Genomic DNA, 72,089 nt, shown 5'->3' with positions numbered 1-72,089 from the left:
TTTCATCACGGCCCTATAATCTCTTCACCGAAATGTCCTGATCTACCACCTCACAGCAACCTCATGAGCTTGTATAGATTTGCTACTTTCGCAGAAGTATCCAGTCTACGGAATGTTTGCTCGTTATTACATTTTGCATAATGCTCATGGTGGTAATATTCGTGTGGTTAATCCACATGGATCTTAACGGGCGGCGGTGGCTCAGGGGTAGAGTGGCCGGATGGTAACCTACTGCAAGGTTGCCAGTTTGAACCCTGTGGGCTCCCCCAGAGTTAGTGTCGAAGTGTCCTTGAGAAAGACACTGAACCCCTAATTGCTCCCGATGTGCAGGTTGGTGCCTTGCATGGTTTCCACCGCCATCGGTGTATGAATGTTATGTTTGTGTGTGAATGGGTGAATGTAATGCACAATCTATGTATAGCGCCTTGGATAAAGGCGCTATATAAATGTGACCAGTGCACCATGCATGGTGACCACAGTGCACGCAGTGCTCCACACAGCAGCGTGCTTCCTGACCTGTGGTGATTATATTGGCATTGGATAGTCTTTCAACGGTTTTGTGAAGCGAGGCAGCACACACGCACGCACACACGCACACACACACACACACACACACACACACACACAGATCCACAAATAGATCAAATCAAAGGAGGGGGACAGATGGATCTGTGAATCACGTGACCAGACAACATTGGCGCGCGCTCACACCATCTAGCTAGATCAGAGGTCTTCAAAGTGGAAGATCCCCCCCCCCCCCCAGGGTTCCTGGAGGGGGGGGGGGGGGGGGGGGTTCCAAAGCCATTTTACAGGTCTGTGTTATAGTATAGTCCTTGAAATTACAAAGTTTAATTAAATATAGTGCATGTTCAAATGGACCCGCTGTTATGGTCATTCAGGGCTATCTATTTATGTGTTTCTGGTAATATTATTGTCCACTCATTTTGTGTCAAAAATGGAATGTTGACAAAAATGTCCACCACAAGCCAACATGAGATGACCCCTAGCCCGAAGCCTTTCAAAGTGCTTTACCCCAGTGCCCAAAAATGCACATGAACAATGGCTAACATTCTGTGAAAATATAGCAGATGTATTAAAGCTCTTAGCAACAGTATATAGAGGCCTGATGCGTTTTTCAAGTGGTTAAAGGCACAAAGATTGAACTAGTGCAACTACTAAACTAGGAAAAAAAATCAATGCGACAATTAAGTTAATTAGCCTAAGTTAATTGAGGACTGTGGTGTGGAGTCATTTGGTGAGAGGGGAGAAATAGTAAAAATAGATGAATCATGATTCATGAAATTGTTAAACAAAACTCTTCATTCTATAAATAATATCAAATTCACTCATTAAAGTAAATTGGATCTCTGTAGATTAGGATCTATAAATGAGATACATAAAAATCATCATAATCGAACTTTGGAGCATGAACTCTAAAATTCTAAAATCATTTTCTAATATGCATTAAACACTGCAGTGCCGGTGCAAAGAATTAAAGCTTAAAGCATCCATTAATTGAAACCTTTCCATTTTCCTACAGCTGAACTTTTACTCCCACGCACGGACGCGCGCGCGCACACACACACACACACACACACACACACACACACACACGACACCTGGCAGTCATATCATGAGTGTTTCGAAGTTTAGCTTAATTTGAGTGTGGAGAAACTCTGGTTCTCTCAACTTTTTTTAAAACAACTTCAGCATAAGTCTGTTATTATTGGGAGTCGGGACACGAATCGATATGCCGCGTGCGCACTCACGCACGTGCGCACACACGCACACACACACACACACACACACACACACACACACACAACTTAACTAGACGGCAACTCCTGAACAATATGCTTCCATCAGTCAAATAATAATAGACTGCTGGCTGCTGCAGGTTCGGTAAGGTTGCGATTAACCTGCCGCGCGTCAGAAGCACTTTCAGTAGACTACATGAAATGATGAAAAACTGCTGAAATGAAATTCGTTGATTTCAAATCAATGGCACGTGGTAATAATGCCTGTCAAGCCAGTTAGTGTAAAGCCAAATAACAAATAGAAAGAATCGCATTCGCATCTATTCTTACCGCAACAAAACAACGCCGTGTCCTCTAGAGAATCCCGGCCAGCAGTCGTTCGAATCCTTATTCTGTGACGTGCAGATATAGATGTGTCCCAGTGAGTCTCTGTTTTCATAAATCCAGATCCACCACGATTGCACCGATCATATTATAATAGCCTGCCCTAGGCTAGTATTCAGTGACAGTCGTTAATGTAGGTAGGCAGTAGGCTGCTGCTAGTCGGTGTGTGTGCACACACGCGCGTAAAAGCCTCATACTCATCGCGCACTGTGTCTCTGTCTTGCGTGAAGCGCCACCGTCTTTACTACGGACTGTTTGGGCTGTATAGTTACGCCCACCAGCCATAAAAACAGCAGGTTTTCTGCTGCTGTTCGCCTCCCTCCCTCCTGTTTTGTGTGTGCGTGGGGGGGGGGGGGGGGGAATTAGCTAATGCTTCATCCAATCCACTGTTTAAAAAGAAAAGGAAAATCTTTTAAAACCGGTTCTAACGGTCTCTCTCCATCTCTCTCTGTGTGTAAATGTAAACGAAGTCCACACCCACAACACCAGAGGGAGTGCAACAAACCATGTACAACCCAGATTCGGCACAAACAAGGGACTAAATTATTTTCGCTCCTGTGCCACCAAAATGTGGAACGCCCTACCAACAGTCATTAAGACATGTGAATCCCTTGACTCCTTCAAAACCGCTCTCAAAGGGCACCTATGGGCGGCTGCAATTCGAAACTGGCCCCCTAAAATCTGAATCTGTGTGTGTGTGTGTGTGTGTGTGTGTGTGTGTGTGTGTGTGTGTGTGTGTGCGTGCGTGTGAGTCATCCCGGTTCTCCATACATCTGACCAGTCCGTTGGTACCCTGGTACTTTGCGCTCCTGCATCATTCTGCAGGCTGTGCTGTGTATACAGTAGGCTACATCTATGTTAGTGTGCATGTGCATAGCTGAGGGAAGTAGGGGTGCTGGGGGGGCTGGAGCACCCCCTCCCCCCAGGCACAGCCCCCCCTCGGACAGGAAGGGGAAAATAATAATAATATATAGGCTTTTATCATTTATATTTTGATAATCGGAGCCTTGCCATAGCCTATACACTTACACTCTTTCCCCTAATGGGTTTCTAATGGGTTAATTGCCTGTGTCCGTTTGTTCATATAACTTGGCGTGTGGAGAGGGAAAGTAAAAGCCACATTTCTGCATGGAAATGGAAATGCACGCAAAATGTGCGTACCCCCCCTCCTAAACGTTCAGCACCTGCTACTGTACATACTGTACCTTCCCGCAGCCCTGAGTGTGGGACTTCCGTGTGATAGATGCTGGCAGTTCTTGATGTCTTTGGCAGTGTCCTGTTAGTCCCATTGTCTAGGCTGCTATTTTCTGCCTGACTGTATCTTGGTATTATACTTGTTATAATTCAATGGGAATTATTGTTTGTGTATAGGACGGAAAAGATGATTTGCTCAGACAAATAGGACGTAAAATCTCCATTCATTGTCAATGGGAATGTAATGTTTGTGTAAGATGAAAAGCTACACTAATAGCTGAATATAAAATTACAAAATCACACCCGTGTGAAGTGACTAGTGAGGGGCGCTCTTATACGTCATGATGGAATGATGAAACTCTGAGCTGAACCCTCCATTTGGTTCCATTTGTATAATTATTCTGAGTTAAATGAAAACACTATGCTATAATCTACTCTTACTGTGGACTGTATGAGGTGTTTTTCTTCTCAGATTCAAAGTTTCTTTTGATGCCATGCCTTCAGATGTGTGTTGTAACTAATGCCAATAACAGATGCTAGGTTTATAGGTTTGATGCACATAATGTGTGCTTCCAGAGTAGACATTGTTTTAATCAGAAAACATAATAGCACCCTTAATTGTTTTTCTTTGCACTCTATTTACATGACCGTTTACGGTGCTGTCCTTTGTTGACTACAGTGTTCATGTTGTTTACTCATGCAGTCAGATCTTGTACATTATTGGAAGTTGTTCTTGTTCTGGTTAACCCATTCTGGACGGGAATCCCTTTTTGGTGTTTTAAGCATTATGTTATAATTTAGCTATTGAAAAATAGAAGATTGTAGGTCTGCTATTTTTGAAAAATCATGAAAATGCATTTTGAAAAAAGCCATGCCTTACATTATTTGATTACTCCCTGGAAAAGGTTAACTAGTTACACTACGATGCATTGTCACACAATTTGCCACTTAACAAATCTTTATAATCCTAATAAGGAGGATATACACAAGATATTTCTTTATGCTCTTTAATACCAGGTTGTTGAACAAGTGAAGGAATAAAACAGAATGGGCCTTTCCAAAACGCTCTAGTGCAGTGGTTCTCTTGACCTTGTACCAGAGAACTGTACTGTCATGAAACAAAAGTTATAATATCCAATCAATCAATCAATCAATCAATCAATCAATCAAACCACCAGAGGGGGCTCAAGTACCACCAGTGGTAGCCTACATGTACCACAGGTTCTAGTCAAATATTAACTTTCCCATGTTGTTACGACAGTAACGAAAAGTCTCTCTTGTCCACTAGTCCCTTCCTAACCTTTTAGACTAGTTTTTATTTGTTGACAATTTTCAATATATTTAGTCTTAGTTTTAGGTCATCATAGCTTAGTTTTAATTTAGTTTTCTGCAGTGAAAAAAGGTGAAGTCGACAAACATTTGTTGTCATAGTATTAGTCGACGAAATCAACACTGTCTCTGTGTGTGTGTGTGGTCCAAGGGAAAAAAGAGCTATAACCAAACAAATGAAATCCAACATAGATCATAACAGGTTGTTATTATGTTTTTCCTTTAGAGAGAAAGTATAATTTTCCAATTGGCTTGCAGGTTGCACCCGGAGGCTGGTGTTAAATAATGCAAAGACATTCTCCACTCTCGCAGCGGGTGAGAAACACCAGCGGGTTTCACAGCGGGAAGCAGAGCACATCACACCGTCATGTAAAAGGGAACTCATAACTCTGCCTCCTTGCCTCGAGCCAACCATCAATTAGACTCTCCCAAAGGAACATTGCCTGCTATTGCGTCTTCACAGCTACTGTAAGTCAAAAGTGTTGAAGCATGTGTAATATGGCAAGAGTAGCATAAGCATTATATGACCCTCTATGAAAAGTTTGATTTAATCTATAAGAATATTTTTGTTTTATAACTCTTAAGTCCCTAATAATTAACAAAAGCTGCTCTTGAATATGCTGTTTGGCTCTGGTGAAGAAAACACATTCGATTCTACTTTAATTTAAAGCAGGGGTGGGAAATAATTTTTCCCCAAAGAGCCAAATGAGAAACAAAAAATATTGTTGAGGGACGGGCCAAAAGGCAGCATGAACTCAATTCTGCATAATATACATTTTATTTCTATATGAAAGAAACAGTGAAAAACAGTAAATGAAATTGTTTTGACAAGCTGGTAAGAGTGTATGTTATTATTATTAGGTAATTAAAAAGTGAGGTTTACTTAGAAAAATGTCAATATTCAATCAAATTGTCCAAAACAATGGTAAACTATAGTTGTCAATCACACGCAATTCACGGCAGGAAACAGATTGTGTAAGTGAATAAGCTGGTCAGTCAGCCAAAGGGCCACAAGCGAAAAGGATCAACGGCACTATAGAACAAGAAAGAGGAATGATCCGAGCACTACAGAAAGGTAAAAAATCACACCTGTGTGAAGTAAGTGGTGCAACTCCGTGCGAGCCGGCCCGCGTCCGAAACGGGCGAGAAATGACAGTGTTACCATGTGGGGGTCCCCAGGGGGTCCCTCTACTGTACTGTACTGATACACCTGAAATCATCATATATACAGTTAATATGTATGTGCGTGTTAGGCTGCAGTAGACAACAGTGACACTTGGTTTTGAAAACCAACCAAATGCTATTTTCGTACTCAGACCCAGGCAGCCAGCCAGGCAGGCAGGCAAGCACACACAAAGCTACTTAATGAAGTGGTTGCAAAGGAGGAGAGGACAGATATAAAATCAGTCTTCACTCTTCATCAGGGCATGTACTGTATGCATGTACTGTATGCAGTACTGTGTCGAAACATGTCAACTTTCTAACTTTAATAAAGTACCCTGATTATTTTATTTTTTATTCTTCCTCTACTTTAATTTTGTTTGAATGTTTGAATGCTTGTAGATCTGCTACTTTTGCTATTTTCATTTTTTGAACAGCAACAGTTTTGACATATATTTGACATGAGCTGTCCACCCGACAAGAGACCATATTAGGTTGTGTCTTCATAAAAGCCTTACTGACCGGTCTAGACAGATTATTACACACTCTGCCAGGTTCTGTTGGGCTCATCATCCCTTTAACTGTTTCTTCTGAAAGGCTTCCCAGACACATATGAACTGCATTCCCAACATAATTTCAGATCATCTGTTCCTTTGTCTGTTTGAGGTGCTGTATAGGTTTGTTGACGATGAACCTCCCACACAAGGTCATTAAACGTCCTTGTGTGGGAGAACGTATGTTTGTTCTTGTGAGAAAGTATACATTTCTGATGTTTTTCTTACACAACAACACTGTGTGAACACACAGCACAGTTTCACTGCTGCTCTCAACCCATTTAGACCTGAGGACGATTCTACAAATGTCTACTAAATCCTGACAGTGTTCTGAAAAACCTTGTTTCTATGTCAGTCGTTCTCAAACAATTTCATGTCAAGGACTCCCAAAAAATATATGTAATTGGCCGCCGACCCCCGTCTGAAAATATGTAGTTCCAGGGACCCCCTCAGAAGCAAAGATTTGAGTTAAAAACTTAAGCTCTGAAATAATATATATTCAAAGATTTGCGCCACATTTTCACTATTTTTCTAAAAATAGCAGATCTACAAGCTCGGTGCCACGCTATGAGCTTGTAGATCTGCTATTTTTCAATAGCTAAAGTATAACATGTACTAAAAACACCTAAAACGCCTAAAACACCAAAAGGGGCCCGCCCAGAATGAACAGTGATTATTTGATTGAATCTACCTGCAACACATCCGCTGATATTCAGCCTATCCAACCCACTTAGGTCAACAGATACATCGTTTTTTAAAGTGTAATTGTGACTTGCTCAAAAGTAGATAGATCAGTGCTTCCCAAATGTTTTCATGTCAAGGACCACCACATTGACACTAATTACTAATCCGCCTGTGGACCGCCATTTGAAAATATATGCCAGGGACCCCCATAAGAGAAGATTTATACGGCTCTAGCAGTGATTCTTAACCCGTTTAATTTCAAGGACCCCCAGTTTGACATGCATATTAGTCTATATACCGATTACCGACCCCCATGGCATTTATATCTCTGGGACGTCCAATTTATATTGTAAAATCAATGTTATTAACTGAGAGTGTACAAATGGAACCAAATGGTCCATTTGGTTCCATTTGTACACTCTCAGAGTTACAGACCCATGGGGTTCCCCCTGGGGTTCCCCACTTTGGGAACCTCTGGGATTGACAGCCAAGGTTCTGAGAACAAACTTCTTTATTCCCAAGCGCGCGCCGCACACCACACACTGCCATACCTTTGTACTAGCTAATCACTAAAATAAAAAATGATATGATACAAGACCAGATAAATCCTTGGCGTGTGTGTGTGTGTGTGTGTGTGTGTGTGTGTAGGGGGTGGGGTGGGGGTGGCAGATTAATCCTGCTGTGCATCGATTCGTTTGATGCAGGTGTGTAGGAGTCACACCCATGCAGCTCTGAATCTAGCAGGTTCTGTCACAGACCATATGAACCACAGCCCACAGTACAGTATTCACTGTATTGTTGGGGCTGTAACAGGCTTATGTTACTGTATGTTTGCAAACATACAGCAGTGTGCGTGTCCCTTTTACCCGTCTGTAAAACAACTGCCCTTTCCAGACCACGAATGCTGCATTTACTATGGTGAAAGAAATGCCACTCCTCTCCTTTCCATGCCATGCCGGAAATTCAGGAGAATTGCTTTGTTTCCCCCGAAGTCTCCTGAACTTGAACACAGTATTTTTGCTTTGAACAAATTTGTTTATAAATCCAACGTCGTTACACGCCGCATCTCCACTAGCTAAAGAGTGCTGGATTGCCCCCACCCCCGAAAATAGCTGATCTACAAGCTCTGAGCTTGTAGATCTGCTATTTTCGCAATTCTTGTCCAAAAGTGCACCCTCTTAACGGGATTTCAGCCCCTGCCTCTCTAACACTCTCTGCACGTCCCTGGCCTCGGTATACCCAGGCTTTCATTGGATGGAAGCAGCCAGGGACTCACTGTCAGGCATTTAGAGCCCAACATGTGGTACAGTATGTACAGTACAGTACCCTAAACATCCAGCTATAGGGTCGCTCCACAGACTCCACATGACACTTGATTGAAAAACCACACACACTAACCATAAAAGCACAAAAACAGCTCCACAAAAAAATGATCCCATAACGAGCTTAAAGCACGTGGTTCCTAAACGTTTTTCATGTCAAGGACCCCCAAATTGACACTAATTAGCCCGCGGACCCCCATTTGAAAAGATATGCCTTCAGGGACCCCACATAAGAGAAGACTTTTACGGCTCTAGCGGTGATTCTCAACCTTAACTTAATTTCAAGGACCCACAGTTTGACCTACATTAGGCTACGGACCCCCATTTAAATGGCATTTCTATCTCTGGGACCCCTAATTTATATTGTAAAATCAATGTTAATCAATGTTAATTTAACTCTGAGAGTGGTTCCAATTGTACACTCTCAGAGTTACAGACCCATCAGAATCCATTTGGTTCCAAACTATCATTTAGCTGGGGACCCCCTGGAACTCCCTCAAGGACCCCTGGGGGAACCACTGGCTTAAAGCACATCAACAGGTGCTCCAGGGGGTCCACCACACTCCATATGGACTCTTAACCCAGCAAGCCTAAATTACGTCAAGATAACGTTATGATGACGTCCTCCAGTGACTCCGGTGACGTTCAGGACTAGGCCAGATCACAGGGGATGGTCTCATTTCCAGGACGTCTTCACCAGTTATAGCTTATTCTGGGCCAGGTCTCCAGGTCTGACTAGTTATGATATGACTTAAGTTGATCTGGCCTCGATCGGACTCTCTCTGATTCATCCAGGGACGTCCGTTTTAGTGGGCAGAATTTATGTTGGTTGAAATCAGGTGATATTCTGGGCCAGATGACTATAGTCTTGGCTTGACTTGATCTGGCCCCAATAGAGACGTCACTAATTCATCCAGGTCCTGACCGTGCTTGCTGGGTCTGCAACTCTGAATTATTAACAGTGTAGATTGAGGTTCCAAAGATTACAAATATTTCCATTTGTACACCCTCATAGTTACAGAGCCATAAGGTCGAGAACCTGTGGCTTATAGCAGTGGTCTGGGGACCCCCAGGGGTCCTTGAGGGAGTTCCAGGGGGTCCCCTAAATCAGGGGTTCTCAACCCCATATTTTCTCTAATATTAAAGGAGAATTCCATGCTAGAAGGCTTTATTACCTTTCTTTGTAGTTGTTACGTCCCCACCAAAGAAGTCCAGGTGTTATTTTGTGCAAAAGCTCCTAATTGGCTATTTCCCTACCATAAGCCCTAAATGAATTGCATTGAATTGAATGGGAACTGAATGGGGCTATGGGGTGTTGTGCTAATTCGCTTATTTCCATCGCTCAAAATTATATATTTTTTGTATATATCCTCTCTTCATAATGTAAATAATATCCCAAGCGGCACACTTTACTACTTATTTTGATGGAAATAAGTGATTTAGCACAACACCCCATAGCCCCATTCAATTCCCATTGATGCAATGCAATTCATTGAGGGCTTATGGTAGGGGAAATAGCAAATAAGGGTTTTTTGCACAAATAAACACCTGGGCCTCTTTGGTGGGGACGTAACAACTACAAATAAACGTAAGAAAGCCTTTTAGTATGGAATTCTCCTTTAAGCTTATTTTTGCAGTCAGTTTGTATTGGGGGTGGGGCCGGGGGTCGCGAGACATGGCCGAAGCATTGCCGGGGGTCCCCAGCAAAAAACTTTGAGAACCCCTGCCCTAAATGATAGTTAGGAACCAAATGGACCCTTATGGGTCTGTAACTCAGAGAGTGTATATTGTACACTCTCAGAGTTAAATTAACATTGATTTTACAATATAAATTGGGGTCCCAGAGATAGAAATGTAATTAAATGGTGGGTCTGTAGACTAGTGCATGTCAAACTGGGCGGTCCTTGAAATTAAACGGGTTGAAAATCACTGCTAGAGCCGTAAAAATCTTCTCTTATGGGGTGGGGCATATCTTTTCAAATGGGGGTTGGCGGGCTAATTAGTGTCAATTTGGGGGTCCTTGACATGAGAAGGTTTGGGAACCACTGGCTTACACAGAGCAACAACAAAGTCCATCAAATTGTATGGACAAAGTCCAGCAGCAGCTGACAGCTAGGGGACAGCCAGCCACTGTAACAGTGAGACTGTACGGTCTGCCTCACACTGATAAATGTGCTGTCAGTACAGATATGAGGTATATCTGGACCGAAGCTGTACGGCTAGTGCTTGACTGTCCCACAGGGAGATAACCTGCAGGCCCAGAGTAAAACAACATGGCTGACCCTGCCAGAACATATGTATGGCCACAGAGTTCCCACTGTCAATAGTAGCTTTGGCACACCCAGGGACGTGCACACATAGACATCAAAGGGGGCTTCAGCCCCTGCCCTTTTACCTGTCCTCTCCAGACCACGAATGAATGCAGTATTTACTATAGTGAAAGAAATGCAAATGCCACTCCTCTCCTTTCCATGCCATACTATTCAGGAGAATAGCTATTTTTCCCCCAAAGTCTGCTGTGACGCGTTGTGAGCTTGTAGATCAGCTATGTTCGCAAAGTGCCCTCTTACGGGATTTCAAAGGGGCTACCTGTCAAGAAGCAAAGCCTCACACTAGAGTCACTTGGATTGTATGGCATTTTAAATGCAAATATTTCCAAATCAAATCCACCAGCTTAATGAAAACCAAACAATACCACACACACACACACACACACACACAGCCTCACTGCTTAAGAATGCTCAGAGCAGATCGAGTGCTGCGCGTACAGCCAGTGAACCTTCTACAGCAAACATACAACTTACTGTTGGGAGGAATTAACCTCCAGAGGAATCTGTGGACATTTGCAGCTATGTCAATAAAGTCCAGGTGAGTCTCGTAATGCCACATTAGCCATGCTATAGCCATCATGTGGAAAAGCCCCAAGGAGAGGAACACAGATATAACAGAGCAGGTTTAAAGGGATAGTTCATATTTTTTTAACTTAAAAGGATCCCTGGCTAATAAGACAAATATGCCTTAAAACATTATACTTGCCTTAAAAAATTTAAACACCTTAATCATTTTATTTCTTTCATAAATAGAGAATCTTTCACTCAATAGGAACGGCTCCTGTCGCAAGTCGCATATGTGGGCCAGGAATATATGGAATGCACGTGCTAATAAAACGTATTTTACGCAGACACATCCATACCCTCCCTCTCCCCCCCCGACCCCACGCAGACACATCCATACGCTCCCTCTTCCTCCCCCCTAACCCACGCAGACACATCCATGCCCTCCCTCTCCCCCCGACCCCACGCAGACACATCCATACCCTCCCTCTCCCCCCCCCCCCGACCCCACGCAGACACATCCATACGCTCCCTCTTCCTCCCCCCTAACCCACGCAGACACATCCATACCCTCCCTCTTCCTCCCCCCTAACCCACGCAGACACATCCATACCCTCCCTCTTCCTCCCCCCTAACCCACGCAGACACATCCATACCCTCCCTCTCCCCCCCCCGACCCCACGCAGACACATCCATACCCTCCCTCTTCCTCCCCCCTAACCCACGCAGACACATCCATACCCTCCCTCTTCCTCCCCCCTAACCCACGCAGACACATCCATGCCCTCCCTCTCCCCCCCCGACCCCACGCAGACACATCCATGCCCTCCCTCTCCCCCCCGACCCCACGCAGACACATCCATGCCCTCCCTCTCCCCCCCCGACCCCACGCAGACACATCCATGCCCTCCCTCTCCCCCCCGACCCCACGCAGACACATCCATGCCCTCCCTCTCCCCCCCGACCCCACGCAGACACATCCATGCCCTCCCTCTCCCCCCCGACCCCACGCAGACACATCCATGCCCTCCCTCTCCCCCCCGACCCCACGCAGACACATCCATGCCCTCCCTCTCCCCCCCCGACCCCACGCAGACACATCCATGCCCTCCCTCTCCCCCCCGACCCCACGCAGACACATCCATGCCCTCCCTCTCCCCCCCGACCCCACGCAGACACATCCATGCCCTCCCTCTCCCCCCCGACCCCACGCAGACACATCCATGCCCTCCCTCTCCCCCCCGACCCCACGCAGACACATCCATGCCCTCCCTCTTCCTCCCCCCTAACCCACGCAGACACATCCATACCCTCCCTCCCCCCCCCCCCCCCCCCCCCGACACAACTTCCTCTCAGTGCTTTCATTGTGAGACTAAATTACATTAAGCTGAGGATGATGACCTCACTGCTCTGGATTGTGCCATGAGTATGTATGCATGACACACACACACACACACGCACTCATGCACTCACTCACACACACACACACACACACACACACACACACACACACAGTGCAACTTAACGTGTCTTGTCCGTTTCCTGTCCAGCTGTTGTTTCTCACATGTCTGTGCATTATAGGGCAGTGGTTCCCAAAGTGGGGTCCGGGGACCCCCCAGGGGTCCTTGAGGGCGTTCCACTTCCAGAGGGGTCCCCAGATAAACGATAAACCAAATGGACCCTTAAGGGTCTGTAACTCTGAGAGTGTACAAATGTACATACATTTATATACACTCTCACTCTCAGAGATAGAAATGCCATTAAATGGGGATCTGTAGACTAATGCATGTCCAACTGAGGGTCCTTAACGGGTTGCGAATCACTGCTAGAGCCTTAATGGGGGTCCTTAGCATAATTATCATTTCTAAAGGGGGTCCGCGGGGCTAATTATAGTGTCAATTTGGGGTTTCCTTGACGTGAGAAAGTTTGGGAACCACCGTCATATATTACAGCCATAATGGCTATATACTTTTATTGTGGGGGTCAATGAAACGCCAGGTGTTGAACAGTTTGGTTAAATTAAATACAAGAGCTTTGGTTCCCTCTAGTGGATTTAGTATAAAATACCAAACCTGCTTGAAAGATGTTATGAACTTACATGTGTGCAACCAGCCAGCCATGTAGGCAGAACCAGAGCCATAGAGTAAGAGAGTTACAAAAACTCTGTTCACTTCATAGGGCCAGTCCAATGGAGGCTCTTCTATAGACTTCTATTGAGAATAGGGACAACAAATAGGTCTTGGACCAAGTAGGCAGAAATACATTGGACCCAGGCAACAGCCCAGCTGTAATGATCTTAAATCCCTTTATTTTAGATTGTTTTGTAGTAATCGTACAACATAAACATTAAAGAGACTTTAGTTGTCACTGTACAATACTTTAAAACAGTTGGCATGTTGCACACACGCCTAAAATTGCTCTTATTTGCGCCGCCCTCGTTGAAAACAATGTATTTCAAACTCCAGCTTGTCCCCCTTTCAGGCTGCATGAACATCGCTCGAGTGCTCGGTTTCTGACCTCTCAATATCGTACCTCTTCTATTAGATGGCTCTGGGCAAAACCACAGGGCAGAACTGTGTCCCCATGTGAGTTATAAATCATTGATGTTTGGTTATTTGAGGAATGGAAAAATGTCTAGAATTGTTGATAAAAGATGTGAAGAGAGACAGACAGGCAGGCAGAGGCAAGACAAGACAAAGTGTGAAATACTAAAATTATATTGCTTTCTCAGTGGTGGAAAGTAACTGTACAATTTCGAGGTATATGTACTTTACCACTTCAGCGGTCAGCCCTATATACATTTTTGCCAAGATTTTGTACACATTTTGAACTTGTGAAATGAGACATTCTGCAATATTATGAGTGCTTTTACTTTTAGTAGCCTACTTTAAGTGCATTTTGATGCCGATAATTTACTTAAGTGCATTTTTAATGTGGGACTTTGAGTACTTTTTCCACCACTGCTTTCTCTCAGGTCTAATTAATGTCTAATTACTCATTCATCATGATGATGTTGTTTGCCAACAAAAAAACCTGGAAGATGCTCTTTTTGACAAGCGACACACTACAGCTGGTAAAATAATATTCTCTGAAATAAAGCTTTTATTTCCAACGAGGACCTGGTGTCAGTTATATTGTCATGAATGAATCTTGTTCCCTTACTTGGCCACACAAACAAATCTAAACTGTTTGAAATATGCGATTCAAACTGGGAAATGTGGACAAAATAAAAAAATAATATTACTATATATATATATATATATCTCACGCAGCAAAGGCTGTCGGGAATCAGTTAGCCTACTTTTAAAATAACGGAAGACTATATTGATTTGAATAAAAATATGTTTCCAAATGTATGAAGTGTCTTTGTCAACATATATTGTTTTCTTAATAGAGGATGTATTTCACATTTAATTTGCCACTTGAATGAGTTACCCATAATGTTAACAGTTTCCGTGCTTTGAATGGATTACTCCAGGTTAATGTCGCTGCCATATCGGACATACGCGACTTTTGTTTTATGTGTTTAATCCGCCGCAATGTAAAAAATAAATAGAAAATCCGTCTTCGCCGCGGAGAAAGAGAGTAGATGCATCTGTTTGGATGATGAAACCGGAAATCGTCACATGCTGTGGGCTGCTAGGGCTTCTGGGAAATTGAGGCCAATGCAAACGAATGGGGTTCAACGCCTCATGGAGGAGGCTCCTGTGCTGCGTCTTCCGGGTGTACCAAGATGGCGGTACCAAGATGGCCGGCCGTTCATAACAAACGGGGGAAGCTTTTTTCGCTCGATTTTTGCGGATTAAAAGCCCAAATAATTCAGCGTATGCTCTAAAGGTAATACAACAATCTCTGCAGTGAAGGGGGGTTGATTAAAAGTCTGGTAAATCGTTTTCCGCAGTCAAACTGTTAACAGAGCAGAGGGGAGACGGCAGAACCTGTCGCTTTAAAGGACGACTTTACGAGGCTACGAGTGCCGACTTTGAAGAGTGGGATTCTCAATAATACAGCCCGATCCCGACTGATTTTGTTCATTCATGTCTATATTTTGAACATGTCACGGGCTTACTAATATGTTCTACCTATACCTCAGAGCTCCGCCGGTGTTTTACCGTTGTCAACTTGTTGTATAACTTGGCTGAATAGTTGGGAAATAACCCAGCTAAATGGAGGCGTGACATCATGGGCGTAGCTTGAACTTGACCCCAGGGGGTGCGAATATCTGGGGGGAATCGCGCACGCACGTAGGTGTTAGCGTGCACGCGCATTTTTTACAAGTTACAACAACCGGCATTGACAGGACACTGCAATCCTGCAAGTTTGTTTATTTACCCGATTGCCGTCAGTGTTTTCTTATAGTTCAATTTAGAAAACTGTGCAAATAAGTAGGCTAGTTCATAGCAGAGGTGCGGGCTGGCGGGGGCATCTTTGTAATATGTCTCGAATGTCCTTAATGATTATAATCAAAATAGTAAAGTTTACTGAAAAGGTTCGGCAGGATAACAACACAGCAGCATGTGCATAAGAGTCACAACAACTCACGTTAGTCATCCAGAGACGACCTGCTTTACGGCAGATTTGTAACCATAGTGATGCCAGTCTCTTAAAGCAGGGGTTCTAAACCCGGGGGGGTCACACAAAAAAAACTAAAAAAGTGCTGTGCCCCCCCCTGCACCCCCATTAACTCTGCCCATGAACTACAGTTGAATTTCAATGGGCTTCTATGGTACTAACGGACCAGAAGTGGGGACGCTGTCTCATTTGGGGGGGTGAAATTTGTAGTCCCCGTGTGTCTCTATGGATTTGAATGAATGAAACGACAGCATAAACAACAGTCTGGCTACTGGGTTTATTGGCAAAATGAAACGGAACAACTGTGGTGAGAATACACAAACTACTCCAGTTTAATCACACCTACACCTTTTTAGAAGTTATTTCGAGGTTAATGGAATGTGTTTCAAACATACAGTACTGTACAAAAAAAACAAACAAAAACAGGATATCTTTTGTACATCATAAAAACATAGGAAAAAACGTCTGCTGAAAAGTTAAAAAATGTACATAAATGTATTCCAAATGATTTACTGTATACACATTTAAGTTCCAAGATGGATATTCTTTTTTTTTCTCCCCCCGCCAAGCAATATCTCTTTCACATCAAGTACATAACTTAAATTGTGTATAGCATCAATTTTCCCTTCACTTAGTCAAAGTTTAAACATCCCTGATTTAAAAAGAAAAATTCACGTCTCAAGCGCTTTTTGAGAAAATTGAGTTGAACAATTAAACAATTAAAGATGACAAAACAGGGGAAGAAGAAGTCACAGTTCTGATGTTTATCGTTGCCGACAGAAAACCTTGTATTTCCATTTATTTTACATTTTATAAAAATTGTGAAGTAGATCGGCTATTTAATATTTTACTTTTTTTTTAAGTAAATAAAAAAGGGACGGTTTTGGACTTACAAGGTTTCCCTCCTTTACCTTTTTGAAGAGCATTTCCCCGTTAAAAGGCAATTGTAAACCGAGTTTTTAACACTTTTGGGTTGGCATGCATGCATCATATATAAGGTCGTGTAATGTAATTATTTCTAAATTCCTGAACAAAAATGACTAGTAAACAAAGAAATCCTGTGTCCACACTTAAGAATAAAGAAAAATAACACAAGAAAAGAGCCTACATAAAAAAAAAAGGTACTAACCATGGAGTGACAGCTTCTAGGGACCAATTTATACCTTGTCATGCGACCGCGCCACTTGCCAAAACAAACCGAGAAGCGAGTTGCAACGAGTCTTGTATTGCAGTCGAGAATCAGTTAATGACCGCGAGCAACATAGTCGTACGAGGACATATAAACTAGGCTTAAAAAGGAAACAGGCAATGTTCTCTTGGGTTCAAAGTCCCATGAGCATAACTAATAATATTATATATACACAATACACTTAAAACTAAAATTCACAACAAAATAAACGTCAACCAACACTGAAGTACCAAATCTACAATCCGAAATCACCAGGCGGATGGATGGATTTAGCAGGAAGAGGAATCCCAAGATGAAATCACATTCTGTCATTCGTTAAAGACAATTCATGTTTCCCCTTTAGATTGTTCAAGGGGAAATAATGCTGCAATTAGCTTCCAAAGACATCTTCATAGACACCTTAAGCGCTAAAAAAAAAAAACTATCTATCTAAGAGCATTGGAGGCACTATGAAAGCCACTTATAACTTAGTTGTGTGCCGGTGTCTCGCATCGAAAATAGCAAATTGTAAATCTGCTATTTTAGCAACAAGGCACGCAGACAAATATAAATTAGGCATAAGGTCAGAGGGAGGAGGAACCTTGCCTCTTATCAAATGCACAGAACGATGTCTTCCACCAATACCTGCTCAACCTGTTCCAGAAAATGCCAACCACTTAAACCCTGGCTCTACAGTTGGCTCTGTAGTCTGTACTACTTGGTCTGCCATCGTTTTCTAAATCTCTTCGCCAGAAATAGGCGATCTCCATGTTCACAACATGAACTTGCAGATAATAAGCCATTTCTGGCGAACGTGCGCTACTAGGTTTCAATTTTGGACATGAACTCAATGTTGGACATTTTCAGCTTTACTCAAAAAAATTAAGTTTTATAGTACCAAAAGCCCCGGTCAGACCAAAGATTCACGACGAGCCCGAGTTAAAACCTGCCAACCACTGTACCGCAGACAGAATACCCCCAAATTGTGGTTTGCAACATTATAAAACTGGACAGTCCACATCAAAGCGACTGGCGGAGGCCGTTTCCCCGCGTCCATAGCAAAGGCTCCTCACATCACGTCAACCTGTACAACCTTTCCCTCTACATCTATGGAACTATATATTGTGTTTATTCCGCTTATACTGTGTAGCCAACCACATAGTAATTCCCTCCAGGCTATAGGTTCTAAACAGGGTACTTTCCCATGTATGGGAGGGGAAACAATAATCAAACACGTGAGAGTATTTCCATAGAAGATATCAATGTGTTTTGTTTGGTTTGGATCATATTCATTAAACACTGTTGGGATGCCATTTGGGACCTCAGCGCTCTGTTGTTGGAAAAGGACGTGGGAACATTAACACGTTGTGCAAGCGTCAGGTAAACAGATAAATCATAATAATAATGGCCGTAACATTTTTGATCACACAAGACTCAAATCAGCAGTCATCAGCCAAGCTGCGACGGGGTAATTTCAGTACCGCTGCGATTTATCTCTGCAAACGGTCTAAAACTGTTTAGTTTCGTCGCAAATCTTTCATCTGAACTAGGAGGCTTTAAGTGATCCAGGTCGGGGAACTGGACTGGAACAAAAGTGCCTCAAATGGAACATTAAAAAAAAACAGAATAAATCAAAAAAAAACTTAAAGCAAACAAACATTTGTTTTTTACATTTGGACAAAACGTTTCACCACATAAGCGGTGACAGAACGCATTATTTGCTCTCTCTTTCTGTGTGTGTGTGTGTGTGTGTGTGTGTGTGTGTGTGTGTGTGTGTGTGTGTGTGTGTGTGTGTGTGTGTGTGTCATCTTCGTCCACTCAGCTTTAGTACTTTGGCACTTTGGTATAGTCCTCTCGTTGTGTCACACTCTTGCACAAGCAGATGGACAGAATCATGCCCAGGAGCTGTGAAACAAAAATAGATGATGACAGGTCAAGCATTTCATCTTCTAAAACATGGGTATTCAAACCGGGGGGGTCGATGACCCCTAGGGGGGGGGGGGGGGGGGGGCACCAAATTACCACCAAATTATCTTTTGATAGGAAAGGGGTTTTTTTTATGTCTGAGAATACGTCATTAGCAAAGCAACAGAAGTTAAACAATAATATAGACTCAGTCAAGCAAAAGTGTACATATTTTATATAGGAGGTTAAACATATAAATGACCATGATTAATAGAGAAGTCGTAACCGCTAGATGACAGTTTAATGTGGTGTTCTGTTGCGAACCAGACTTTACACCCATATACTGTATTATGTCCGTTTCCCTCGGCTGCTGTGCCTTAATGGAAGTATTGAGAACTGCATTTGCTATGTCAGTGCCTTTTATACATTAGAGTTGAGACAACAAAACAACCTAGCCTACAGACCAGTGCACTGAATGAGAACACGGTGGAGAGTAAGTCGTTCTATTTAAAATGAGAGAAATTATGTATGGCATTAAAAAGGTAACTTTCTCCTCCGAAGGCAGTGCTCCAGTGCAGTGTTGTTTTGGCAGCACATTTCTATTTTAGTTTTAGTCAAGTCTTTTGAATAGTTTTCATTCACATTTTAGTCACCTGGAATAGCGTTCTAGTCTAGTTTTAGTTTTAGACTAAATATAAGATTTTAGTCGACTAAATCTACAGTTGATTTAGTCGACTAAAATGTACTTTGGACCGGCCTTGACGTAATGGATGTTTTTACACTTGCTGAAAAACACTATACGATAATATACCCCCTGAAAGTTAACACTAAATAGCAGGTGAAGAGACAACCAAAGATTAGAATGCAGCCTGCATATTATTATGCCATTATTTCCAAGCCATCATCATGTATGTGGAAAAGCATTATGCAATGGTAGATGCTAGGGCTAGTGGCTCATGTAATAAGAGTGGCCCGTAGAGCGTCTGATGGGAATCACAAGGTTCCCAGTTCGATCCCTGTGGATGGGCTCCCCCAGAGTTAGTGTTGAAGTGTCCTTGAGCAAGACTCTGAACCCCCGATTGCTCCTGACGTGCAGGTTGGTGCCCCGTGCACCGTGGAATTTGACGAAAAACTTTCGTCGACTACCTTTTTCCACTGACGAAAACTAAATGGAAACTAAATAAAAACTAAGCTATGATGACTAAAACTAAGACAAAATATACTGACAATTTCATCAACAAATAAAAACTAGACTAACATGGGACATTATCTTGGGACATTATCTTGTCCACTAGGGACTAGTGGACAATATATCCAGTATAAGTCATTTTACACTTTGTTTCATGCTGAAAATAGCAGATCTACAAGCTCACAATGCGTCGCAGCGCAACACGTTGTGAGCTTGTAGATCGTGAAAGTGAAAAAAATCATTAGGACGACATAAAGGCCTGCCAAAATACATTTTAGTTGACTAAATCAACTGTAGATTTAGTCGACTAAAACTAGACTAACACTAAAACATTCCAGGTGACTAAAATGTGACTAAAACTAAATGAAAGATTTGCTGTCAAAAACAACATTGGGTGTTAGGGACACGTCGTAGTCACGTCGGGCCAGGGAAGAGAACCAGTGAAATTCTAATCACCAGACGGTAGGCATGTAACGATATATCGTATATCCATATATATCGATATTAATCCCAACGATATGAATCGATTTAATGAAATAAAAAAATCGATTAAAACAAATAAAAAAGCTTTAATCATATTCCATCATATTCAAGTGTTTTTGTAGAGAAATTAGACCGAGTCACTTTCAGTAGTAGAGCACTGTAGAGGGGAGCTGTGTGTGTCTGTGACTGTGCCCACTGCCCAGGTGATGGTCGTTGATGCTCATTAATACAACAAGGAATGCAATTATGTTTCTGCACTGTCAAAACTAATACTACTTCTTTTGCAATGTAGTTAAATAAAAAAAAATGAAAAAAGCTTGGGGGAGAGGATAAATTATATAAAATGAAAAATAAAAAATCTGGAAAATATTATTTGTTTAAAATATCATGACAAATCATATCGTGATACGAACCGTATCATGAGTTGAGTGAATCGTTACATGCCTAATCATTACGTACCTCAATCACAGCCACTGCCAGACAGATGCCCAGGATCACTCCCAGGTTGGTGAGGAGCCAACCCTCCACACTGGAGGAACAGCCCTGGAAGACAATTAAATGCATGGAATAAAGCTAAATTAAATATCAAGACTGAAAATGTAATGATGATGTTTTATAGTAGGTCCGACCAGCTGAAGATGACAATGAAGATGATATGACATTTAACTGAGACATTCATGTTTCTGGAAGATGCTTCTAAACCCTTTATTCTATTGCTAGTTTTGATCACTTCAAATACTCTTTCATCCGAAAATAACTCACAGCACGTGTTGTGAGCTTGTAGATCTGCTGTTTCCGGTGCGCAGGCTTCAATGGAATCGAAATGAGTGAAATCAGTCGTTGTGACTGAGAACTTTAATGCATGGAAATGGCACATGAAGCAGCTCTGACATGACTTGATAACCACATGAACCCCAGAATCCCTATTCTGGTTCGGGCATTCGGGCATCTGGTTAGGATGCCTCTCGAGCGTCTCCCTAGGGAGGTCGTCGATGCACGTCCCACTGGGAGGAGACCCCTGGGGCAGACCAAGGCGCAGATGGAGGGATTACATCGACTCACTGGTCCCTCGTTTTGCTGCTTTTGCACGCTTCTGTCGCCAGGTCTCCACAGAAAATCGGGGATCTATCGTAGCTCTGGTCCATAGCTCTAATGCCTTCATTAGAGCTATGGGATTGTTCTCTTCCTACGCTCGCAAACATGCAGACCAGCCTCTCGTCTGTAGCCTTACTCATAAAGAGTTCCTGCATGGCTCCGGCCCTGGATACCCATGACGGTATCCGGAGAACTCGCCAGTTTTCCAACTTGTCTTCATCGTTATGCTAACATGCTGTCTTCATCAGTGTAGTACAGTATGTCAAACTCACAGATGTTATAGTTCATTTCCAAAGCGATCAAATTATTTTGTGCAATTAAATGGTCAGCTAGATAATGATAACAACGTGAGTATGTGAATACCAATGTATCCAATATAGCATAACATGTTTACATGTATGGCAAATAAAGGCTTCTGATTCTGAAGTACGCCTACCATTTCAGGATATTGTTTACTAATTAATTACATTGTTTCGGTACTTTGGTGTTTAAAATTTTGCATTCCTACTTCATCTAGTGTGAACTCTAAACAACTATTCTCTCTTTCACACTCTCCATTCAATGCAATTTAAATGAAGGTGAAGTAAAACTACAATGCGCTAAACCGTGGCGAGTCGGACAACAGGCGAGCTCTCTGGTATCCCCCATGACAATGTGTCTGCGACCCCCACAAACAAAATGGGTCACCGACCACGACCACACAGTTTTAAGGAAAAGGGCTTCCGTACCACGTCGTAAACGGGCCAGTCATCCGCCGCCGCCGCCTCACAGAAGCCAGCGTCGGAGACGTTGCCCCCCGTGGCGAGAGACACATTCTGGCAGGAGCAGGGGAACAGCAGCTGGGAGCTGTTGACGATCACCCCGTTGCGATCCCAGTCCATACGACCGGTCCAACCACAGCACTCCATCTGCAGACAGACACACACACACACACACACACACACACACACACACACACACACACACACACACACACACACACACACACACACACACACACACACACACACACACACACACACACACACACACACACACACACACACACACACACACACACAGCTGATTAAATAATCTGCGTGCTTTATTCAAACAGAGTCGTGTCAGAGAGAGAGATGAGAGATCACAGACAGAGAATGATACAATGGCTTGTGCGATGTTGAAAGTGGGGCCGGGGGTGGTGGGTAATCTGCTGTGTGTCCAGACAGGAATGAAAATGCATTGTCAAATATTATGGATTTGGTTAACCCATTCCGGGGCGGGAACCACTTTTGTTGTTATAAGCATTATGGTATACTTTAGCTATTGAAAAATAGCAGATCTAGCTCGTAGCGTGTCACTGAGTGTCACGCTATGAGCTTGTAGATCTCCTATTTTAGAAGAATCGTGAAAATTGGCGCAATTCTTTGACTAGATATTCTTTCCGAGCGAACGTTTTTAAATCAAATGTTTGCTTCTGATGGGGGGGTGGTCGCCCGGGCAGGGGTCTCGATGCGTTGCGTCGGGCCACTTCTTGGGGCGGTGGCCCTGCCGCCTGGAGGGGTGGCGGTTGCCGCCTTTGAGTGGAGCATGCATGGGTCTGCTCTTGTTGTAATGATTTGGTGCCTATGATAACTGTCTGCCTTTTTAATATATGTATTAATGTACTGTATGATTCCCTGATTGGGAGTCTATGAAAATTTGAAAGTCACTTGTCATTATAGTTCATTGTCCTTATCATGTCTTTGTATATTCAATCTTTTTATTTATAATAGTGGTGTGCCTGAGCTGTTTTTCTTTTATTTTCTTTTTTTTTAATTATGTTCTTGTTGTGTAATGTCTGTGTCTTTAAAAACCAATAAATATACTTTATAAAAATAAAAATAAATGTTTGCTTCTGGATGGTCCCTCCCTGGAACAACATATTTTCAGATTGGGGTCGGTGGTCAAAATACATATAATTCTGGGGGTCCTTGACATGAAAATGTTTGAGAACAGAATTTAGAAGACATTTGTAGAATCGTCCTCAGCTCTAAATGGGTTAACTGTGTTGGCGGACTGAGTGTGCTGACGAGGAGTATTATGGGATAGCTTGTTACTATTTTCGGTTCTGGTGTAGAGGGAAGCGGTCACTCCAATCAGAGGGAGAGATATATTACTTTTGCTGTTTACTACGGACATTTGATACAGAATTAGAACCCTGCGCTGTTCACGTGATTAAATCACCAATTCTACAACACAGATTGCTTCTTTTTAGTATAGGAAGAAATCATAAGGATTACTCTGGAGAGGAGAGACATGGTGGTTATATTGGTTTGGAGCCAGGATGAAAAAAATAAAAACAAGTGGTTGGTACATGTGTTAAGAAATCGCAATGAACTGCAACACACTTTACTTTGTCGTTCCAACTATTCATATTACACAACATTGTATGACTTATCTTGAGGTATGCCAGACAGAAGGTTTTGAGCAAGACACTGTACACTTAACCCCTCACTGCTCCCCGAGGTGCTGTATTAGAATAGTGCCCACTGCTCCTAATAAGTTAGGACGGTTAAATGCAGAGGACGAATTTCACATTATATGTGCAAATATACAGTGACAAATACAGTGCACTGTTTCTGAGACCGATTCATGTCCTTATATATCAGATATTTGGCTCTCCAAGTACCACCATATAACAACTGATGTTAAAACACAGGAGCGTATACCTGCCTTTTTTGTTCCATTCCATATAAGCCAATAATGCTGCTGCTCTGACAAAACTCTGTCTAATCACTACAGTAAATCGGCACAACTGATGATATTTCTAACGTTCTCAAATCTTGACAGCCTATTTAAACAATTGTTTTCCTCCTTTAGGCGACTCCTCTGCATACCACCAGAGGGAGGGCTGAAGTACCACCAGTGGTGTAGTACCAGTGGTTTGGGAACCTCTAGGCCAGTCAATCTAAGCTAAAGAAGGGGGGTGACCCAAAATGGCCATAGCAGAATCGGAATAGGCCATATCGGCCATACAAATACCATATCGGTATCGGAACGGTCTCAAAATAATACAGATTATTTATTATTTTCGGTTTTCACCAGCGAAAATGTTTTAAATGAAAAAATGTAAAAAGCCAAATCAAATATGATGTAAAATCTTAAGTAAAAATAAACTTTACATTTTTCTACATTTAATTTGTGTACTCATCTCATTCAGTAGTCATTCAGTTGTGAAAACAGACACTTTGAAAAGAGTATAGGCTATTTTATTGATGTATTGAATACTTTATTAACAAGCTTTGGGCCAAGCCCCAATAGGGCCTAGGCTTGTTTCCAATGTGGTCCTCTGTAAAATATCGGAATTGGTCAATCGGTATCGGTAGAACACTTTCCCTGCGATTCGTGAGTTGCCCGAGTTATGTTTTCATTGTTTAATCCACATTTTTAATCCGTTTTAAGTCATACGGGCAATCCACCGGACAGAATGGGATATGAGACACGTTTTGATGACGTCATCGCAAAAAGGTCTGTCGCTCCGGTGTGCAAAGGGTTATGCGCCTAGCAAACGCACGGCTGCCCCGTCAGGTCTGTTGTGGTTGGCACTTTGGAATACTTTTCAACTCTACAACAAGCGATTACACCGTCTTAAAGTGGATTTTCATGACAAGCAACTCAGCGGTCAGTGCACTGGCTGTTCAAAGGTAACTTTAAACATAGGCAGTCTAGCCTGAAAGACGGCCGTACATTGTAGGCATTCAACCTGTTAATCTCTTTCTATGTATTTCTGGGACTTACTAGCGACCCATACAAATTGGCAGGTGTCAAACCCTCAGGCTGTTAGGGATGCTGCTGTAGGTCAAGTTACACGGTTCTGTTGAAGGACACTTTCTAGAGCAGAGATGGAGCCTGTTGTTGACACTCTAGCCATGAACAATGCTTCAGATGTTCAGGTGATTTCCGCTGGCAACTCAATCCCTGACCGACGCGCACAGCCCTGGATGATGTTCGTCAAGTATCAAATCATCAGGTTACCTTGAGCTCAGTCGCACTGTTTCAGAAACGTTTCTTGGTTGGATGGCTGATCAAAATATACTTGATCGAATATGATTGAATATATCATTTTATTGTATATATCTCTGCTCCCGGGAGGAAACCTCATAACTCCACAATGTTCATTTTTCAGGAAATAAAATATACATTTTTCAGGAAATTAAGTATATATTTAAAACAAAGCAATACTGCCTCATCAAAGTTGGTGTTGTGACTTTATATATTGTCAATGACTTCCATGAGAGGGGGAGAGGTGGTGGAGTTAGTTGCTTTAGCAGACATTTTGAGGATCCAATGGAGTTAAGAGGTTTTGTCCAAACTCCAAAGCACTTTACTACTTTCCATTGGTTCAATATTTTCGAAACACACAGGCATAAGGGTGTTCAATAGCACTGATCTATGCCATCAAAATCAATCAAAAACCTCAAAAATTGAGTTATGAGGTTTCCTCCTGACAGCAACATATATATATATCCAATATTTTATGGAACTTAGCCCCAAATTGCACCTTCTTAAACTAAACTGTGTTGTATATATGGAACATAACCTGCTGTGAAGCTGTTCACAAAACATTACCTAACTTTGCTACTAGAGGGAAATCATGTACTATTTCTCTACTCATTGAATGCACTTTCTTGCACTCTTTCTATCCCTTTGTTTGCTGTGCTTTTGTTGTTTTGAATGTTATGCTATCTATGCTGCTGCATTGTCTGTGTACCCGTACACAAGATGGGACAATAAAGTACAACCTTGAACCTTGGGAACAGTCTTGCTTTTGTCCAAAATCTAAAATCTAAAATCTAATAGCCATTTGATCTATTTAGAAGACCACAGGTGTTTAGTGGGGGGCCACCAGGGGGAGCCAGGGGGCATTTGGAAAAGAAATAAAGCAAAGAAAATTATATAAATATAATGTTACAAGCTATCGATTTTTTTTAATAAAGCATACTGTATATTAAAAGCATTGTGTTTTGAGCATTTCATTTGATTTTTTTATTTTTTTTTGTAAATTCTTCTACCCAATTTAGTCCAATTCCTCGACATACTGTACTGTACATTTCTGGTATTGGCACTGCTGTACCCTAACCCGTGGGAATTAATGAGGAAATATCACCTAACATGAAGGATGAAATATCACCTAACATCCTACTTAACTCATCCCATTCAACATTTCCTGATGACAGACACCATACACCAACCCAGTACATAGGATGTTTTGTTTTTGACGCATTAAAACTGGGAAAGCTTCCGTGTCCTTTTAGATTTGACTACATTTTAGCGTTGGCTGCACACAAAAAATAGCAGATATACACATCTGTGACACAGATCTTCTACTTTTGTTTAGGTAGTTTAGAGCATGGAGACCTGGTTCGCATCTTGTCGAGGACATTTGGAATACACTGAGCAATGTTATTCATTTGAGAAACTCTACTAGTATTTCTGTGTAACTTTTCCCCATGAGTTAATGTTAGTACCTGTCCCTCAGTCTCACCAGATGGTTATCTGGTATGGGGCCGTATTCCTTTGTGGGCTGGAGGGCTTTTGGGGGCTATTAAGAACACCAGTACAATGTCTCAGGGAGTCAAACTGGGGGTTTCTATTACAATGACAAGTCATGTAAGTTTGCTCCTTACTCGAGTAAAAATGCTCATGCTGAATTCTTGTCTTGCCTCATTAATGTATTGTTCTGCTGAGCATGTACAGATCCTGCAGATTCCCTTAACAAGCTCACCTTGCGCTGGATGAAGTCCCAGGCCTGTTCAGTGGTCGTGTTCTTGCCATAGTTGTCCAGGACCTGGCGTACGATCTTGGACATCTCATCGTTGATCTGGAACATAGAGAGGGTGTGATACAGTGATGTGATGCACATGAACATAGAGAGGGTGTGATACTGTGATGTGATGCACATGAACATAGAGAGGGTGTGATACTGTGATGTGATGCACATGAACATAGAGAGGGTGTGATACAGTGATGTGATGCACATGAACATAGAGAGGGTGTGATACTGTGATGTGATGCACATGAACATAGAGAGGGTGTGATACAGTGATGTGATGCACATGAACATAGAGAGGGTGTGATACTGTGATGTGATGCACATGAACATAGAGAGGGTGTGATACAGTGATGTGATGCACATGAACATAGAGAGGGTGTGATACAGTGATGTGATGCACATGAACATAGAGAGGGTGTGATACTGTGATGTGATGCACATGAACATAGAGAGGGTGTGATACAGTGATGTGATGCACATGAACATAGAGAGGGTGTGATACTGTGATGTGATGCACATGAACATAGAGAGGGTGTGATACAGTGATGTGATGCACATGAACATAGAGAGGGTGTGATACTGTGATGTGATGCACATGAACATAGAGAGGGTGTGATACAGTGATGTGATGCACATGAACATAGAGAGGGTGTGGTACTGTGATGTGATGCACATGAACATAGAGAGGGTGTGATACAGTGATGTGATGCACATGAACATAGAGAGGGTGTGATACTGTGATGTGATGCACATGAACATAGAGAGGGTGTGATACTGTGATGTGATGCACATGAAAACCAGAGCAAATACACCGTGTGTGGGGCGAGAGTTGCCAAGTTGTGTTCTCTCTATAAGAGTTGCCAATGTATTCTGTCTATATACAGTAGAACAGTGTTGATTTCATCGACTGAAACTAAGACTACCTTTTTCCACTGACAAACTAAATGGAAACTAAATGAAAACTAAGCTATGCTGACTAAAACTAAATATACTGACAATTTCGTCAACAAATAAAAACTAGACTAAGATGTTATGAAGGGACTAGTAGACAAGAGATAAGTCATTTTACAATTAGTTGCATGCTGAAAATAACAGATGTACAAGCTCACATCGCGTCACAGCGCGACGCGTTGTGAGCTTGTAGATCAGCTATTTTCAGCAATTGTAAAAACTGTCATTACGACGGCATCAAGGCCCGCCAAAATACAATCTGGTCGACTAAATCAACTGCAGATTTAGTCAACTAAAACTAGACTAACACCAAGACATTCCAGGTGACCAAATGAAAACTATTCAAGAGACTAAAACTAAAATCTAAATTTGCTGCCAAAAACAACACTGGATGTGATGTGAAGCAAGTGCACATGAAAAAACGGAGAAAATACAATACCATATGTGGGAGGAGTTGCCAAATTGTGTTCTCTCTATAAGAGTTGCCAATGTATTCTGTCTATATACAGTAGAAGGGGGGGGGGGGGGGGATAGAAATCACTGTGCCTTATCAAATATATACGAACGACATGTCAACAGAGGCTTGAGAAAACATCCTCTTCTTAATCCGTATCAAACAAGGAGTTTGCTTCGGCCTCCTGTTTACAATGCGGCTCAGTGTGAGACAATTGAACATGTGATTTTGTCCACACCAAAACAGTTATTGTGACATCAGAGTTATAGTAAGTTTGGGTTATCGTATACATGATGGTGTGGCTCTTTAGAGGCAAGCTCTCTAGGAGACGGTCTGTGTGTCCGTCTCTGTGTGTCCGTCTGTCCGTCTGTCCGTGTGTGTGTGTGTGTGTGTGTGTGTGTGTGTGTGTGTGTGTGTGTGTGTATGTGTCCGTCCGGAGCAAACAACCCATGTAGCTAGACAGCAGCTAGCAGCTAGACAGATATCAGCGCTGAATGCCTTGTGCAGACTACCATTATAATGCCTTGTGCAGACTACCATTATAATGCCTTGTGCAGACTGCCATTAGAATGCCTTGTGCAGACTGCCATTAGAATGCCTTGTGCAGACTGCCATTAGAATGCCTTGTGCAGACTGCCATTAGAATGCCTTGTGCAGACTGCCATTAGAATGCCTTGTGCAGACTGCCATTAGAATGCCTTGTGCAGACTGCCATTATAATGCCTTGTGCAGACTGCCATTAGAATGCCTTGTGCAGACTGCCATTAGAATGCCTTGTGCAGACTGCCATTAGAATGCCTTGTGCAGACTGCCATTAGAATGCCTTGTGCAGACTGCCATTAGGCCACACATAGTCTGAATGTCTTGTGCAGACTGCCATTAGGCCACACATAGTCTGAATGTCTTGTGCAGACTGCCATTAGGCCACACATAGTCTTGTGCAGACTGCCATTAGGCCACACATAGTCTGAATGCCTTGTGCAGACTGCCATTAGGCCACACATAGTCTTGTGCAGACTGCCATTAGGCCACACATAGTCTGAATGCCTTGTGCAGACTGCCATTGGGCCACACATAGTCTTGTGCAGACTGCCATTAGGCCACACATAGTCTTGTGCAGACTGCCATTAGGCCACACATAGTCTGAATGCCTTGTGCAGACTGCCATTAGGCCACAGTCTTGTGCAGACTGCCATTAGGCCACACATAGTCTGAATGCCTTGTGCAGACTGCCATTAGGCCACACATAGTCTGAATGCCTTGTGCAGACTGCCATTAGGCCACACATAGTCTTGTGCAGACTGCCATTAGGCCACACATAGTCTTGTGCAGACTGCCATTAGGCCACACATAGTCTTGTGCAGACTGCCATTAGGCCACACATAGTCTGAATGCCTTGTGCAGACTGCCATTAGGCCACACATAGTCTTGTGCAGACTGCCATTAGGCCACACATAGTCTTGTGCAGACTGCCATTAGGCCACACATAGTCTTGTGCAGACTGCCATTAGGCCACACATAGTCTGAATGCCTTGTGCAGACTGCCATTAGGCCACACATAGTCTTGTGCAGACTGCCATTAGGCCACACATAGTCTTGTGCAGACTGCCATTAGGCCACACATAGTCTTGTGCAGACTGCCATTAGGCCACACATAGTCTGAATGCCTTGTGCAGACTGCCATTAGGCCACACAGTCTTGTGCAGACTGCCATTAGGCCACACATAGTCTCGTGTAAGCAGACAACTATTCCACAATCTCCGAATGCTATATAGTCTGGAACTACACCTCCCGAAATCTGAGTAAGGAAGCTGCCATTTCCGAATATATCCGAAAATATATTTTTAAAATATCTTTCCTTTTTTGCCATTCCTGCTAAGCAGTAAGCTATATATATGCTTAGATGATTTATTTTCATATTAGGATAAATTTGCGCACCTGTAAAGACGAAATGGAAGTGGGGGGGAGTCGCTTTATATTTTACTCATGATCAGATCTTCCGTTGCTCTAGACTGTATGACGGAAGTATTTATATTTTACTCATGATCAGAGCTTCCGTTGCTCCAGACTGTATGACGGAAGTATTTATATTTTACTCATGATAGCTCTGCCGTTGCTCCAGACTGTATGACGGAAGTATTTATATTTTACTCATGATCAGAGCTTCCGTTGCTCCAGACTGTATGACGGAAGTATTTATATTTTACTCATGATAGCTCTGCCGTTGCTCCAGACTGTATGACGGAAGTATTTATATTTTACTCATGATCAGAGCTTCCGTTGCTCCTGACTGTATGACGGAAGTATTTATATTTTACTCATGATCAGAGCTTCCGTTGCTCCAGACTGTATGACGGAAGTATTTATATTTTACTCATGATCAGAGCTTCCGTTGCTCCTGACTGTATGACGTAAGTATTTATATTTTACTCATGATCAGAGCTTCCGTTGCTCCAGACTGTATGACGGAAGTATTTATATTTTACTCATGATCAGAGCTTCCGTTGCTCCAGACTGTATGGCGGAAGTATTTATATTTTACTCATGATCAGAGCTTCCGTTGCTCCAGACTGTATGACGGAAGTATTTATATTTTACTCATGATCAGAGCTTCCGTTGCTCCAGACTGTATGACGGAAGTATTTATATTTTACTCATGATCAGAGCTTCCGTTGCTCCAGACTGTATGACGGAAGTATTTATATTTTACTCATGATCAGAGCTTCCGTTGCTCCAGACTGTATGACGGAAGTATTTATATTTTACTCATGATCAGAGCTTCCGTTGCTCCAGACTGTATGACGGAAGTATTTATATTTTACTAATGATCAGAGCTTCTGTTGCTCCAGACTGTATGACGGAAGCATTTGGAAATAGCGAGAGGCAATAGTCTGGCAACGAGAGACTAGGCCACACAGAACACATTTTTATAATAAGGTTATTGTTATCAATAAGTGTTTTGCCATTGCAATATCTGCAGGCCCAAAAGTGGTTCCCGGCCCACAGGTTGGGAATCTCTGGAGTAGGGAGCTGGAATTCCTGGAACCCCCCCCCCCCCGTAAATGAATTTAAAAGTGTCACACAAAATTAGTAGAAAATAGCAGATCTATAAGCTCAGAGTCTCAATGCCTCGCAATGTGAGCTTTTCCGAATGATCATCAAAACGGAACATTTTGGACTTATGAGTGTTCCACCTCACATCAACGACATCCTCCACAGATGCTGTGTGTGTGTGTGTGTGTGTGTGTGTGTCTGTGTGTGTGTGTGTGTGTGTGTGTGTGTGTGTGTGTGTGTGTGTGTGTGTCCGTCCGTGGGGAGAGTAAGCTAGTGTAGATCACTCAGTGTGTGTGTGTGTGTGTGTGTGTGTGTGTTAAGGCTGTCCCCGAACAGTCAGGGTTCGAATGTTCGCTCGTTAAGGTTGGCAGTCGAATCTTAATTCATGGCCTTGAACCATTTGTTTTTTATTATTATTATTATAATAAAATGTTATTATATATATTATTTTTTTTACTCCGAAATATATCTCGGCGAGAATGCGATATGCATAATAAGAGTACTATGTTCATGTTGTGTTTACAATTATTTGAAAGTCCAGCAGACGGCAGAAGAGACAAACACAGTGACACACACACACACACACACACACACACTCAATGCACTTCTGAGAGTAGCCTACACAGGTGGAACAAATTAATGAAAGAGAGACAGCTAACGAGTAGGGATGTTGAAAAAAGTTGAAAATCGACTCGATTATGACTCATGCCTCCCGCGACTAAAACGTATGAGTCGAAAAATCGTTTTTATTTGTATTATTATTTTGAGCGCCTGTCAGTGCCGCTCGTTACATACAAGTTAACTTTGAGCAGAGCTAAGTTTGAGAATAGACCCCATCGTCCAAGGGTGTGTGTGTGTGTGTGTGTCTATGGTGTGTGTGTGTGTGGGGGGGGGGTTCACATCTCATTTCAACTCACACATGCCGTAAAGTGAATTGACAGCCACAGGTCTGCTACCATAATATGGTAGCAGACCTGTGGCTGCTAATATTATTAGCAACGGTGAGCGCTCTTATCTTCTCGTGAAGAAAGCAGGACAGAGATGTCAAATAAATCCCGCCGTCATTCATACTGTATTTATTCCCCGACCCGACATTAGAATACGGAACAACGTGCGTCCCGTATCAGTTCATTACGGGGCACGTGACAGGCTGCAGACACTTGAGAGTTGGGACTAGCCGATAGCGCCGCTGCTCCTTCAGTTTCGTTGTTTACAAAATAAAGTTATTTTTTTATTATTGGGATTTGATCATTGATGCAAATTCTAAACATATGGATGCAGCTGCAGAAGTTGTGTTGCTTAAAGGAATGCAAAGTTGCATTCTCCTCAACTGCTGCGCAGCAACAACAAAAATATAAAAATGAAGAAAAAATAGGAAAATAATCTAATTAATTAATTAGAAACAAATGGTTCGGATGTTCGCTCGAACATTCCTGCTGAAGTTCGAGTCCTAAAAACAGGGCTAGGGTACAGCCTTAGTGTGTGTCCGCCCATGGGGAGAGTGAAGCCCAACACACACCGGCTCCGTCCGACGTGTAGCGGCGCGGCGCCGCCTGGAAAATAGAACTGGTTCTATCGGCGCGCCAGGCGAGGCGCCAGCACGCGTCGGATGCCGCCGGTGTGCGATAGGTTAATTGAAAATAATGGAGGCGGCTGTTTTTTTTTTTTCTTTTTTTTTTTTTAAGATATTTTTTTGCGGCTTACGCCTTTTATTGATTTTTTAAGGGACAGATAGTAGGCTGACAGGAAACGGGAGAGAGATGGGGGGATGACATGCGGTAAAGGCCGTGTCGGGTTCGGGAGTCGAACCCGCGGCACACCGCGACTGGATCACCAGTCCGGTGCCCAGACCGTTACGCTACGGCCTGGGCCAGGAGGCGGCTGTTTTGACACGCTGCGGTCGCAGACGGTGTGTGATGGGCTTGAGCTACTTCTAAGGGCTAAATGTCCCCGAATTTGAGAAACAGACATTGTAAGGATTTCTTGTCCCCTGTCCTCACGAAATAAATGGTTGTTTTAATTATTATTATTATTTGGGGAGTTGGGGTTACAATTAGAGACATATTGAGGTTGTGAGTTTAAAGGTTCATTTAAAGGTTTAGTTTAGGGGATAGGGTTGGAGTTCTGCCTAATTTGCATCAGCGACACCGGGTCACCGCACGGACCTGGGAAACAGGAGACTCTACCGAGTTCATCTGTTTCCGGGTAATGACACCTTAGGCAGCATTTTTAGCATTTTGAACCCTGACCCTAAGGCTTAGGGTCAGGGTTCAAAATGCTAAAAATGCTGTGTGTGTGTGTGTGTGTGTGTGTGTGTGTGTGTGTGTGTGTGTGTGTGTGTGTGCGTGTGTGCGTGCGTGCGTGCGTGCGTGTGTGCGTGCGTGCGTGCGTGCGTGCGTGCGTGTCAGTGAGTTATTTTATTTCAGCTATGTTTTCCGTGCTTGCAGCCACACTAATTCACAGTCCTGTGCATGTGTGTATGCACGTACTGTAAGTATGTGCGTACACACATACTGTAGGGCGCTACAGTACCAAAACCATGGATGAGAGGTTTAATTTTGGGTGTATTGTTGTCAACGGGGCATAGTGCCTCCATTGTGGGAAGAACCAAGAAAAACTGGTCCACTAGCATTTATTTACACAGGAGGTTTAAAGTGGCAGCGACTCGCCACCCACGCCCACACACGGCATTCAGAGAGGCGTGTACAACGCTCTCTGCCACTCCAACACATTTAGACCCGAGGACGGTTCTTAGAAAGAATGTCTTCTAAATCCTAAATGTTTTCTGAAAATCCTGTTGCTCTGAAAGAATATATAGTATTCAAAGATTTGAGGCACATTTTCACGATTTTTACACCTTGAGTGACAGGATGGACAGCCATTCAGAAAAAAAGGTCGCCACTACATCGCAACTACTGCTACTGTCGGTAAAAAAAAAAAGAGTACAGAGGCAAATCACGTCCGCGTTACAAAAGGCCAATACATGCTACTTCCCAAGTTGGGGAAAAAAAAAAAACCTCCACTTCGGACAGGCTTTCCGAACTAAAAGTTCGGAGAGTCGGGAGATCTGGGGGTGCACGAGGTTCTGAGAAAAGGTTATCGGTCCACCCATCAGAAGTGAATGGGGTTAGGGTTAGTCCCGTGTCCCCTAGAGTAGGTACCCTCACATGTTCTCCCCGTGTCCCCTAGAGTAGGTACCCTCACATGTTCTCCCCGTGTCCCCTAGAGTAGGTACCCTCACATGTTCTCCCCGTGTCCCCTAGAGTAGGTACCCTCACATGTTCTCCCCGTGTACCCTAGAGTAGGTACCCGCACATATTCTCCCCGTGTCCCCTAGGGTGGGTTCCCTCACAAAAACATGCAGTAATCCTGGTCTCTAAACTACCTCCCCCTGGCCTGATGGAGGGGAAAGGAACTGGTCGGAATACCGTGTTCCTTCCATGCGCTACATCCGGCCGGGGATTGGGGAAACTCTCCCCGTCAGGTGAAAAGAAGCAGCTTGGACTCCTCATGCATAAAAGGAAGCATGAGGTCAGTCCGCTGTCCCCCCAGGTTGGCAGAGGAAGTGTAGCACCCAGGATTACATTAGATAATTGACACTGGGTGAAAATGGGTTGAAAAATCGTGGGATAAAAAAAATATTTAAAAAAAGAAGTGAATCCACTCACCGTGTCTTTCTGGAAGTAGACGAGAGCACCGGCCGTCACCTGAGCGATGAGGATGAGCAGGAGACAGGCGAAGTACTGAGGAAGGATAGGAGAATGAGAGAGAGAGGATCACACTTTGGAGCAGTACTGGAGCTTTCTGGGAATTAGAACGTCCCAGGGTTCAATCTTTGGCTCCACTTGGAACAATTCTTTTTCTATTTTTCTTTTTATCTGGGTGGGGGACCCAGGTGAAATCAGTGGTGAGCTGGCGGTAGGGCTGTCCAGGACGCCACCCCGGTAGTTCAGACACCGCACGCACTGTCGCACGCCCCCCACATGCAATTCAAATGAGCTTCATGCACACGCGTGACTAGTACAGCCCTACTAGTTAAAAAATCCACAGCACACCACTGGCTGAAATGCCCTTGAGCAAGGCACTGAAACCCCTAATGCTCTGGTGGAGCTGCTCAGTGGCCAACAGTATAACGTGCCTATCAGATGGGCTGCGATTAACACAGCTAGTAATACATTTTTAATGAGAGACCTGCGTTGTTCTTTTTTTGTACACATGGAGAAGTTGAGTGTGTGCGTGTGTGCGTTTGTGCGTGCGTGCGTTTACAGGGCGTTGAAAAAGGAGCACTCATGCTCAGCATACCTACCTACCTACCCTGGGTAAATAAAGCTAAAATAAATAAATAAATGTTCAGGTGTCCTCCATGAGTCACTTTTGACTCATAACAACAGCACAGCGAGACAATCGAGACACACATGAGACAACATGATGTGATGAAATTAAGTAAGGTGGAATTCACCGAGTCACAATGCATGCTGTGCTGTCCCACATGAACTAATGTGAGTCACTGAACAGAAATACTGTCCCACGCTAACTCTAATGATGCACTTTAAGCATACATGGGCAACTGGTGGCCCCCGGGCCACATGCGGCGCCACTTTTTGCCAAAAATATATATATGTTAATGACGTTTCAAAGATTTCCCGGGGGTCTTTATGTGTGTAATATGTGGTTTTAGATATTTTAGATTTTAGCAGTGAGCCCAGTGTCTCTGATGACGTCATGGACACTGGGCTCACTTACTTCCTGGACTACATCTAAGGACAAATAAAGAGGATAGAGCACAGAGGCGCGGCCTAGGCTCCTGTGGGAGGTTTGCTAGTGTAAACAGGAACTGCGATGATGGAGTGTTCCAGCAGGGGTACTAGAGTTGCTGACCCTGAATTGAAATAATAAAAAGGATATCAAAAAAAGTATATCAATTTCATAACTGTGGAATTTTGTTTGTGTATAACAGACTGAAAGATAAAGGACAAGTACATTTACTAAATGTTAATGTTTTTGTATATTTTCCTTTCCATGTTCTTTAGTACAACTTTTATTTTTGTGAAATGACAAAGGAACATGGATACTGTTCATTCAAGTGCTGTGGATGATATAAAACATTTGAAAAGGGAAGTGTGACTGCTGTTTAATTCTCAACTGTTCTGGATCTCATTATTTACATCACAAGTTATGAGCTTTCTATCTAGCACCTCTGCTGGAGCACTCCATCATCGCAGTTCCTGTTTACACTGAGCATGTGCAAATCTCCCGCAGGAGCCTAGGCCGCGCCTCCGTGCTCTATCCTCTTTATTTGTCCTAGGACATGTTGTCTCAGTAAGACAGCCCTCCCCCTATCCACAAGGAGGAGCAGTTCCCCCAAAGCATTATGGGAATTGTAGTCCAGGAAGGAATTTAGTCCAGTGTCCATGACATCAGAGACACTGGGCTCACTGCTAAAATCTAAAATATCTTAAACCACATATTACACAAAGACCCCCAGTGAAGTTTCACTTAATATCCTATAGTAGTAGCTGAATGACTTATTAGAATTGTTCTTTTTTTTTAAGTCCAATGTATTTGCATTTAAGTTCATAAAGTTAACGTAAGTAAAGGAAATTAAATAAACTTTTCAGGACTTTTCAGGATTCCAATTTAAAAATAACAAAAAATAATATCTCTGCTGTCGGGAGGAAACCTCATAACTCCAAAATGTTTAAAAAAAATGTTAAAAACAAAGCAATACTGCTTCATATATTGTCAATTACTCAGAGGAGCAGTGGTGGAGTTAGTTGCTTTAGCAGACATTTTGAGGGTCCAATGTAGCTTTTGTCCAAAGCACTTTTTACTATACTTTCCATTGGTTCAATATTTTCGAAACAACAGGGTTTTCAATAGCACTGATTTATGCCAAAAAAAATCCAAAAACCTAAAGAATTGAGTTGAGGTTTCCTCCCGACAGCAATAAATTCTGGATTTCAATTAAAATATAGCAAAAATAGCAGATCTACAAGCTCAACACACGTCACAGAGCTACACGTTTTGCTATTCCCACATCCTTCATGACATTAAGAGTCAGTAGAGGTGCTCCGATCAATCGGCCACTGATTGGCCGATATTCAACTGACTTGAATTTACGCCAATTTACCCTATTTTATACCATTTAAAGTGGTATAAAACTAAGTCAATCAGATAGTATAATATAATTTTGCATCCTCATAGATGTAATAAAGAACTCACCAGGCCGAGCAGGCAGCGGACCTCATAGATGGCGCCCAGACAGCCCAGGAAACCCATGAGCATGGAGAATCCTCCCACTCCTATCAGGATGTAGGAGGCCACCTTCAGAGCCATGGAGGAGTCCTCTGCAGACAACACAGGTGATATTATGCAGTAGGTTAAATACACAGTAAAAAGTCTCTATACTGCCCCCCCCTGGCCAGCCCGGGGCACCTGATGGAGGGGAAAGTAAGGAACTGGTTGGAATAAACGTGTTCCTTCCACGTGCTATACGTCCAAGTTCCAACCGGGGAAGCCCGATGTGAAGCAGAGATACCCATCACCTGGTTACGTATGAATTAAACCCATTCAGGACGGGAACCCCTTTTGGTGTTTTAAGCATGTTATACTTTAGCTATTGAAAAATAGAAGATCTACAAGCTCGTAGCGCGGCACCAAATGCCACGCTAGAAGCTTGTAGGTCTGCTATTTTTTGAAAAATCTTGAAAATGTGGCGCAAATCTTTGAAAGTATATTCTTTCAGAGTAAACGTTTTTAACTCAAATCTTTGCTTCTGGGGGGGGGGGGGTCCTGGAACAACATTTTCAGATGGGGGTCGGCGGTCAATTACATATATTTTTGGGGGTCCTTGATATGAAAATGATTGAAAACTGTCAGGATTTAGAAGACATTTGTAGAATCTTTTCTCAGGTCTAAATGGGTTAAATCAATAATTTGATATGGAAGATTTGACAAAACAAATTGAGGGGCGCTAGCCCCTCCTATGTCCAGCTTTGCGGATCTGTGTGAACACAAACTTTGGCTGATGAAGATTGGCTGATCATCACCCCAAAGTGATTGGTCCGGAATGACATTTGTGATGATTTGATTGGCTGAGCAAGTAATGTGATGTATAATGATAATGGGTGTGATTTTTTATTTATTTGAATATTAGCAACAAAAACATGCCAAAAATGTGTTGCAGTCGATCTGTTGTTGAATAAACTGAATTCGGTATTCACCAAAGTCATGTAATGGAGAAGTTCATCCCTTTACTGTGGAAGTGTTTTGTGAAAGCCAGTGGTTCTCAAAGTGAGGTCCAGGGACCTTCAGAGGCCCTTGAGGTGGTTGCAAACAGGCCCTTTACAGGTCTGTAACTCTTGAGCGTACAAATGGAACCAAATGGACCCATCCATTTATACTCTCTCAAGAGTTATGGCCGGGGGTCCTTGAAATAAAAAGAATGTTTCAGAACCAATGCTCTGTTCCATCAATTCAGGTTTCATTTGTAGTCGTGTGCAAACATTTGGACGTTTTAAAAACTTCTGGATCCCACTGCCAATATCACCACACATGAGCCTGGAGCGTGGAAAACCTTGATTTCATGTTCACTAGTGCCAAAGCCTGTAAGCGGCTACAGTCACCGATGAGATATCTTACTCATTCCGGACTAAGTTCCAAAGTGTGTGTGGAGATAAATTGTGGAGGGAGAGAAGTATTTGTGTTGGCATGTTGAGGAGTGCGTTGCTCTGCCAAACATCCCCGGGCTCTCCAGAAAGAAAGAGAAAAAAAAAAAAAAAAAAATGTGTAACTTAGTACGCTTCCAGAAGTCTGGAGACGCTATCCAGAACCGCAAAGAAACGACTATAAATAATAGAACTAGATTTTGGAAGGCATAATCTAAACTCTGCAAAAAAACCAAAACAAGCTCTTCTAAATTACAAGTAATTATAGTAAGATACAGTAGGCCAGCTTGGCAAAGGACCAGGAAGCGCAGCATACAGAGACGGAAAACTAGATACGTTTAGAGCCATCCGTCCATCTTCAACCGCTTATCCGTAGTCTGGTCGCGGGGGCAACAGCTCCAACCAGAGAGCTCCATGCAGACTTCCCTCTCCAGAGCAACATTAACCCATTTTGGGCGGAAACCCCTTTTGGTGTTTTAACCCTTGGCCTACAATTCACGGAAAAAACGGAATTAATCGAAAAATCTAAACCTCCCGTTAACGGAAAAAACGGAATGACAATCAATATCAGTTATCGCGGGGTCAAAAGAGCAAAAAATAATATTCTTTCGCTAATATCACTAATGTTGGATGTAATTTACCAAAAAACGGCCGAAATCCGCGTGATCGTGCGCTATCGTGCACGCGCGCCGTCTCTATGTGCGTCGCTGTAAAAAATGTGATATTTTGCGATCTTTTGGGGTTGATTTGAGGTTAATTTGACTTAGTTATGAAAAATATAGCATTAGCTTAGCAATCCGGACCAGCCAAGCTATTGACTAGGGTCAAAATACTACAGGATGTTGTTGATCGTTGAACCGGAAGTGACTTAGGAAGATCCGTCTATTTTAGCCAAAATCAGCATAATGGTGCTTTCCCGCCATCTGGTGGCGATGTGAGAGAATACATTTGCAATGAATGAAAAAAAAGAAAACATCTCTTCAATCCACCAGATCTTTCTTGTATGTTAAAACGATGAATTAAAAATATGCCAATTTGTTACCCAAACAAAAAAAGGGTTAAGCATTATATTATTGAAAAATAGTGAAATGTGGCGCAAATCTTTTTGTGTCCTTTTGAAAAGTGTTTCTGTATGCATTTTGTAAAAGGAAGCATATTGCCAGAACCTTGATTTAAAATAAATAAAATGGATTCACAGGCTATGCTTTTGACCGACCCCACTTGGGACCCCGACCCATAGTTTGAGAACCTGTAGACCATTTAGACCTGAGGCTATTTTAGGTTTCTACAACGGTATCACAGAACACCCCCCCCCCCCCCCCCCCCCCCCACTTGTCTTCTCCCTGTTCTTGATGCCTCCCAGAGAGTTTGGAAAAGGAAAACACCATAAAATGAAAACAAATAAAAAAGTTTCACAATTTCTTTTGCAACAAACCTACGGGGAGAGGGTGGGGGGGACGGGGCAAAATATGGGAGTTGTGCATAATAAACCAGCCGTTCTCAAAGTGGGGTCCACGGGGCGGGGACCCCCAGGGGTCCTTGGAGGAGAGGGGGTTCCAGTGGGTCGGTCCCATCCCAGCAAAATCAGTTAATATAGCAGCTAAATCTGTTTAACCACTGAAAATGGCAGATCAATACAACCTCACAACGTGTCATATCACGACAAAATATTTTCAGAAGGTGGAGGTCCGTGGGGTCAAAAAACATAATCTGACCTTGGGTGTACTTGACAGGAAACGGTTTGAGAATAACCACTGTCTGGCATAAACACCCGAGGTATTAGTAGAGCTCTGACTGAAACAAACACGTCACTGCGCTGATGCTTGTAAATGTGGTATGATCTTGAAAGGCTATAAAGAACGATACATTCCACCCACCCCCCCCCCCCCCTACCTCAGGCTCTGCCAGCGGACTGGCCTTGAGGGGAAACGTAGACTCCCCCTGATCACTGAACCAGAGGCTGATGGCCGCGAACCCAACCGCTCCAACCCAAAACAAAAGGGGAAGTATGGAGTTTATGATGGAAAATGTGGCAAAGCCAGGAGGGGGGTGGGGTGTGTGTGTGTGTGTGTGTGTGTGTGTGTGTGTGTGTGTGTGTGTAACTTAGACAGCATTTTATGTAAACATAGCACTATATAGTTGCGAACGCAGTGAGCCACTTACTATGAGACCCTGCTGCTCATGTCTGTGTGTCTGTCCCGCTGTGACACCACCCGCCCGCCACCAGAGGGCGCAGCTGTAGCACACACACACACACACACACACACACACAGGGCGCAGCTGTAGCACACACACACACACACACACAGGGCGCAGCTGTAGCACACACACACACACACACACACACACACACACACACACACACACACACACACACACACACGAGCTGCGTTCGCTTCCCGCGTTTGCGCGTCTTACTTGTATATATATATATATATATATATATATGCATAGTTTTATTTGATAGATATTCCACTGTTACGTTCTTAGCTTACACGTATGATTCAACTACTTTGTATGTATATGATGTATTGCCACTTTTTGTTCTTGCTTAATGTAAATCGCTCTGGATTAATGCCTAAATAGTAAATTGTGTGCGTGTGTGTGTCTACAGTATACTTGTGAGGGCCAAAAAGTCCACACAAGTATAGCAGAATGTGAGAAACAGACACATTTGTGAGGGACTTTGGGCAAGTCAGAGAAATGGTCGTTTATGGTTTCAACCCCTTTTTGGGTGTTGGGTCTTATAATTATGGAAAAGCTTGGGTTCGGATTAGACATTTAGCTATAAGGTTTGGAGTTATGCCCGATAGTTGTGCGGTCGTGTTTTGCAAAGAAAATTGTTTTAGGTTTTCGGTAAAAAAAGAAATGACTAGAAATGACATTCATAAAATTGGTGTCCTAAAATGCTGATCTCCTCACATGAATCGCCACACACACACACACACACACACACACACACACACACACACACACACACACACACACACACACACACACACACACACACACACACACACACACACACACACACACACACACACACACACACACACACACCAATCCCATAGTCGCTGTCAGGGGGAAAACCTTGCATGTGTTTTACTTTTAGGGAATTAGATTCCAATGGATTCGATGTAGTTATTATTTAGTCACAAGCTACCGTTATTGGGCATCAATTTATGAAAAATAATAAACATAAGAATGAAATATGGAGATTTCTGCCTGTCAGGGCAGGGCAATATGACCCCAAGTCAGGTCAGTGTCAGAACCAACGTCTGTGGTTGAATTATTATGACACAAAGGAGAACCAGTGAACTTACAGCATTCACCACCACACACACACGCATGCACAGCCCCCCCCTCCCCCCCATGCACACACACACACACAATTAACCCCCCACACACACACGCACAGCCCTCGCCCCCCCACACACACACGCACAGCCCTCCCACCCACACACATACACACACAGCCCCCCCCCCCACACACACACACACAGCCCTCCCCCCACGCACATACACAGCACCCCCCCCCCCCCCCTCCACACACACACGCACACATATTCTCTACAAACATCACATGACTGTGAGTGACTCACATTTTTATGCTTCAACAGGGCTTGAACAAACAGCACTGCATGGACACATCACCACCACCAGCAGCACTGATTTCGTTCCTCACTCACACACACAGCCAGCAGCTCATTGACTCAACCTCATTGTCGACTAATGCTATGACGAAAAATGTTCGTCGACTATCCTTTTTCACTGACGAAAACGAAATGGAAACTACATGAAAACTAAGCTATGATGACTAAAAGTAAGACTAAATATATTGACAATTTCGTCAAACAAATAAAAACTAAAATGTTGGGAAGGGACTAGTGGACAAAAGATCCAGTATAAGTAAGACGCACATCCTTTTACATGTGGTTGCATGCTGAAAATAGCAGCGTGTCACAGCACGACGTTGTGAGCTTGTAGATCTGCTATTTTCAGAAAGTGAAACATTTGTCGTTACGACGGCATCAAGGACCGCCAAAAGACATTTTAGTCGACTAAATAAACTGTAGATTTAGTCTAAAATCTTATATTTAGTAGACTAAAACATTCCAGGTGACTAAAATGCGACTAAAACTAAATGAAACTATTCGAGAGACTAATGACTAAAACTAAAATAGAAATTTGCTGCCAAAAACAACACTGCCAATACTGTAAGAGGTCATGCCATTCAGCAGGCCCTGTCTGTATTACATAACCGTCACTACCTTCATAAATGTAATCATACGTTCTTATACCTCACACTGTAACTATCTTTGATTCCTTAGCATAAAAAGTGTTAAGTTAGGACTTAGGAGTCTAAATCGGTGGTTTTCAACCTTTTCATATCAAGGCCAATTATTTATCCGGCATTTTGAGCCACACGGAACCACCATTTGATGACATTTAGCCTCTCAGACTCAAGACTAAGAACATTTTGTTGTCGATCAAAATAACAATTCTTCTAAATTCTCTAATCGCGGAGACTTCTTGTAAATGTTCATGAAATGGAGGTACAATTGCAAAGGGGTGATTCTTCAAAGGTTAGTGAAAAACTTTGGCGGGGAAACGATATTTATTAATAGGGATTATTATAGAGCGTCACACAAATAATTAGAAAGAAGAAAAAAATGGCACATTACATAGTTTTTCTTTTTTGTAATTACTTGTTTGGTCCAAAATATTGGATCATGGCTGTTTCTTGTTGGAACACACTTATATGTTCCAAAATGTGACATTTACGATGTAGTATTGAAGTGTAATTGTATTTCTGTCTCTTGGCCAGTTCCCTCTTGTAAAAGAGTTTCTATGTGTGGGGTTAAATAAAGGTTAAATAGAAGGAAAACAATATATGACGCAATAGATAGATGGCATTTCCAATAAGAATAAACTGACCATAATAGTGGCCTTTAGCGGCAGCCATGTCAACACTTTGGTTCTCTGTCATTGTGTATGACAATTATCATCACCAAGTGAAATGGCACGATCGGTAACAGGACAACTCACCCCTTTTCCGTTTTCCTCCCAGAATATTCCCTAGTGAGGGGTGGGAGAGGCTGGACAGCAGACGACTGGACATTGAATTTCTCTACCTATAAACTTGCACGACAGCAGACAGTACAAATATAATTTATGAAAATGCTATGTGGGGATTATCTGACAAGGTACCATTGAGTGGGCAAAACCTTACATATACTAAATTATACTAAATAGTTTATAGGGTCAATACTAATATAAGTAAAATAATATAGCCTTGCTATGAGTATCTTTTTATGTTTTTCCAAAAAGAATACAAACAGCCAATAGCATTATTACAAGTTATCCCCGTCATTGTGGAAAATTCCGGGATTGTTGTCCAGTATTCAGCACGATCGTGACAGCCCTACTCAGCACCAACTGTGACACTCATCTTATATATGGGAGCCACCATTCAATCAACACATGTTATGTCTGGACCACTGTCCCTTTATGACACCACCCACCACCAACCCAGATAAACTAAATACAATTAATGAAAGAACTCTTCCAGACACAAATCTCTATCTATGCCGTCTCTTCTGTCTCCTCCTTCTTTTCTTGGCTGTATCAGTGATGTAGTGCAAGGCAGCGTGTGTGTGCGTGTGCGTGCGTGTATGAGTAAGGCCCTGGGTATACTGGGCTGATGTGTGATGCATGCTGATGCGAGGACACAGGGCAGAATGAGCCCAGTGTCTGAGGGGAGGAACACCTGCAGATCAGCCACAGACGAGGAGACAATGTCCTCACTAACGCTCCCCGAGAGAGAGAGAGAGAGAGAGAGAGAGAGTGCACACACTCTCTCTCTCTCTCTCTCTGGAGAGTCATACTATGTGACACTCTCTCCTCCCACTGACACCCTCTCTCTCTCTCTCTCTCTCTCTCTCTCTCCCTCCCTCTCTCTCTTTATTACACTTGCACACTGTCTATATTTACATCTCTCTTTCATTTCTTAAAGGGCAACTTCACCCCTTTTGCAACCAGATCTTATTTTAAAGGTATATTCAGTGATTCACTTTTTTAAAATCTTAATAAAGTTAAACTTATTTTTTGTGATAATCCTCCCTACTATAAAGTGTGCTGACCATATAATTAGTTCCTCCCTCCCTATCCCCAGTGAACCGAAGGTCAAAAAACCGTAGTTTCGGTTTTGGAGGCGGGTGATTAAGCCTTCATCCAATCAGGATAGAGAGGGGCCTTCCTCCAATCAGGATCGAGCGGGGCGGGCTTTGGTACGTGTGCTGTTGGCCTGTTGCGTTGCCCCCCCCACACCCACCAATGTAGAGTGTGTGCATGTGCACATCTTGTTACCGCCGCAGACCGGATATCTTTTCCAAATCACCCAAATCATTGAATGCTCCTTTAATGATGTTTGGGAGACAAGAAATACTTTCCTGGGGTTTTTATGTGTGTAATATGTACTTTTAGATATTTTAAGTGTCCATGGACTCCATGATGTCATGGACCCTGGGCTAACTTACTTCCTGGACTACATGAAGGTATATTAAAACTCTTTCAGCGCCACCTGGTGGTCACCAGTTTAGGCTTTGGTTGCCAATTCGCCCATTATAAAAAAAAAGAAAGAAAATGTAATTATATTATGCATGTAATGTGCATGTCATCACCTGTACACCAGATTAGAGGAATTTTCAAAATATGGATTAAAAATGAAAAAACTCGTCTTAACGAGTATATGCCTGAACCGATTATATGACACAGGTCTCAATGGTTCATAAATAATATTTATTATGAGCTGGTCAAGCTTGCTCCATTCACTGCTTTGTATTCATGTAACTTCCGGTGTGAGATTTGGCTCCCATGAAAGTGTCATGGCGCAGCACAGTCACGTGACCATGACACTTCCTTCTCTAAGCTTCCTTGGACTACATGTTGCCTCAGTAAGACAGCCCTCTCCACAAGGAGGAGCAGTGCACCAAAGCATTATGGGAATTTAACCATTATTTTAAACTTCAGGTGTTAAAAAATAGCTCAAGCTCGCTACAAGCTTCTGCCTCTCAAATCTTTGAATATGTATTCTTTCACAGTCACCTGGGAATGTTTCAGTGTTAGTTTTAGTCAACTAATTGTCATAAGATTTTAGTCGACTAAATCTGCAGTTCATGTCAACTAAAATGTATTTTGGCGGGCCTTGATGCCGTCGTAATGGCTCATTTTACACTTGCCGATCTACAAGCTCACAACGCATCACAGCGTGACACATTGTGAGCTTGTAGATCGGCTATTTTAGTTGCGAGCTTGTAGATCTGCTATTTTAGTCTAGTTTTTATTTGTTGACGAAATTGTCAATACATTTAGCTTAGTTTTCATTTAGTTTTCGTGAAAAAAAGGTATTTCACGAACATTTTTCGTCTTAGTTTTAGTCGACAATAACAACACTGTGTACCAGTAGTAGGCAACAGGCGGCCCGTGGGCAAGAACTGAGACTCACGTAGGATACGCACAGCAATGGCTTTGCGTTGACGTTCTCTCTCTCCATTCTTCTTTGACTGTAACATTACTCTATATTAGACTTTGGGATGAAGAACTTATCTCACATGTAACAAAAAACAAAACTATAGGTTTCACATGCCTTAAGCTCTTTTTTTATTAACCAATTATCACACACACACACACACACACACACACACACACACACACACACACACACACACACACACACACACACACACACACACACACACACACACACACACACACACACACACACACACACACACACACACACACACACACACACACACACACGTGTGAAATAGTATTTGCTGTATACAAGCATGCAGAGACCAGAGGCTGAGATAAACTTGAGAACTAAATATTCTAATCGATTTCACAATGGATATTGAAAGTTAACTGTGGTAGTCTTTATCTCAACGAGACAAAACCTCAATACGTAAATATATGCAAATCAAATAATAACCACCTTATCAAAACACTTAATAACACTCCTTTGAAACAGGTTGATGACTACAAGTATTTGGGTTCATATATATCTTCTTCCCAAAAAGACTTCCGAACTAGGAAGTGCCTGGTCAGCCTGCAATGACATGCATAAGATCTGGTCATCTCAGGCCAGTCAATTAATTAATACCTTTTCAACGACGATATTAATGGTAAGTACATACAGCGTTATGTACAAAAATACGAACTAACCCTTTAGAAAGGTTGAGAATTACCGACATATCCAATGCCCTCTTTACTGGTAATCAGATAAGGGAAACAGGAAGTGTGTAGCACTTCCGTAAGATACATAACCGCAGCCTGTTGTACTGTGTATACATAATGTGCAGAACACCTGATGCCTGTGTTGCTTAGATGTCGTCTGGGTTCAATTTAACACATTTAGACCTGAGGACGATTCTACAATATGTCTTCTAAATACTGACAGTTTTCTGAAAAACCCATGTTTCTATGTCAGTGGTTCACAAACTATTTCATGTCAAGGATCCCCAAAAATATATGAATTTGGCCGTCGACCCCCATCTAAAAATATGCTGTTCCAAGGACCCCCTCCAGAAGGAAAGATTTGAGTTAAAAAAGCTATGAGCTTGTAGATCTGCTATTTTTCCAACAGCTAAAGTTTAAAATAATGGTTGAAACACCAAAAGGGGTTCCTGTCCAGAATGCGTTAAAAGAAAGAAAAAAGAAAAGAGAAAAGGAAAAAAAGAGAAACATAGGTGATGTCACATTGTGATGCATTGCGAGCTTGTAAAGATCTGCCATTTTCACCCCGTTATGACGACATGTATGCCCAGAATAGGGATGATAGAGTTACAGTGGTTACAGTTACAGAGGCATAAGAAGCAATAGTGGAATCTTTCATAGAGGCAGAAGCAACAGCCAGACCACAACACCAGTGTTTAGCAGTTCTCATTGTGGAACCATGGAAAATACACTTAAGCAAAACATTCACGCACGCACGCACGCACGCATGCACGCACGCACGCACATGCAGAGAGTGTTAGTGAGGCAGGGGCTTAAATCCCGTAAGAGGGCACTTTTGGACAAAAATAGCGAAAACAGCAGCTTGTAGATCAGCTATTTTCAGGGCCCAACCCAGCGCTAGTGGAGATGTGGTGTACGATATGGATTTCTAAACTAATTTGTTCAACACAAAATACTGTGTTCAAGTTCAAGAGACTGAATGCTGCCTTCCGGCATGGCATGGAAAGGAGAGGAGGGCATTTGCATTTCTTCAACCAAAGTAAACGCTACATTCATGATCCGGAGAGAGCAGTTGTTTTACAGACGAGAAAAAGGGGCAGGGGCTGAAGCCCCCTTTGATGTCTATGTGTGCACGTCCCTGCGCGCACACGCACACGCACAGCCTGCGGCGTGTTAATCATGGGTCCATTGGTTGCCCTACATGTGTTGCTACAAGTGGATTAGTGGGAGAAATCCCAGTGGGCTTTAAATCCAGCCTCAAAAACATGTTCAATTGGATTCACGCCACATGGCTTAGAAATTAATCTGAAAACAACGAACATACTGTATAAGGACCATACTTACAACAGGTTGAATTTAAATATAATGAACCCATTTAGACCTGATTCTACAAAATGTCAGTTTTCTGAAAAACCTATGTTTCTGTGTCAGTGGTGCTAAACCTTTTTCATGTCAAAGACCCCCAGGAATTATCTGTAATTGGCCGTGGACCCCCATCTGAAATGTGTTGTTCCAGGGACCCCCCCAGAAGCAAAGATTTGAGTTAAATACGTTCACTCTAAAAGAATATATATTCAAAGACTTGCGCCACATTTTCACGTAAAAAAAAAAAAAAAAGAGATCTACAAGCTCGTAGCGTAGATCTGCTATTTTTCAATAGCCAAAGTATAACCGTCCTGAATGGGTTAAAAAATATATATATATATATATATATATATAATAAAAAAATTGAGCTCTATAGTAGATCTGCTAACAGTTGCCCTGGCCTACACTAAAATGTCTCCAGCGGAAATAGCGATCTACAAGCTAAATATGCAAACTTTTGAAAATGACACAATGGGTCCATGAATATACAAAACAAACAAGAGCGACAATAAAAACACAGAGATAGCCTAATGTTGTAGATAATATATTTCTACTGACTTAACCCCAGGATAGGGAGAGTAGAGCTCATGTGGTTTAACATTTTAAAATCTAACAATCTACGTAAAACGTCCCACAAAATATAACCAGTCTATTGAAGTCAGTTTGCATCCACGCAAATCTTTTTGCCAGGTTTATTGTTGTACAATTTATTGTTGTCTCATGGATTTATAATACAGTACGTCACATATTCAAGCCAGGTGATGAGCAGTGTTGATTCCGTCGACTAAAACTGAGACGAAAAATGTTCGTAGACTACTTTTTTCCACTGACAAAAACTAAATGGAAACTAAATGAAAACTATAAGCTATGATGACTAAAACTAAGACTAAAATCTTATATTTAGTCGACTAAAACTAGACTTAACACTAAAACATTCCGGGTGACTAAAATGTGACTAAAACTATTCAAGAGACTATGACTAAAACTAAACTCTGCTGCCAAAAACAACACTGGTGACGAGGACACTTACGTAGTACAGCGAGGAAGCTCTGATTGTCCAGTAGCAGCCACAGTCCAAAGCCCATGATGATCGCTCCAAACAGCTGCAAGAACAAGAACACATGTAGAGTCATGTCAATATGACTCCTCTGTCTGCAGGAACACATGTAGAGTCATGTCAATATGACTCCTCTGTCTGCAGGAACACATGTAGTCATGTCAATATGACTCCTCTGTCTGCAGGAACACATGTAGTCATGTCAATATGACTCCTTGGTCTGCAGGAACACATGTAGAGTCATGTCAATATGACTCCTCTGTCTGTACAAATAATCCATTTAATTGATTACAAAACATATATATAATAATTAATAATCAATTTGGAGGGAAGAATTTATTAGAATATTGTCCATAAACGGTTCCAAAATGTCCAACAGCATCATGCGGCATGACGACGTCATTCATTATACGGCGAGGTATAAAATAAGTAATCAGACTTAAGTAATCAGATCATGTTTAGTCGATTATTTAAAAAATATCGCTCGCTAAAATAACTCACTTTCAACATTATTCGATTAATGGAAAAAGAAAATAATTGGATAGTCGCAGCCCTATAGTCCTCTGACCGTGCACTTACAAAGCTATGCAATGTGCATGCCTTCACCATATGCACACACACACACGTCTGAGACGCTCTCTCTAAGCCTAACCCAACTCATTTTATCTGCCAACACAAGCCAACACAACTCATTTTCTCTGTGCCACTGTACGACGGCCATTATTTATTCGGCATTTGCGCCACGGACCACCAATTTTATGAGATTTTAGCCTCTCGGATCCAAAACGTTGAATATTACCCAGCCAGCCACCCGCCCACCCAGCCACCCACATAGCTCCATAAAGGAGTGGTTGCACCACTCAATAATGTCGATTCTTAACAATAATTTTACTCTTTGAGAGCGTAAAATGAAACCAAATGGACCTGGAAGGGTCCATTTGGTTACCAACTCTCCATCATTTAGCTGCATTGGGGACCACCTGGAACCCCCTCAAGGCCCACTGGGTGGTCCCTGGACCACTGGTTGAAAACCACTTCTCTAAGCCTAATCCTAGCCCCTCGTTCACAGAACTCATTTTCTCTGTAGTGAAAGAGTACGACTCAACTCAAGCATTACATCTGCAAGGCACTGTAATTAACAGAGAGAGAGAGAGAGAGAGAGAGAGAGAGAGAGAGAGAGAGAGAGAGAGAGAGAGAGAGAGAGAGAGAGAGAGAGAGAGAGAGAGAGAGAGAGAGACAGAGAGAGAGAGAGAGAGAGAGAGACAGAGAGAGAGAGAGACAGAGAGAGAGAGAGAGAGAGAGAGAGAGAGAGACACAGACAGTTAAGATGACAGACAGACATACACAGAGAAAGGGACGGAGGGGGGAAAAGCCCGATTTATGCTCAAATAACTGATTTGGGTGCCTAATGAATGAGCAGCGTTATCTCACACACCCACCACATTCATGAATATTCATGAATACCCCAGTATACTCACAAAGAAGATGAGGTTGAAGAGAAACAGGAAGTACTTTGTCACCATCATGCAGCCTTTCGCCATGATGAGAGAGATCTGCAAAACGGAACAAAAACACTGCATTACAATCAGAATAACGATGCTAGATCTACGGACTATGGATGCACGATTCATCGGTAGCATAGTCGTAATTGGTCATATGGGCCATAAAAAGCCATATCTGTATCGGAACGGTCTAAAAAATATACAGATTATTTAATCGGTTTTCACCAGCAAAGAATAAATTAAAATTAAAAACAATTCTACATTTAATTTGTGTACTCATCTCATTCAGTATAGTCATTACGTTGTGAAAACAGACACTTGGAAAAGAGTATAGGATATTTATTGTTTGATTTAATACTTATTAACAGGCTTTGGGCCAAGCCCCTATAGGGCCTATAGGCTTGTTTCCATTGTGGTCCTCTGTATAATATCGGAATCGGTCAGAATCTTTATCGGCAGATATGACCGTGCAAATAATCAGAGATCAGTCATAATTTCATAATTGTGCACTTCTACTACAGACATGAAATTACATTTGAACACAACTGTGTCGGCTACTTGGACGCTGCAGTACTTTTGCAGAGGTAAATATGTTTGTGGAAGCAGTGGACATTTTACCATGAAAACCTGCATTGCATGTCAGTCTGTCAGTCAGTCAGCCACGCCTCGTGACACGCTCCATATATACGCTCCAATGCCATATCTGAAGATCACGACACTGACTTCATCCAACCCTGGATACTACTAGCCATACATTGAGAAGACTGGTTTATGTAATGTTGTAATTCGTGACAGCTCTACACTTCTTAGCGCTCTTAAACCCCATTCATTCCAATGAGTTGAACACTGTGCTCCGTCCAGCAAAGCGACACAGTCAGGCACCACAGATGCTCTGTGGGCTCGTGGGCAAAGTTCAGCGTGGCTGAAATCTATTTGACCGGAGTGACCGCCGCACGCTATGAGGAGGGGAAACTGAAGCACCATACAGTAGATAGATAGGCCAATCTAAGATTTTTAAAAAGGCGGTGACCCAAAAGAAATTGCAATAGTAACTAGTAATCGTTCAACGTTTTTTTATGATCCGGCCATAGCCACTTGCCCAAATGTGATGACCTCATCACATTTATGAAGACGGCTATGGCCGTTTTTAGCCCAGGGAGTGGTTTTCGTGTGGAACTAATGCTTGCAATTGATTCGGAATCATGAATAACCCTCACATGCTACTTAACCCATTCTGGGCGGGAACCCCTTTTGGTGCATTATGTTATACTTTAGTTTAGCTATTGAAAAATAGCATATCTACAAGATCTTATAGCGCGGCACAGAGTGCCGCGCTATTAGATCTGCTATATCGTGAAAATGTGGCGCAAACCTTTGAATATAGATTCTTTCAGAGCGAATGTTTTAACTCAAATCTTTGCTTCTGGATGGTCCCTGGAACAACATATTTTTAGATGGGGATCGGCGGCCAATTTGGGGGACCTTGACATGAAAATGTTTGAGAACCACTGACATAGAAAAATGGGGTTTTAAGAAGACGGTCAGGATTTAGTAGACATTTTGTAGAATTGTCCTGAATAATCAATTTTGAATAAAGCCCTATCCACACCAAAGGGTCACCATGCAACTCCTTGGGTCCAAACGGTTGCAAGGAGTTAACGCTAAAACCGTCTCGACCCTTTGGTGTGGTTTGGGCCAATGAATTCCACGTGTTAAATCACTAGGGTCAACGTGGGTCAACGTGCAACAAGACATTTCACACCGCAGGGACAACGCTAAAACTGTCTTGACCCTTTGGTGTGGTTACTGGTTAGGGCTTTAGATTGACTGGCCTGCCATCAGGACTGAGGGCTCCCATTTTAGTTTTAATACATCATAATAATATGATAAACAATAATGGACTAGAAGACTGACTTAATTGTTTTATCCTCCATTGTTGTTGCCCATTGTTGTCCTTTTAGCATTGCATGCGTTATAAGTGTACTTTATGAAAAACCTCATGTTTCTATATCAGTGGTTCTCAAACTATTTCATGTCAAGGACCCCAAAAACAATATGTAATTGGCCGCCGACCCCCATCTGAAAAAATGAATGTTGTTCCCAGACAAGCTCATAGCACGGCACTCGGTGCCACGCTATGAGCTTGTAGATCTGCTCTTTTTCAATAGCTAAAAGGGTGTTCCCGTCCAGAATGGCACAACAGCTGCTTGTAGGTACAGTACAGTAGGAATGCAATAGGTACAGTCAGTGTATGATAAACATTAGCCCTATATTGGCTCGTATTCCATACATTACATTTACGTTTCCATACATTAGGTTTATTAGTCCCAGGTGGGAAATTATTCAGTTGTCATGACAGTGCCGCAGTTATGAAACACATTGCATAGTGCACTGTACTGTACTGTACAAGCAAAGTGTGGAATATCAGCCAACGGCCGTTCTAGGGCAAGATAATCATAAAAGGTTGTGTTCCCCCATCAATAGCACAACAAAATGGTGCACTCACACGTATGACACACACAAGACACATTGTGTCTTGCGTGTTGGGAGTGTCATGGCCGCCTCAATGCATTTCCAATGGGAAAGGGCAGAAGAAGACAGCCATGCAACAATGTGCAACAAACCATGTGACTCCCATTGGAAATGCATTGAGGCGGCCATGACACTCCCAACATGCAAGACACAATGGGTCTTGCGTGTGTCTTACGTGTGAGTGAGGCCATATAGCGCCTTTATCCAGGGCGCTTTACAGAGATTGTGCATTACATTCACCCATTCACACACACGCATTCACCCACCTTTACATAGATTGTGCATTACATTCACCCATCACACACATGCATTCACCCACCTTTACATAGATTCAGATTGTGCATTACATTCACCCATTCTCAAACACATTCACACACAGATGCCGGAGGAAACCAAGCAAGGCACCAACCTGCACATTGGGAGCAATTAGGGGTTCAGAGTCTTGCTCAAGGACACTTCGACACTATCTCTGGGGGAGCCCACAGGGTTCAAACTGGGAATCTTGCGGTTCCCATACGGTCACTCTACCCCTGAGCCACTGCCACCCACCCCGACAACAAACCTTTTAAAGTTTGTTAATTGCAATAATGTACAAGTTATAATTTTCAGAATATCTTGAATGGAACATCTTCAAAATTTCCTTAACGAATGACAAACACACACACACACAATAATCTCTCTCTCCCCGGGCCTTCAGCCTGGCGAAGATAATCAAAACACAGTAACTCACTCTCCAATACATCTATTCTCAATATGCAGACCGCGGCCATCTTACCATATAAGTTAATGGCAAGGTGCTAACAAGGTGCAACTTCCAATGGCAGCCCATTCATCCAAACAGAACAGTCCTTTCTAATTGTATTAAACGTCAAACTCACCAACATTGCAGCTGTACGGAAAGCTTGAATTATTTTCTTTCTATCCTCAAAGTGTTTCATAAAAAATCCACTGTAGACATGTTATGAGCTACTTGGTGTCCTTGAAGGTAATTCTTTTTCTAAGTGCTGCAGTTTGGAAGTGCTCGTTAGATATCACTCAACTGCCCTGTAGGCTGTGTACCACCTGTTTATAATTAGCACATAATGCAAGAGGCAGCAGGACATTGCTTTACTGAAAACGAGTGCTTCCAAACATGGCCACGGTCTGCAAATAGTCAATGGAAATCTGGGTGAAATAAAGGAGGGGGGGGGGGGGAGGGGGGGCTGGTGTTGTGGAGCCAGATAAGGGCAGGCAGCTGACCCATATTCCTACTGGTGCAGTAAATGGGTTACCGTCACAACAGTAGTTTAGTTGTGCACATTTTTTTTGGGGGGGGGGACGAAGAGAAAGAGAGAGATGGTGTGTGTGTGTGTGTGTGTGTGTGTGTGTGTGTGTGTGTGTGTGTGTGTGTGTGTGTGTGTGTGTGTGTGTGTGTGTGTGTGTGTGTGTGTGTGTGTTGAGGGGGCTCTAGGCGGTGATTCTGGACAGCTGGAAAGTATTAGACTATAAACAACAGAACAGCCAGAAATTGCCAGAATCTCAGGTCACCCCACTGCGGCAGTCTAGAGATTGTAATGTCTGCTAAAAGCATTTCAAGCTACAGTGTGTCACAGTGTCTTATGTTATAAAGCGTGATGTTTTTAAGTCTTAAAATCAACTCTCCTAAATTCACCTACTGTATAAACATAATAAGGCTGGGGTTTATGAATAATAACACTCAATGCGATACTTGTTTGTTCCTGGGGTTGATCGGTATTACTTGGGCTACGGCACAATATGTATACTGGCGTCAAGTGGCTCTCAAACGTTTTTAATCAGATCCAGTATCTGCAAGCATGAATTAATAATGTCCAAGTCAGCCGACCGACTTAAAATCTTATACCGTACAGCAGTGGTTCCCAAAGTGGGGTCCGGGGACCCCCAGGGGTCCTTGAGGGAGTTCCAGGGGGTACCCAGCTAAACCCTGAGGCTCCATGATTGAGGGTAGCTACTGGGACGTAAGTCGGGACATGATCACCCCGGCTGGGTCGCCTGAGTGAGGGGTATGATGTTGGAAGACCCGAAACCCTGTTGACCTCAGGATACATCACTGAGGATACATGCGATGTATTTTTAGTTATAGCTATTGAAAAATAGCAGATCTACAAGCTCATAGCACGGCACCGAGTGCCATGCTACGAGCTTGTAGATCTGCTATTTTTGAAAATCACACCTGTGTGAAGTGAGCGTTGCAACTGTAGTGTGTGGGCCGTGGGAGTCCCCGGGGGCAACATCCAGACCCCCCAGGAACTCGCCCAGAGGGCTGGTCCGGTTCCGGCGAGCTTTCCCTCGTCCAAACAGACAGACAGACAGACAGACAGACATCCGCATCCGAAACAGTCGAGAAATGACAGTTATCGTGTTGCAACTTTCCGTGCTCAGCGTGCTCATCCGTGCTGAGACATATACATACATACATACATAGCTGAAAATGTGCTGCAAATCTTTGAATATATATTCTTTGAAAGCGAATGTTTTTAACTCAAATCTTTGAATATATATTCTTTGAGAGCGAACGTTTTTAACTAAAGTCTTTGCTTCTGAGGGGCCCCCTCCCCCTCCCTGGAACTACATATTTCAGAGGGGGTCCACGACCAAATCATCAAACTATAATTCACTCTCAATGTATGAATCTCTGAATGAATGTCTGAAACACTGCCACTGCTCCTCACTGCCTACACTAGCGTGCTGCTTACTTATTTTGTGGATATTTTACAACTTTGTCATGAGTCATTTTCAACATAACACTCCAAAGAATTGCATTAAACAGTGCTGCCGGGCGGGTCTTTGCGCAACGCCTACAGAGTGACACAAAAACTACTTTCTGGCTTTGACAGCCCACACATGCAAACAGAAAAGTCCTATCTGATAAGATTACATCTTGTCTGGGTCATGTGACTGATGATGAAGGAAGTGCACATATATGAAAAAGCACAGGACAATGGGGGTAAAGACTGTGATAAGGAATGCCGATAGCCTGGGAGTTTAAATGACAGCGAGTGGCCCGAGCCTGTCCCAATTTGATATAAAAATAATATGTAAGCGTCAACAGGCTGTCAGTCAGTCTATGAAAGAAAATAAGAAATACCAACTAAAGGGACCATCATGGGGTGCCCGCTGGCCTAGCGGTCCAGGGTGCATGCCAGCGTGTCACGTGTTCGAGTCCCGTTCATGACGACCTTTGCTGCATGTCTCTTCATGTCAATCTCCACTTGTATCAATAAAGGCAGAAAAGGGACCATCATGATATAACTATAAATGGTAAATAAATGGTGCATTTATATAGCGCCTTTATCCAAGGTGCTTTACATAGATTGTGCATTACATTCACCCATTCTCACACACATTCATAAACCGATGGCGGCGGAAACCATGCAAGGCACCAACCTGCACATCAGGAACAAATTAGGGGTTTAGTGTCTTGCTCAAGGACACTTCGACACCAACTCTGAGGGAGCCCGGGTTGACACTGACAACCTTGCGGTTACCATCCAGCCACTCTAATCCATAGCCACTGCCGCAGACTATAATTCTCTACATGTGTAACTCCATACAGCTAATATTATGAAATCATAATGAGATATGTTGATGGACTTGCCACTCTATGAACGGGGGCCACTGATTGGAGTAACACAATTTGTTAGGTCACCAGTTTCCGGCATAACTAGGAACCAATGAAACTTGCAAATTGTGATGTGTGATGCAACATTCCACGTGCCACACTTGCTTCTCTCACCTCACCTCTCACCTATCCCGTAGCGGAGGGTCGTTGGGGGCTTGGGGCACCACAGACCATCTGTTGACCTCCATGCCTCTCTGTCATCGCCTCACTGAGTTTCAAGCAGTGTTGTTTTTGGCAGCAAATTTTTAGATTTTAGTCTCTTCAATAGTTTTCATTTAGTTTCAGTCACATTTTAGTCACCTGGAATGTTTTAGTGTTAGTCTAGTAATCTACAGTTGATTTAGTCTGCAAAAATGTATTTTGGCGGGCCTTGATGCAGTGGTCGTTGTAGCTATTTTCTGCATGCAAGTGTAAAATAACTTATACTGGATCTCTTGTCCACTAGTCCCTTACTCCCTTCCTAACATTTTTGTCTAGTTTTTATTTGTTGACGAAATTGTCAGTATATTTAGTCAGTTTTAGTCATCATGGCTTAGTCTTTATTTAGTTTTGATGTCGTTTTTGTCAGTGAACATTTTTCGTCATAGTATTATAGGGCCGATTCATACTCCTATTTTAGAGCAGAATAAAAGTTGGTTCGGCTCTGTAGAGCCTACAATGTGACGTCATTTGAGGTTCGGTGGGGGCGGGTACCGTCCTAAAGTCGGCTCTTCGGTGCTACTGAAATTTTCTGGCGAGCCAAAATCATTTTGGCACTACAGCGCCGAAACAGCGGTAAAATAGGAGTATGAATCGGCCCTTAGTCGACGAAAACAACACTGGTTTCAGTGAGTCCATTCACTTGCTTAGCGATCGATACACTGTCTCCCTCTATCTCTCACACATTTTAAAACAGTCAAAAAATATAGTACTGTGATGATGTGTTGCTGTATCCACGGTCTAGACAAGCTACACGTATAAATCAAAATGGAATCAAATTGCCTGAGTGAGTGCTGTGCAAATGAAAGCAGCCTCACTGCCTCACAGGGAGTGACAACTCCATAAGACAGTATGATATCATTAACTGCAATCTTTACAGTCTTCGCCAAATAACATCAACACTAGTAGGCTACTTCACAAAAAAAGCAATGTTGGTGTAACTAAGAGATTGTCTTAAAAATAGAATTCTTTCATGCATAGATTATCAACCATGATCCAAGTATTGTTGCACGCCTGCAGCCAAAGGGGAAGGAGGTCATTGGCTAGTAGTGTTGATGATTCCATACATGGCATAGCATTAATAGACAAGAAATGACATGGTTGTCTTTGGCCTTTTTTATATATTGAGATCCTTGCCTTGCTGGCAGCAAGCACAATAAATATGATGCTTATGGGCCTTGTAGCTTGTAAGATTAGGCGAGCGGCGGGCGCACACACACACTCAACAACAAAAAAGAAAGCAAATTAAGACATTTCAAATTACCCCCCAAATTGATAATTTTTGATCAATTGATGTACATTTACCGTACCGTACAATTATCGTCATCTATTATTACCGTACTTCAATCAATAGTTCCACCCATATTCACAACAGACAGATCTATTCCGTTTTTCGCCAAATTAGCTTTTCCTGACGACCTATAAAAAGCAGGATCAAAGAAGCTCACATGACGAGATTTCACTTCTGGTCTCATTATGATTCATTTCACCCCCCCCCCCCCCCCAGGACTGTACCAGGCACAACCGACTGGTCTATTTGCACCAACCAAGTGACGCAACAGGGCTCAGATAGAGGAATAAACGTGTTAAGCAATAAGGGCAGGTTTCTATCACTTGGTCTAAATGGGGATTTGTGTGTGTGTGTGTGTGTGTGTGTGTGTGTGTGTGTGTGTGTGTGTGTGTGTGTGTGTGTGTGTGTGTGTGTGTGTGTGTGTGTGTGTGTGTGTGTGTGTGTGTGTGTGTGTGTGTGTGTGTGTGTGTGTGTGTGTGATGAAAAAATGATGTATTATGTATTGTGTGTGTGAGAAAGAGAGAGAGAGAGACAAGAAGTCCACACAAAGGGAGGGATGAGGACATGTTGGTCCCACTTCCACTGTGTTACAAAGCGCATCAAATATTTATTAGGCTCCAGGGTGACATCATAGAAATGTGATACATCATCATACTGTATCATGTCAGAAAGTGCCTGTAACTGCTTGCTCAGCGGGTTGCTCTCTCATCAATACTGGACTTGATTTCTAACTACCGTTACTGTTTAGATCTAGGTTCTGGTCAAAACCAGTGTGGTTTTTGGCAGCAAATTTCGATTTTAGTTTTAGTCAAAGTATCTTGAATAGTTTTCAGATCGGCTATTTTCAGTGTAAAATGACATACTGGATCTCTTGTCCACTAGTCCCTCACTAACGTTTTAGTCTAGTTTTTATCTGTTGACGAAATTGTCAATACATTTAGTCCAAGTTTTAGTCATCATAGCTTAGTCTTCATTTAGTTTCGTCAGTGAAAAAAGGTAGTCGACGAACAATTTTTGTCGTCTTAGTTTTAGTCGACAAAAACAACACTGAGTGGCACTTGGGTCACGACCTAGTGGACAGACAGATATGTGACTTACTGTAGGTGGTTAGAGCGTTGCATTTGAAACCAGTTGCATTTGAAACCAACTCTGAATATTGCTAAACTTCCATGTGACTTTTGTTTCTGTTCAGACTTCATAAAACAAATCGGATTCCATTCTGGATATGGCAACAAATCTGAATAGATTTTGGCTGCAGTCCGCGCGCACGCACGCTTTAAAATTAAAATGTGTTTTTTTTCTTTTCTCCAAGACTCTGGAGGAGTGCGGGGGAACACAACAAGACAACAATAAACCCTTTTGTTTTCAAAACTCACACTAGTATGACAACAACCACTTATCCAGAAAACGGCTCTAAATTTAATCTGACAATGGACTGTGTTGTTTTTTTCTCTTTTTAGAAATATATATATATGCATTTGTTCTATTGGTGTCCTCCTCCTTTAGTATGTGAACAACTGAACATCAGCCGGCCTGTGATCTAAATGTTGTCGTGTCCCACCAGAGGGGAGGGAACTTCATCAGCATTCAGCTGGTCCAGCCCAGACATGTTGTCATTGTTGTGACACGTCGGTACGCAGCTTGTAGATCTGTTCTCTCCAGTGTTGATTTCGTCGATTTCGTAAAACTAAGACGAAATTTTTTCGTCGACTACCTTTCTTCACTGACGAAAACTAAATGGAAACTAAATTAAAACTAAGCTGCGATGACTAAAACCAAGACTAAATACACTGACAATTTCGTCAACAAATACAAACTAGACTGAAATGTTAGGAAGGGACTAGTGGACGAGAGATCCAGTACAAGTAATTGTACACTTGGTTGCATGCTGAAAATAGCTGATCTACAAGCACACAACGCGTTGCAGTGCGACGTGTTGTGAGCTTGTAGATCTGTTATATTCAGCAAGTGTAAAATTAGGCATTTCATGTATTTGCACCACATTTTCACGATTTTTCAATAGCTAAAGTATAATATAATGCTTCAAACTCCAAAAGGGGTATACATCCTGAATGGATTAAGCCACACCCCCGCATGTTGGAAGTATAAATTAAGCTATCAGACATTTAACGTCCACACACACACACAACTTGACTGACAAGTACTCCCACTTTCCCCAGCCGACGACAGACCACTCAACGGACACCCCTCCTCAACTACCCCCCGCCCCCCCTAACACCAGGGCCCCAACTGGAGTCCTCCACCAAAACAATGGCTGCTTTCAGACACTATTTTCTCAGCAGCAACAAAAGGAGAAACTTGACCCACGAGTAATACACCAGCCTTACAATTCTCTGTAACTCAACAACAACAACCCGCAAACTTCATTTTTTCCGCTGAGGGACACCTTACAGCACATTTTAACAGATTTGTGGAATACTTATAAATCTATTCTGCACATGGGTCATTCTACACTCCACAGTAAGCAGGCCTGATATTAGGAACATGACGATAGTTAGCATGTGGTTTTCAACACTTTTCACACTTTATTCTGCATTTGAGCCACGGAACCACCATTTGATGACATTTAGCCTCTCTTAGACCCAAAACATTAGCCGACTTTGTCCACACTTCCATGCTGTATTGCTGTCTTACCATTAGGAGAGATAATGGGGAAACGTTGATCAAAATAACAATTCTTCTACATTCTCTAATCTCTAATTGTGTAGACCTCTTGTAAACTAAGTAATAGAGAAGTTTAACAATAATTTAACTCTTGAGAGCGTAAAATGAGTAAAATGGGACTTGTGTCTGTGACTCTGGGGAGTGGAGAGAGAAGCGAGGGACTTGTGTCTGTGGCTCTGGGAGTGGTGGAGAGAAGCGAGGGACTTGTGTCTGTGGCTCTAGGAGTGGTGGAGAGAAGCGAGGGACTTGTGTCTGTGGCTCTGGGAGTGGTGGAGAGAAGCGAGGGACTTGTGTCTGTGGCTCTGGGAGTGGTGGAGAAGCGAGGGACTTGTGTCTGTGGCTCTGGGAGTGGTGGAGAGAAGTGAGGGACTTGTGTCTGTGGCTCTGGGAGTGGTGGAGAGAAGCGAGGGACTTGTGTCTGTGGCTCTGGGAGTGGTGGAGAGAAGCGAGGGACTTGTGTCTGTGGCTCTGGGAGTGGTGGAGAGAAGTGAGGGACTTGTATCTGTGGCTCTGGGAGTGGTGGAGAGAGAAGCGAGGGACTTGTGTCTGTGGCTCTGGGAGTGGTGGAGAGAGAAGTGAGGGACTTGTGTCTGTGGCTCTGGGAGTGGTGGAGAGAGAAGCGAGGGACTTGTGTCTGTGGCTCTGGGAGTGGTGGAGAGAAGCGAGGGACTTGTGTCTGTGGCTCTGGGAGTGGTGGAGAGAAGTGAGAGACTTGTGTCTGTGACTCTGGGAGTGGTGGAGAGAAGTGAGGGACTTGTGTCTGTGGCTCTGGGAGTGGTGGAGAGAGAAGCGAGGGACTTGTGTCTGTGACTCTGGGAGTGGTGGAGAGAAGCGAGAGGGACTTGTCTGTGCTCGTCATGAACTGACACCACGTCACACCATTATTCATTCAATGCCCTCGCTCGCGGACAACTAGCTTAAATCTGACACTCGTCGAGAGTACGTAAAAAGCTCACGGAGTTCTTTGTCCGCCCTACAGCAGAGGAGGGGGGGGGGGGGGGGGGGACTATACTCAACTGCAGTCTTGTAAATAAAACAGAAGCATTACATTATCTAAACGCACAATCCTAGTAAACAAAACAGAACAGAGTTATCTATAACGCACAATCTGAGACCACACTTTGTACTAGCTAGTTTGAGGATAAGGTAAACAAATCATAACAAGAACGGCTACCGGTATTATATTGTGCACTAATGGAGGGGTTCTGGGTTTTGTGGTTGTTGTAACCCTATTAGGCCTATAATTACCTGCAGGGTAATTCCACTGAACTGGATAAACAGGTTACGTTCACACGTCTGTTCACCGACCTGCTGTAGGCCAAGCCCTGCTACGTAATCTGAGCAGCTTCTCCAGTGATACATCAAACATGTATGAACGATTGAATAAAAAGCCTCTAAATCAGCTTTACTTACATAATTAATTATTACTTATATGCTCTTAACCACTTAATTTCTGAAAATCCTATCTTTCCATGTCAGTGGGTGCTCAACCTTTTTCATGATGTCAAGGACCCCCAGAATTATCTGTATTCGGCCGCGGACCAGACCCCCCCCCCCCCCCCCCACCCGGAAAGATTTGAGTTAAAAACATTCGCTGTGAAAGAAAATATATTCAAAGATTTGTACCACATTTTAACGATTCGTAGCGCGGCACTCTGTGCTGTGCTACGAGCTTGTAGATCTGCTATTTTTCAATAGCTAAAGTATAACATAAGGCTTAAAACACCAAAAAGGTGTTCCCGTCCAGAATGGCGTAAACCCTGTATAGGTATTTGACTAGGGTCCTTGTACTCTAATATACTATAGGTCCAATAGTAATTCCCTACAAGCCATCTACTAGCTTCACAAGAAGTGGCAACAACACCTTGGTGAGCTTGTGGATAGACCTATGGGCTATTTTCAGTTCACCAAATGTTGTTGGCTCCGAACAGGGACGCTGGTAGGGATCAAGTGGTTAAGGAACCTCCACCTTTCACAGGAGGATTGCATAACAATTGCCACATGTTCATGCATGTAGTGTAAAATGTACGCCGCTCCACCACACTGTGCTAATAACGTTAGTTCAACATATCCATCTATAAATGCACCAAGTCTCTAGGTACGCACGCGTGTACGTCGTCTGTAAAGTCCACTTAACTCCAGAACCGTCCGACTTCAAATTCGACACACGCGTCCCACCCCACCACAGGGGATGCAGTGCCCGGTGTCGAGTCGGTCGGACGGACACACGGTTGTCCAGAACCGCCGCAAAAAGGCCTCTTCCCGGGAACTGGACCGGGCCCCGTGCCCAGTGTCCATATATGGAGCTGGCCTGTTCTGACCTCACAACACTCCATATTTGGCCATGACACAGAACGCCATAAGCTGGCCTGTTCTGACATACAAACACTCCATATTTGGGCATGGGTGACACAGAACTCCATATATATATATATATATATATATGAATAAAGGGACACAGAGAGACGCATACAGAAATCGGACATCATTGTAACGTGGGGCATAAAAGGGACACAGACATAATATCTGGGCGGGGCATGCATTTCCAACTTGCATCATTCCAAGTAGGCCAGTGCCCAACGGGCACCGCCGCGGAGGCCCCACGGGCACCTCTCTAGTCTCTGTGCGTACGACGTATGGGAAAGATCGGTATCGGTATGTCTCAAAATCAAATGATCGGAATCGGATCAGGAGCAAAAAGAACGTGATCGGGACATCCCTACTGAAAAGTAACAATGTGTTTTGGACATTACGGTGTAACGTCCAACCCGACGACAAGAGACGATTTGTAGAATCAACCTCGTGGTTTTAATGGGTTTAACTTAACACCAGAACCATATGAGGCAATCTGTGAAGATGAAATACCTATTTCACAACCAAACGGTGTAACATAAATATTCCATGTGTCTGTCTGTGTGTCCGTCTAGAACTCGGAGAGCAGAGCAGAAAGATATAACCACCAGCAGCTGTTCATTCAACAGAGGAACACCCCCCCCCCCCCCCCCGTGCGTATGGAAAGGTGATTTAGGTCAGCCAGAGAGCCCTGCAGTTTGGAGGAAAGCCAACCATGCTGAAAACATTTACAAGAAAAGATCCACCTAAAAGAGTGTAGAGAGAGAGAGAGAGAGAGAGAGACCCGCTAGTCCACTCCTGACACACAGGATGCTCTCCTCAGGGAGACGCAACTCATGTGCGACCAAGTCGGTGTAAACTAAAGTAACTAAATGCATTTACTCAAAACTGTACTTTTCCAGGCGATTTTAACTCCCAATTTTCCCAATACTTTTACTCCACTACATCTCAGAGGAGGAGGCAAATATTGTATTGTTTTTACTCTACTACAATTATTTGGAAACTTTTAGTTACTAGTGCGTCCAGCCGCATGCCACATAATATAGGTTCTGGCCTGACAGCGCATCCCGCGTTCGAGTCCCGTTCGTTCATGACGACCTTTGCTACATGTCTCTCCTCTTCTATCTCTCTCCCTCTTTCCTGCCTGTCTTCACTGTAACTATCAATAAAAGGCAGAAAAGCCAAAAACAAATCATAAAAATAAAAGAAAACACATTAACCAATCGGCCAAAGTTGAAATGGGACTCAAATTAAGTCTTAAGTTGAGTCCCATTTCAACTTTGGCCGATCTACAGAGGGAGTTCCAGGGGGTCCCCAGCTAAATGATAGTTTGGAACCAACTGGACCCTTATGGGTCTGTAACTCTGAGAGTGTACAAATGGAACCAAATGGACCCGTACTCAGTACATTTTTGAAGTCTGGGCTTTTACTTACAAGTAACACAAGGTATTTTGAGTGTGCAACCACTCCAAGGAACAACAATGTCCGTGTTCACCTATGTGTGTGCCTATGTATGTGTTGGTCATGAGCACCAGTATGACTATGACTACCGTACCAGTAGGGGTGCTGTTGTGCCATAAACAGAGAGAGAGAGAGATAGTATTAGTACTGTACTGTTGCCTGCTAATGAGAGAGAGAGAGAGGAGAGGAGGGGGGGGGGGGGGGGGGGGGGGGGGGGGGGGGGGGGGTGGGGGAGAGGGGAGTTGCACCACTCAGTTCACACGGGTGTGATTTTTTACTATAGACAGCTATGTGTGTGGCTGGGTCCCTGGTCTGTCCCTGGCTGTGTCCGAGCATGAAAATAGCGTTTGTTCACCAAGTGTCCACTGTTGCACAGCCTAACACGCAGACACACACAGGCCAGGGAGGAGGGCTTGTACAGTACAGTACAGTACAGTACAGTACAGTACAGTACAGTACAGTACAGTACAGTACAGTACAGTACAGTACAGTACCACTCACTTCAGACGGGTCTGATTTTTCACATTGTGGTGATAAAATAAAAAATAAATAGGTATTTATTCCATCTGATCTGGTAATAATAATATCAGCACTAACGCAGTGGTTCCCAAACATTTTCATGTCAAGGACCCCCAAATTGACACTAATTAGCCCATCGACCCCCATTTGAAAAGATATGCCAGTCGCCCTCATAAGAGAAGATTTTACGGCTCTAGCAGAGATTCTCACTTGTTCCATTTCAAGGACCCCCAGTTTGACATGTATTTATAGTCTACGAACTGGGACCCCCCAATTTAATCAATCAAAGTCAAATTACCCGTTGTCTATTTGGTTCCATTTGTACACTCTCTGAGTTACAGACCCATAAGGGTCCATTTGTTTCCAAGCTATCATTTAGTTGGGGACCCCCTGGAACTCCCTCAAGGACCCCTGGGGGTCCCCGGGCCCCACTGCCCTTCAGGGCTGATATGATCTGTCCTCGCTGGTGACCAACACAACACACACTGACCCACATACATATCATTAGCGCCAGGTCGGTCACAAACATGACAGCAGGTCAGGTCATGGGGCTTTTAAAAAGGCCATCACGTTCAATCAATACTCATATGGAAGAGCTGCCTAAATATAAATGTGTATCTATCCAAGTAGGTTTGTTGTGATATGATAGGTAGGTTGAAGGCAAGCTGCCCGCAGCTGTGTGTGTGTGTGTGTGTGTGTGTGTGTGTGTGTGTGTGTGTGTGTGTGTGTGTGTGTGTGTGTGTGTGTGTGTGTGTGTGTGTGTGTGTGTGTGTGTGTGTGTGTGTCTGTCTGCGTCTGTGTCTGTCTTGAGGCTGTAGAGTCCAATCCCAAACTTTTTCATGTCAAGGACCCCAAAATTGACACAAAATAGTAATTAGCCCGTGGACCCCATTTTGAAAAGATATGCCAGGGACCCTCATAAGATTTTTACGCTTCTTGCAGTGACTCTCAACCCGTTTAATTTCAAGGACCCCCAGTTTGACATGTATTAGTCTACGGACCCCCATTTAATAGCATTTCTATCTCTGGGACCTCCAATTTATATTGTAAAATCAATGTTAATTTAACTCTGAGAGTGGTAAATGACCCCCTTATGGACCCCCTTATGGAACCAAATGGACCCATAAGGGTCCATTTGGTTCCATTTGTACACTCTTCAGAGTCACCGACCCATAAGGGTCCATTTGGTTCCATTTGTAGACTCTCCGAGTCACAGACCCATAAGGGTCCATTTGGTTCCAAACTATCATTTAGCTGGGGATCAATCAGTCCTTGATATGAACATGTTTGAGAAGAAACCACTGCATTGAATGAAATGAAAACAATGGGACAGACAGACAGACTACTACACCAATAGTTTGTACGTTCTGACAAACAATAACAATATAACTAATTATTATGAGCAGCAGTTTAATGTTAATAGTATAATAATGTAGGCCTATGTTTTATTTGCCATCATGTCGTCTCAAGTGTGTGTCATTTATCACCTCCTAATCCAGTGGTTCCCAAAGTGGGGTCCGGGGACCCCCAGGGGTCCTTGGGGGAGTTCCAGGGGGTCCCCAGCTAAATGAGGAACCAAATGGACCCTTATGGGTCTGTAACTCTGAGAGTGTACAAATGGAACAAACTATTTGGTTCCATTTGTACACTCTCAGAGTTAAATTAACATTGATTTTACAATATAAATTGGGGGTCCCAGAGATAGAGAAATGCCATTAAATTGGGGGTCCGTAGCGTAGACTATTACCGTACATATATATCAAATTGGTGGTCCTTAAGTTAAGGTTAAGAATCAGTGAATCACTGCTAGAGCCGTATAAATATTCTCTTATGGGGGGTCCCGGGCATATATTTTCAAAGGGGGGTCCGCGGGCTAATTATTAGTGGCAATTCGGGGGTCCTTGACATGAAAAAGTTGGGGAACCACTGTCCTAATCATGGACACACACACACACACACACAGTACCACACACACACACACACACACACGCCACATCACCACCAGCGTCTTAAAAACAGCCCAGAAGTTAATTTACCAAACATTGATAAAGGAAATACAGATACTAATCATCGCGTATTTAGTCGCTCATCAACGCCGAGTCAACGCTATTTATAAAACGTTAAAAAAGTAAAAGTAAAGTTCTCGCGCACAAGACGGAACAAAAAAAATAAGCACTTGTTTTCAATGTTTTGTTCCAAGAAACAACTTCACGAGTGTATATGCAAAACGAAACGAACGGGTGGCTGGTGGTGGTTGAGGCGTTATTAAATAATGAGCAGAAACAGTTGGAATTAAAATCAGCCAGAATACTTACGTTTGGTTTGGTTTGGACGTCAAAATGTGCGGAGAAAGAAAAGTTGGGTTGCAACAACAAACCAACAAGCCTGCAAGGGGGTTGTGTTGTGTAGTGTAGTGTTGGACTCCAATCCAATGATCCGGAGCGTCTGAGTAAAGTCTGACCTGCAGCAACAAAGACCTGAACTCAACTAAACTGATCCTCTGTGTGACTAGTGGGGATGAGATCCACCATGAGGCACAGCATCATGTCATCATGGGGGAATTAGCGCCACGCCGTGGCAGATATGGGAATCATTAACCAGCAAAGTAAGTCCACTCAGTCAGCACTGTGTCCTCTTTTAACCCACTGTCTGGAGTCTGGTTGTGGTTCCCAAACTTTTTCATGCAAAAGGACCCCCAAATTGACACTAATTATTTAGCCCCGCGGACCCCCATTTGAAAAAAATGAACCACCCCCCATAAAGAGAAGATTTTTAGCTATAGCAGTGATTCTCAACCCGTTTAATTTCAAGGACCCCCAGTTTGACATGCATTGTTCTACGGACCCCCATTTAATGGCATTTATGTGTCTGGGACCCCAATTTAGGCTATATTGTAAAATCAATGTTAATTTAACTCTGAGAGTGTACAAATGGAACCAAATGGACCCATTTGTACACACTCAGAGTTACAGACCCATAAGGGTCCATTTGGTTCAAAATTATCATTTAGCTGGGAACCCCCTGGAACTCCCTCGAGGACCCCTGGGGGTCCCCGGACCCCACTTTGGGAACCACTGTACTAATGGTTTCCATTTGTACAGTCAGAGTTATAAATGGATAGATTATACTGTGTGGGTAGTGGGTACGGGTAGATAATTATATAAAACAAATATAGAATTGTGCTGTGGGTGCGAGAAGGGTCAGAGAAGGAGATATTTGACTGAGGCTTTTACTGTGTGGGTTTGTTTGATTGATTGATTGATTGATTGATTGATTGATTGATTGATTGATTGATTGATTGATTGATTGATTGATTGATTGAAGTTCAGAGTGAGCCCCCGCATCCTCAGAGCATTCTATAAGAGCACCATCGAGAGTGTTCTGACGAGCGGCACCACTGCCTGGTTCGGGAACTGCACCGCTGCAGAACGGAAAGCACTGCAGAGAGTAGTGCGAACAGCACAGCGCATCGTGGGAGGGGAGCTTTCCCCACTCCAGGAAATACACAAGAGACGTTGTGTGGCTAAGGCTGAAAACATTATCAGGGACATCCATCACCCCAGCCATAGCCTGTTCAAGCCACTTCCGTGCCCACGGCCGGGCAAACGCTACATGAGCATCAAGAGCAGCACCTCCAGACTCTTGAACAGTTTCTACTTGTCAACAATTAGACGGCTGAACAAGAACTATAGGACTGGTGACACTGCACAGACTGAACTGAATTGGTCTCTTGTTCTAGTAGAGACTACTTTATATATACACATAGGCTACATCACTATTATTTATTTTTATATATGCATACATATTGTACCATGTCCATGTGATGTGACAATAAAGTTTGATGATTCTGATTGATTGATTGATTGATTGATTGATTGATTGATTGATTGATTGATTGATTGATTGATTGATTGATTGACAGGTAAACACAATAACGGCTAAGAGGATAAAACCAGAATAAGCACTAAGACCTGTTTGCATCAGGGTCCTCCATTTTTCAATTCATCAAAACATTTAAAGACACAAATATATACACACATTACATCATGTTACATTGTAGATTAGCATTGGGCTACTTATTTCATAAGGAATATATGATGAGCATCAAAGGAATGCTATGTTAATGAATACCATGTAAGAACTACGCCCCTTAATTGTCTGCAGAGTCTGCTGATAATATAATAACTGTTCAATAAGTAATATTGAATAAAATATACAGTACTGTGACTATATTTGGAATGATAAAAAAAGGCTGACACTGAACCCCTGCTTAATTAATCTAAACCAGTGGTTTTTCAACCCTTTTCATGAGCCACGGACCACCATTTGATGACAATTAGCCTCTCCAAAACTAAAGAATATCTTGTTGTCGTTGGATAAGATTTTGTCCACATTTCCATGCTTTAATGATGTTGGTGGCATTAGGAGAGATAACAGGCAAACGTTGATCAAATGAACAATTTCTTCTACATTCTCTAATTGTCTAGACATCTTGTAAATTAAGTAATGCGGATTTGCGAATAATTTAACTCGTGAGAGCGTAAAATGAAACCAAATGGACCCCACAAGTTAAAGATCTAATAATGGTCCATTTGGTTACGAACTCTCCATCATTTATAGCTGGGGACCGCCTTAAGGAACCTCTTCAAGGACCACTGGGTGAAAACCACTGATCTGAACTATTAGCACTGATCTCAGACTTCCGTGTGGAACAGACATACAATTGTCTACCATCCATCACACAATAATCAGGGTCTGGCTGTAATAATTTGTGCCAATTGCTTCTTATACTGTAGCCTATGTGCAAGAATATGCAACAATCAACATTCTCCGTGTTTCGAACGCGCGGGTTTCCCACATGGCCTAAGAGAGAATTCCCCCTGGCTGGGGGGGGGGGGGGGGGGTCTTCAGGCAGAGGCTCAGAAGCAAATCTATTTGGCTTTGGCTCCTCGACAAAGACAAATTAAAAAGTAGAGATGCATGATTAATCGGTAGCATAATCGGAACTGGCCATATCGGCCATAAAAGTGCCATATCAGTATCAAAATAATATAAATCTGATGTAAAATTAATCTAATCTTAAGTAAAAGTAAACTTTTCTTTATCTACATTTAATTTGTGTCATTCAGTTGTGAAAACAGACACTTGGAAAAGAGTATATGCTATTATACTGTATAGGGCCTAGGCTAGTTTCCATTGTGGTCCTCTGTATAATATCGGAATCGGTCAGAATCGGTATCGGCAGATATGACCCTGCAAATAATCGGAGATCGGTCATAATTTCATAATCGTGCACCCCTATTAAAAGGAATATAGCAATATAAAGTATAACCACATAGAAATGTTGCAGTAATAAACACTGTAAAAGTGGAACAAATACATAACACAGCATATGATTCTTGTTCTACATACTGTGTCCTACATGTTAGTGTGTCCCACATGTCACTATGATGCACACACACTGCAGGCTGGTGACACCAGCACCCAGGTCTTGTGCGTAGCAGCATTCAGTAGCCTATTGATTGACCTGTTGTATGGTGCCGCAGTAGTGAGGTCAGGGTCAGTACCACCACCAGGCTTGGTTTTATCGTACAATGGCCCCTACAGAACATGGTCACAGTCTAGTATAATGTCACACAGTCTACATGGGCCTTATTCACGCCATAAACGTCTTTATTCTTTGAGACTTCAATGT

The 72,089-nt window shown here is 42.9% G+C and overlaps 2 protein-coding genes across 2 annotated transcripts in view; both read right to left on the bottom strand.

Annotated features, from left to right (window-relative positions):
* LOC310877707 (tetraspanin-18B-like) overlaps positions 1–2,349 on the bottom strand; it is a 41,401-nt gene extending 39,052 nt beyond the window's left edge. Inside the window, exon 1 of the mRNA XM_083791656.1 lies at positions 2,088–2,349. The gene's annotated coding sequence lies outside the window, so the exon portion shown is untranslated. The remainder of the gene's footprint in view (positions 1–2,087) is intronic.
* Positions 2,350–16,049: 13,700 nt separating this feature from the next.
* LOC310854322 (CD82 antigen-like) lies at positions 16,050–68,881 on the bottom strand. Its single transcript, XM_083758919.1, has 9 exons — positions 68,710–68,881; positions 51,693–51,767; positions 50,188–50,260; positions 38,107–38,231; positions 35,553–35,627; positions 27,378–27,473; positions 22,360–22,539; positions 20,996–21,079; positions 16,050–18,864 (listed from the first exon to the last, which is right to left on the bottom strand). Exons 2-9 carry the CDS (start codon positions 51,753–51,755, stop codon positions 18,784–18,786), a joined length of 777 nt encoding a protein of 258 aa, XP_083615045.1. The 5' UTR covers positions 51,756–51,767; positions 68,710–68,881; the 3' UTR covers positions 16,050–18,783.
* Between the last annotated feature and the right edge of the window lie 3,208 nt (positions 68,882–72,089).

Source organism: Protomyctophum parallelum (assembly GCF_964188405.1).
Source record: "Protomyctophum parallelum genome assembly, chromosome: 2".
Classification (NCBI taxonomy): domain Eukaryota; kingdom Metazoa; phylum Chordata; class Actinopteri; order Myctophiformes; family Myctophidae; genus Protomyctophum; species Protomyctophum parallelum.
Note: the sequence above shows the minus strand (reverse complement) of the source record. Positions and strands in the feature narration are given on the sequence as shown.

Coding starts and splice junctions, on each gene's coding strand:
- LOC310854322 (XM_083758919.1), bottom strand. CDS start 51,755: ATGGCGAAAGGCTGCATGATGGTGACAAAGTACTTCCTGTTTCTCTTC. Junction 50,261..51,692: donor TCTTCAACCTCATCTTCTTT/GTGAGTATACTG, acceptor TTGTTCTTGCAG/CTGTTTGGAGCGATCATCAT. Junction 38,232..50,187: donor GAGCTTCCTCGCTGTACTAC/GTAAGTGTCCTC, acceptor TGTTGTCTGCAG/AGGACTCCTCCATGGCTCTG.